Raw genomic sequence first — 72,089 nt, 5'->3', positions numbered from 1 at the left:
CATACTTCGCTTTACTTTGCCGTGATATTTTGTCATCTGCACGTCACGAGGCTACGAACGTATGCGTCGACACGCATGAATATGTAATAAATAAAAACGTACACTGCAAAAACAAGCCAGCTTGCAGGCTTTACACAAAACATATGATGCTATAAATATTCTGACCGGCCGCTCAAGTGTTCCGGATCTTAGGTAGATACCCAATACGGAAATATTTGATGCCGACTGGATTGTGTTCTGTAAGGTGCCTGCCGCATGGCGATGTACACTTCTTCGTTATTGTCAGCCTCTATAGTCATTGGAAGTGTAGCGTACACTGTGCTTCAACCTGTATAGGCTTGCTTATTTTCCTTCATTCGCCCCCCATCCTTCTGCACAAAAGGTTCAGATTCATAAATATCTCTTTGCCATAAAATTTTGATAGGAATACTTGTCCTTTGTGCGGACGTACCTCTCTTCAAAGAGAACGCGCTCTGCTTTGCTACATAAAGGGGTTTTAGAACGTTGACGATAAGTCACCGACATGACGCGCCAGGAACCCCGGCGCAGCAAGGGAGCGCGGTTCACGTTCAAAAGACTTGAAGTAGGCGCTCCCTATACCTTCTTGCTTACCGATGAGAATCTCGTAAACATCCCTTACGAAGGCCCGATAAGGCATAGAAAGCAGCGAAGAAAGATCGCCGAGCCCAAGAGACAACGAAGAAAACAGGCGAATTCATTGTCCGGGACTTTGTGCCAGTGACAGCCGACGTCCATGTCGCCGACGTGCAACTATGATCTTGGAGGGGAAGTACTGTTGAATTCTTGGAATATATTTTATGTGGACGACAGAATAGGTCATCACATAGCCTCCGGCGGCATCCTTTGTTGCAGTCAAATATATTCGAGTGACATTTTCGAGGCGAGTGTTTGTTTGGGCGCGCACAAGTTGGGATGCACATCACTCCTGAGACGTCGTCAGGCGCTGCTTTAGGGTACGTTTTCGGTAATAAGACACGTCAGATACACGTATGGGGGCCAGATTCCTCAATAAATCAGTGCGGTTTCTCGCTTTTACGAAAGAAATAATAATTTTGCTATAGCTGCAACTCTTCTCAAGAAACAGCTTTCACTGAATTTCAATGCGTATTATGATGTAATATGCTTAATTCTGTTTCCACCACGTGCTAGATTACCAAAAAGGAAGTTCATTTCCAAGCAGTGAAGTGTTTTCTCAATGGAACATTCCAGTGAAACCTAAACTGAGCATTTTTGGTATCCATCAAAACTCCGAACTTAAATGAATGCCGAGTTGTCACGAAGGTGCTCACATTTATGGCAAATTCTTGGGTTGGCCTTGCTTATCTTTAGTTAAACTTGAGCTCTTAGTAATTAAGGCAGATGGCAATATCGGAAGAATTCTCAGCTGAACATCACTTCGTCATGAATTGAAGTTGGCTCATTTCGAATTTTTTTTTCAATGGGCTTTTTTTGTAGAACGAAGCTATTAAATGTTGTTCATCTGAATAGTTCAACAGCGGCCAGTTTAAGTGTACAAGCTGTATATAACTGCATCTCGTCTGCAATAGCATCATAGATTTGACCGAAGCTGATTAGCCAAAGGTATAATGAATAAGTTGTGCTATAGGTTCTCACAGCCGTCTTTCATTTTATGTGGCACACACAATTAAATATGTATCCACAATGTGCTAAACCAAAGGCATGGTGAATGTTACGTTGCATGACTTCAACGTAGCGAAAGCAGCGCAATGTTTCATCAACGTAAAATATGAAATAGTCATATTTAGGTAGTAAGATCGACAAAAATGCATTTGAGATCTCAGCCTGGAGTGCTGGCTTCTTATTTCAAGCATTGCCATTCAGCTAATATTTTATACCCTGCTGATGTTTAGAGACACTGTAGAAATTAAGGCTTAGTAAATACGTTATGCGTCATATTCTTACGGAAAGCAACCCTTTTTGGGCCAAAATCAGGCGCTGCAAAGGCTGGAAATATTCAACGCTGCAACGCTCTATAATTTTCTTGGTTTTTATCATAATGCACACCTAGGGATACTGTAGTCAGCTTGCGTATAGATTAGAAAACCTCACTTAGAACCATCCCAGCTTTCTTCTTACAGACCGACAGTCTGATGGAATGTGAACAAAACTTATTCTTGCCTTTTCCGCATTCCTTTTGAAGGTTTCCCTTGCCAAGTCTCGAATGGTGTGCCATGTCTCGAGTGCATGTCTCGAATAGGCGACGCCTGCTAAGTGCCGTAGAGGCAAATGGCGCTCCCCTGGAGCCATCAAAATTTCTTGGCATGAGCTAGCTACGGTTGATGCTAATGCATCTATGATGTCCTAACCTATAAAAAAGAAGATTGCATTACTGGAAGGCATGGGAAGCTGATCATCGCCGGCAAAGTTACGTTTCCATGGAGATCCGAAAAGCTTCCGCGTGCAATACTATAGAACTCGAGTGATAATGTTCAGTGATCACGCCATTCACGACTTACGCCTTAGTTCTGTGTTGTCATTATGGTTCGATCACTAATATTCGCCTTCGAATCATATTCAGCTTCGTATTCAGATTCAAATTCGTATTGTAAGCCAAAGCCTTACTGAGCTCTGTGGAAATATAACTGTTACAGTGATGCGTAGCGATAACAGACGCTGCCATAGTGCACAGCATAGGGCAAAGCACACAGTGCAAGCTGCAAGGCATTGTTGAGCGTAGTCGAAGTACTGTAGACATGACAAAAAATATCGGAATGCTCCCTACAATCCCAGTACAAAATACATGTTAAACTGCACGAATACATGTCGCGGCACTACAAATAGCTTACTACTGCTTACGAATTCCAAAGCTTAGGTGACTTTTTCTTAACGTAGCGGCTCCACTGTCATGGGCAACTTATGACGAAGCGTTGCTGTGAAAACAAGGATGTAGCCTTGCGCGTACCTCTTACAGTAATAATGGCTCTTGGACGCGGAGAAAAGAGAAGGCACTCCTTGCTTATTCGATTGCAATCAGGCAGATGCACAATGAATGCGAGCCAACATTGGTCTGAAGTACTGGAGAGTTCATAGGCTCCGGCTCTCGCCTTCTTCTCATTTTGCTCATCGTCTTCAATTTCCATCTCCCGTATTCCTTGTGTTCTTCATGGAGCGGTCATTGCATCTTTCCACAGCTTTTACTTTTACACTTCTCATCCTCTTATTTTAACGAGTACAAACAAAGCCGTTTCTCTTCCAGCGACCAAACAACATTACAGGGATACAGAAACAGACGCCGTGGATAAGTTGAGATGAAAGTGACAGTCGAAGCGGCACTTCCCGTAGCGATCCAAGCCTTATTAGATTTCACAATGAAAGGCCCAACTACCATAACGAAGGCAACGACGAGGAATGAAATCTATTGGGTAACATCATTATTACTACGTCAAAATTACATGTTCTTGATTAGCAGAACAATTTGATAACTCCTAAAGCGGGACGTCTTTGGGGCCAGCCTTCTCGCTGCCTGAATCGCAAATGCAGAGCGCTCTCACAAGTGCGCTTTCGTCTTGCATCCCGCTGCTTATGTGGAGTTAAATGACAGGGTTACTGCCTTATGTATGGCCAAGGGAGCAGACAAGACGCACCAGCGTTCCATGGCTTTACTGTGAACAGCGTTTGTCAACTAAAAAAGTGAGAACGGCGCTTAACCATCAAGTATTTTCTGACGCTTTCATCCCGGCACCTAACGCAAAAACAAGCTACGTTATAGGCCAGTGAGCAGGTATATCCTGTCAACATATACCTTGAATAATTTGCGTTTCGAGCTGATCGTTCTAAGCACTGGACTGTTGTACACTAGTCTCAATTGCTAATATAGCGCCAGTTTAAATGTGCAATACTGGGGTTTAGCGAAAATGGTGCATGGCATGCCACCGAAGTTAATACTGAATACAGGAGAAACACATCGGATATAATGTAGATTTCAAAGACAGCTCGACAAATGTGCCAAAAAGGAAAAGACGAGTGACGTGGAAACATACTCTGAAACTGCCGTAGGTAATTATACAGTGATTCCTTTCGGTTTATTTTATTCCAATCATATCATCAAACCTTCAAGCACGGCGAATGGTAATGATAGCGTATGCGGAGCGCATCTTGCTGAACCGACAGAGCGCGAAATGAAAAAAAAATAGAAATCTTGCAATAGAATTGTTACTTTATTCCGTATGCAAGAGCACTCGGGGGCTCCGCACATTAGCCCTAAAATTATCTGAAAAGCTTCCAAGAGTGCAGCAGTGTTCTATGCAAGGTCCCGTGCGAGTCGCTGAATGTATCAAGCATTCGACTATATATTTGCTTTAGAGAAAGAAAAATCCTATTCAGTGCGCAAAACATGGGAGGAAGAAAGATGAAGACAAGACAGAGCGCACTCCTGCCGTGTGTGCTCTATCTTGTCGCCTCCTTCCTTGCTTCCATGATGAGTGCACTAAAATTGATTTTTTCTTGCATAAAGAATATTTCACCAACCAGCCCAAGTATCATCCTTTTGAAGATTTGGACGTTTCATAGCTGCTTATTGATTAAATAGTGTCGCAGATTCATGTGAATGAGGGGTAACTTCTATATATGTGACGTTTGCAGGCCGCAACCTTCCAAGAAAAGAGAACATGGTAACTTTGCGTCGTTTCTTCGCTATTCTTTCCGCTCTATCTTCCAAAGGAGTCTGAAAATTATGTTCCTGAAATGAGAGTCTTACCACTAATGCTTCCGAATTCTGGAGCATTTCAGAGAACTCTTGTGGACCTCACAACATGTTCCTATAATAGCTGACGCTTCGACGCTATGAAGCGTCTTTGTTACTTCTTCATCGCTACTGTGAAGCAAAAACATATTCCGTAATATGCATGCTTTAATAACTGAATGCTTTGAATAAAAGCGAAATTGCGCCTTTGCACTCGTATTTCCACACTCACAGGACGAAGAGAGACAACGCGTAAAACTAATTTATTTTGAGATGGTGTCGCAGAATTTAGCTTTATTATCCTAACAACTCAATAACACCCCGTCAGTCGTAATACTCGAGTATCTATCTCTTAGGCGTTCTTACCTTCATCACACGGCATATAATATTGAATGGAAACTGAGAACACCAGCATTAGGGAATGGTAATGTATCTAATATTGCTCGAGAAACCATGCAGGAATAAAAAAGGTTTGTCTAGCCGCAATTTTCAAGCGTCAATCGATTTAGAACTCTCGGCTTATATGACTTCAAGGCGTCGCTTCTCAAATAAGGACCCTGTGTCGTAGCAGCATCAAAACTGTTTTCCATTGCAAGATTTCGTAATAGATGAATTGTAGCACTTCTGGCGCCGCACAAAGCAAATCTATCTTTAGGATGAATCTATTTAGCCAGCTTAAGATAATTTATCTATTATTCTTCGAACAGCAGAAGCACTAGTTCGATGTAGCTAAATTTGAAGTACCAAGACACTGGTACCTCCAGGCAGGGGCGTAGCCAGGGGGGGGGGGGGGCTTATGGGGCTTCAGCCCCCCCCGAAATTTTTTCGTGCTGTCCATTCACCGCCGACCAAAGCAAGCCCCGGCGCCGGAAATCATTCTGGATTTTGTCTAGAACGTCTTTTTCACGCTCAAAAAGCCATTTCACCGCGAAAATTGCCAACTCGGGCTGGATTTCGCGGCAACGCCCATGCACCGGGAGTCACATAACGCTAGCAGCCCCATCCGAGCACAAAATTTCAAGGACCTTTTGATGGCGAACGGGCTGGCGCGGCATCTCGCGGAGGCCGCGGAATCTACACTCTGTCATGGAATCTACGGAGCGCGTGGATGTCAATTCCAAAACTTATTGGGTATAAAGTTCTCATAAACTTTCGATGTGAAAGGTGCACTGATATTTCAAAACATGTGCTTTAGATTTTCAATGGCGGAACTTTGTAAGTTTAATGTTCCCATAAATATTTGACGCCAAAGGTGCATTAACTTTTCCAAAGTAACACATCGGGCCATACAACGAGACAAGCCAAATCAACACACTATCCGACAAGTTGTACAAAGCCCGCAGCGAGGCCCGATGGGACGAAGCGTTGTGGTGGTTCATTCCTGCCGTCATGTCACATAAAAAAATATCAACATATTTTTCACCTGCGCCAAAGCATCCAGTGAAGACACTAAAACCAGCCAAGGTAACTACGTTCTTATTTTTTCTACTTTGACTTTTAATCGCGAGGACACATTGATCCCCTTCAATTTTTTTGTTCTCGCTCCCCTGCCCGCGGGCTGCGAGAGCCAGCCAGAGCGCATGCGTTTTTCTCGTGTTGCCCCGACCACCGCGCGGCGCACTTCGGTGCACATTCGGTTTTCTCTGGCCGAGTGCATTTTCGTCTGGCAGTTTTAGACGCTTTCTGGCTAGCAGACGAGAAAAAGAAACAATGGTCGCTCGCCGCCATCACTGTGGGGACGACGGATTGCACCGCGTTCCTTGAGCGCAACCTCTGCAGAATGTCTTGCCTCGCCGGTGTAGGATACCGAGCAGTATGCGCATGGTTCTTGGTGGACCAAGCGTCTCGTGTTTTCTTCGATATTCCTTTAATAGCCACATTAGTTGCCCAAAGTAGGCATTCGATTGTGACCAACATACTTTCCTTTGCGTTTTTTTTTTTCATTATGGTGCCCCCGCCCCACAAAAGGAAAAAAAAAAACGTTGAGGCGCAGCGAATTGTCGCGTGGTGAAAGTTCTATTTTGTTACTTATTTTGCGGAAAGTAATGGGCCATGGGACGCTTCAGCTGCGGATACTCTTATTATATTATTGCAATAGCAATTATATGGAGACTCTAGGCGCATTCCTGCCGTCGCCGTCGCCCTCATGTTCCGCATAAATTCTAACGGCGATAACATCGTGACCGTGCACCGCATGCTGTATGTGCGAGTGAAAGCATGGGGGGGGTGAGGGGGAATGGGTGAGCCGACGATGGTGGCTCAGTCTTGCGTGCGCAAGGGAGAAAAGTGAGGAGCAAGCGCGCCGCCTTCGGTCGCGCACAATACATCGGGGGGAGTGGATGGAATGGGGGCAGGATCTATAGGATTCTGTGAATCTGTGATTGCGTAACATGTTTATTTGCCTTGTTTGACCCATTATATAGCGTGACACTTTCTTAGATACGTAGATTTATTGGAGACTTATACGTATGTTTTGTGTATACGTGCAGTGAACTATGTTTCCAGTGGCACTTTTTTTCCTGTTATCAAGCTGTGTCTTCGCATTTGTATATTCCATTGTATCTTCGCATTTCTAATGTACGAGGGCAATCAAATGAAAGTGAGCCTACCCACCCCGCGCAATTATGGTTTTGTTCATTATCTGCAAGGCCTGCGCGTAGCACACAGGCATCTGTGATTTACAAAAGTGACACGCAGGTTTGAGGATAAATGTTCTTTAACGCTCTCATACACTGGGATGAACATGGTTGCGTGACGTAATGGACGCTCCAGAAGTGGAGCAGCGTAGTGCCGTGAGGTTTTTGACAGCTGAAGGCGTTTCCCAAAAAGAAATTAAGTCACCGTATGGCTGCCGTGTACGTCGAACATTGCATTTCATTGGCCACTGTGAAGCGTTAGAACAAACAGTTCAAATAAGGACGTGAAAGTTGCAAAGATGATCCCAGACCGGGCCAAAGCCATCGTGCAATCACACCTAACAAAATTGCAAAGGTTGATGAGCTGATGACACAAGAACGGAGGATACGCATCGATGAACTGCCAGAGCGTGTGAACATCGCTCACGGTTCGGTTCACCGTCACCGTTCACGCCGTAATTCATGAACATTTCGGCTATCGGCTCTTGCATGCGCAATGGATGCCCAAGATTTTGGACCACCACCAGAATACGGAGATGTTCGGCGCTGCCTTCACTCATCTGATCCGGTACGACAATAAGGGTGACGATTTCTTGTCTGCAATTGTGATCGGAGACGAACCATCATGCCACTACTACGAGCCTGAATCACGACAGCAAATCTTATAATGGAAACATTTGAATTCACCCCCCCAAAAGAAAGCAAAGGCCGTCATTTCCGCCGGGCAGGTATTGTTGACTTTTATTTTTCGATTGTCAGGGGCCATTACTGATAGAATTTGCTAAATCTTGAGAGACTATCAATTGTTTCCGATATTGCTAAACGCCGGATCGGCTGCGTGTCGCAATCAAGAATAAACTACGTGACAAATTGACGAATGGGGTCATCTTGTTCCACGACAATACCCGTCCCTACGTCGCTGATGTGGTTAATACAAAACTGGCAAAGTTCAAGCGGGGAACGCTGCAACATCCGCCAGACAGCTCAGACCTGTCGCCTTGCGACTTCCCCATTTTTGGGCAACCGAAAAAACAGCTCAGGGGAACCAGATTCGTCTCGGACGATGACGTGAATGTTAGTTGCAGACGTTTTGAAGCAGCAACCCAAGCAACTCTATGACACGGGAATTACGCGACTCGTTTGTCAATGGGACAAATGTCTAAATGCAAATGAAGGCTACTTTTAAACAAAGTACCCCATTTTTCATATATTCGCACTCTCTCACTTTCATTTGACTCACCCTCGTATATTCTGCAAAACTCCTGCTTTTTATACGTGCTCTCTGTTGCGACTATAATTTCGGTGCAATTACTCACGATACACGACCGGTGACCGCTGCTCCTGCGTAATACATTGGAACAAATGACAGCGTCATTGAGATTTTTCACTGGCCGTTGCATATGTACAAGAATGTAAACAAGGATCTTGAATGACAAAGTTTCATTAACATATTTGTCCTCAACTTGTTCATTTCATGGCCTTTACATTTTTCATATCAGCGGCATGGAATGCTTTGGTGGTTTCGAACTGATGTAGTTCTAAAGTTCGTGTGATATTTTCTTTACTTATTAAATAGACGAAAAACATGGAAGCATTGACACCAGTTATGTTGGGCACAATTTTTGGCACATACGAGTATAATATTTTATGAAAAGAATACATATTTTACTTGTATTGACAGTGCGTAGCGTTCAAGAATTCGTTTGCAGCATCTTTGGCAATGATAATGCAGTTATTATTCATGTATTTGATCCATAGGCAAATTGTTTAAGAGGAAGCTTTAGCTCGGGCCGAACTCCGACGTGGCGTATTCAGATACATGTAAAACGTAGAAACGCTTTTTCGAGATAACTCCTGAATCGCTTTTAATGAAATTTGTCGCATTTCAGAGAGTAAGTTAAATTCTAGTGTCTGTTGGAAGCGGAATTTCGATTTAGGGCCTGAACCTTGTTTAAAATATTTTGAAAAATTCGAAACTTCGAAAAAAAATAGAAACACGAAGTTTACAAATTAATAGCTCTGCATCAAGAACAGATATCCCGCTTCTGTAAACAGCATCCATTGCACCATTAAAAGGGGACAAATTCGATATGTCTATTTGTATCTTACGTGAATTGGTTATGTTATGTACAAGGGTTCTGCAAAAGCCGTATTTCCATAAGACTTCATTTTTTTAGACTCATGTGTAACATATCAACTTTGTCCGCTGTAGATGTCCTGTTATGTGCAAATCACAGAATTGTGATATCAATTTTCATTGCTGATATACAGAGTTGTAAACTGCATTGTTTCGTTTCCTGAAAATTTTCAATTTTGCCACTTTTCAATAAAATATTGACTACCTAAATCGAAAATTCGAAACAAACAGTCACTAGAATATAAGTTTTTCTTTTAAATGCAACAAACCTCATCAAATTTGGTGCAGTGGTTGCCGAGAAAAACCAATTCTCCTTCTACATGTATTTAGATAAGAGCATCCGACCTAATGTTTCCTCTTAGGAGGAGGCCGAGCTGCAACGTTAGCCCCCCCCCCCCCGAACGAAATTTCTGGCTACGCCACTGCCTCCAGGTGATCCTTCGAAATGTTCCTAAAGGAATCGGTGTATGTCACTGGGACGCCTTAGGCCGCTGTCGCTGACAGATAACAAATAGACTGGCGAGAAAAGCATTGCTCACGTATAAACCCGGTCGTTGCCCGGCACTCGTTAAGTGCGGCACGACGCCGAGGTGCGACCAAATGGAACGTTAATGGTACGGCACCGAGATAACGACAGGGACACACAGCCGTAACAAAGATACTGGCTCCAATCCATGTAGTGTAAGAAAAGCAAAAAATCAAAGCAGGAAAACTTGCAGGCAACAGCTGGGTCACTATACGAGCTTCAGGATCGAGGCGGTTTCGAAAGCTGGTATCCCGTTACAGCCAAATGTCGCTGGGCAAAAAGAAAAGACGCTTCAGTGGTCAGCACTGCTGCGATGTTTGATTTTTCGACTTGCTTCTGGTTGTGTGTTTGTTTTTCTCGACTGTCTGTTGCAGCGACGCACGTTGGCAGCTGAAGTTGTAGACTGAAACTGCCATAGGACTCACTAAAGTCTATCGGGTTACCCACTATTACTGTTGCAACATCGTGTGGCCATTGTTTTCTCTGTTGGGACATTTCAGATCTGTGTCACAAAACCAGTTGTTTTTCGGACATGCTAGTTTAATACTTTACAATAGAAGTAACTCGAAAGTAAGAGTGAAACTCTTTTCGTGCTCAATGGCTGGCATTGTGTACTGTCAATTAAAGTGGATGGGTATTGACATCCCTGAACCTTTACTCTCCGGCTATGGGAGACATGTTAGCCATCTGTTGCCGCTTTGTAAAATAGCTGTACAGGCACTTGCGACACTTATAATTTGAAGGTGCGCCCCAAACGACCAAGAATTTGTACACGTAGCGCGTTTAATGGGCGAACATTGCACGGTGCGTACGAAGTGTGACCTAACGTGTAGTTTTCCTTTTTTTTAGTACGATAAGTTACAAATTAATAGACGTAGTTGTTATTCTGTCGTTGGCTGTCTTCATTCTTTCCCATCTTTAATGCGAGTATATTTTCATTCGTGCAATACACAACTAGTTAAGAGCACTCGCATTGCACGTGTCTCGATCCTTGTTTCTCGTGCTGTTTTCCACTACAAGATGCAATAGCAACTAACTCAATGTAGCACCTTCTCGCAGTACGATAACGTGAGAATCGTAAACTCTTCTGTGATATTCGCTAAAAAATCCGGCAGGTCCCGCCATACGATGAATGTCGATGTTAGTGCGATTAGCATTGAAGCAATTTAATGACACACCGTATTGCCAACTTTGAAACGTGCATGCAGCTGGGCTGCTCTGTCACGCTTCGTTTTGCACATTCCGCCGTAAGGACCACTCGTGGCGCGTATTCAATTATACCGAGCATTAGAGAAATTTAAAGAACCATTTCTGTTATCGTACAACGCCACATACGTGGTAATTCAAGCTGGTGTCTGTCAAAGAGGTACGTTGAAGAGCGACACGAACCTACAGACATGTACACAGTGGTTAAAGTTGCTATCAAAAGTTCATTGAAGAGCAACACAGGCAGAGTGGCACATATGCCCAGTGCTCCAAGTCGGTGACAAAGAAGCTGATAGAACAGCTTTACCTACCCGCCGCCACACCCCACTGATACATATCGGCATGAAAGAAGTTCGTTGAAGCGCACCACATAGGAACAAAGTGCTGCATATCAGTGACCCAAGAGGCGACAGCACCGCTTCCACCCACTGGCGGATATCCAATTTGAAATAATTCGCAAACAAAACAATGCCTCCATGACGTCACTGATGAGGTCAAAGGGTGGAGGGTAGAGGGCGCGCCACCGGAAGGAGAAGGCTTGCCGCGAAGGCCTTCCTTCCCGCTTCGTATGCAAGCGGGATGTGTTCGTGCACTATTGCACCTCCGCTGGCCGCGCGGCGACATTGGCCAAGTCGCGAAGCAGAACCCGCTGAATTGTGCCGCGTTTACGAAGCGCTTTGTTTTCTGCCGCGTTTACATTAGAAGCTTCTATTTATTTTTTAAAGCAGTGGGACAGCGCTCGTACACACCAGTGCCAAGCAATTATAATGGAAAATATTTATATAGCAAACGGTCGTCAACTACTGATATTCGCACGTATTACATTTCGTCATTTTGTGAAAGTAGTGTCTTTGAAATTCCCAACTTGTGGTTAAGTTTGCGTCTGCAGTTGAACTCGTCCACAGATATAGTGGGGGACAGTATAAAGAAAATAACTTCCTGGCACGTGTACCATCAATCGTTAATTTTGTTCGCGTGCTGCGAAACGGATCAACTAATGCTGGCCAACTTCTCGATCAGCCAAAACTCAACACAAGTTGAACGTTTTTGTTTTTATTCAGACATTCCTTGGTGGAAAAAGACTGACGTCCACGCTGCGCGAAAGTGTCAATCTGCAGAAACCATTTTCATGCACACCTGAAATATGTGCATAATGAGCGAACACAGATTCCAGAAGATTCAAACCAATGCGAAAATTAACCATCACGGGCTGTACACGCGGAACTTGACTATCACGTATGTAATGACGGCGACACATTTTGTGACTTACAGAAAGAAGGTAGAGTACAATACATGTATTTCATTGACAGTATGAGAAGTAAGGACCCACATAATTTTATACTGGCTACTAGCATCTTCGTGAAGCCTATAATTGCTCTCATTATTTGAACTGCATGTCGAATGATGGGGCATATTTTTATAGCGCTTACAAGCGCATATAATCTGCCTGTCATCATACTTTGCGTCATATTCATATATACCGAAAAGCACGGCGAGTATTAGGGATGTTTTGACACAACAGCAACGCAAGGAAACGAAAATTCACACACAAAAGAAATACACTTAATAGCACTCTTCATCGCAAGGGGGATTACCAGTTCGCACTTAATTAGCATTAAATACTCTATACTTGTATTACTGGTATCATTAAAAACAAATAACATTGCACCTCATCTATAGTACAGTTCAAAACCTTGCACACACTAAAGCTCTGCCTGAAGCAAGGTAATGGAGCGTATGGTACGGTCTACTCTCCGAAATTCAGATAAAATAGAGAGCTTCAACCTTCTTCAGCATGATATTTTAGTAATGGTGCATCAAAACGCAATTGGTAATTACGTGCGCGCATCCTTTTGCCGTCATTGCTCTTGAAATTCGATAAAGCATCACGGCTTTCTTTATTTTTTTACTTTAGCCTTGGCCGTATGTGTCGACGAAGAAAAGAGGGCACAAAATGCATAGCCCAAGAAACACGCACTCACCCCTTCAGTAGAAATATTTCAGAGACAGTATGCAGATGGGCTGCTGTCATAACGAATGGGTCAAGCGACAATGCTACTATGTCTGTCCACTGAGGCTTGTCCTGAACTGGTTTACTCGTGCACAATGAATACCTGCTCAGAAAATAAAGTGAAATACTTGTGCTTACCAGCTGTCATTAGGAAACGTGAAAAACTTCGCAGAAGTGTAATCCCCGGCGCTAGAACGGCCCAGAGCCCACAGAGTCGCGCAACACATGTGGTGCCCCGCTTTAGCCATCTTCGTCTAATGCTTGGTTGCCCTCGTTCCTTGCGTCTTCCGTTCGTTGCACGCCTGATCATGTTCCTCTGTCTTATCTTTCCAATCTTCATACTTGGGACGACAACCAAAGCGGATGACCAAGCGCGATCCGACTTTTGATATCGCTGAGCGAGTGGCAAGGGTGAAGCGGAGGCAAGCTCGACGGACGCACGAAGAGAACCACTTCCCGCGCTTCGCCCGATTTAAAATTCACATGAAGAAAAATTAGAAAGTAAGTTAGAATATCCGGAAACCGCTTAGAGCGCGCATGTTCCTTGAAAACGAAACGATCATTCGCCTTCCGGGGGCTGGGTCGGTTTCGAACACTGTTCTATCAGCACAGCAGCCCATGGCAATGAACTACCCATTCGACCATGGACTATCCCTATGGCGGAAAATGGGTTACAGGCATAGATACTTCTCGTGGGTCAGCCCACGAAAAGTGGACAAGTACCCATAGAATACTAATCGCATTAAAAGCATGACGTCAACAGAGATATAAGATTATCTAGCGTTGTTGATCTCGATACTACCAGGAAAAGTTTTAATGCGATTAACATTCTTAGGTTTCTCCACGCGCTTCCCGGGACCTGTCCGCCTGTCCGTCCGTCCGTCCGTCCGTCCGTCATGTCTCCATTTTCACGGCGCTTGCGTTCCCGAATAAGTAGCCCGGGTTATGTACCGCTGTTCAATTAAACTTTTCCATGTCATCTTGGAACACTGTGAATGTGCCACTTGACCAGTGCCACCTTTCGTTGTACTTTGACGCCAACTTGGGTAACTGAGAATGTGCCCCTGCGCTTGCGCCGCTCTACAGTGACAAATAAATATATTTTAAAGCTTTATGGTGTTCGGTACACTTATACACGTCCCACGCGCCGACTTCGCTGTGACACCGCTAGATGGCCCAGGTGTGCAGTGGGAAACGCTACAGAGAAGCCCGCTGCATACACATTTCGGCATGGGATATACGTTGTGTCAGTGGATTGCTTCGGTGCTAATGGCATTAACATTTATGGTCAATTTTTACAAAGATTTTGTTGACAGTGATTGCGATTTCTAATGCAAGGTTCACGTCTACTGGACGGGACGCTTTTTATTGCAGTCAATAGCGTAACGGAGTTTGCGCTGCTCTATGATGGTCCGGTTTTCGTGATCTTAATCATGTTTATTAAAAAAGTAACATGTAGACTCAACAAATGGTTTACATCATTCTATGGTTCGGCGTAGTCATGAAAGGTTTGCTTGCATAATGCCACGTATGAACCGTCAAATGGTCAGATATGTCTTCTTCATGTGGTACTTCTTTAGGGCTATAGGGCTAATGTAATGCATACATCCAGTCGTATGTGTTGAGGTTCGTTGCTGATACTGTTCTTGAAGTCGCACTGTCGGAGCACTGAGCTACGTTGTAGCTTCTGCGTCGTCTTTTAAACATTTAGCAACTTGCGTCGCTCCACGCATCTTTGTGCTTTGAAGGCAAGCGATCTTCATTTCATTTGAACGTATGAGCTAACGATATCAGATGACCGACAAATTATCGTTTTGCTGACAAAAATTCACAGGAGCGACGTACATATAATCTTCTGTCACATAAGCAAAAATAAGAAAGTAATATTTCATTTATTAAATAACAGAACTACAAGTTCATTAAATATACACATGGGCTTGCATGTATTTACTGTACAACTTAAACTAGCCGGTATTCACGAAACATAATTATCGGCGTACTGCATGTTTAGCACCGATTTCGAGCAATAAGTAGTAGGAACATGCGGCAAAACACATTTGCACTAACTGCCCGTCTACACCCCGCCAAAAAAGAAGCGGTCAGGGCCAAAAAATGGGAAATAATTTGTTGAGTAGCTTTATCCAGCCTCACACGAGAGGGGAACAAATTCGAGGACGCTGGCTAACTTATACAGCTTGTGAAGTCCCTGCTTAACAGCCTGTGTCCATCTGAGATGTATAGAGTGTCCTAAGCAGAGTACGTTTTTCTTTCCTTTTTTTTTTTTTTTTTACCATGCGTGCTTAGGAGATAAATACACTTAACCCCCAGACAGCTGACAGAGGCGAACCGAAGATGAACAAGCAGAGCACTCCGGTCGATGTGGATGCACAGCAACGCTCTCAAGCGTTAAGCGTTCGTGACCTTCCTTCGAGGGTTTGATTACTGGGGTCACCAATGCAGGGGGCGACTGCGCAACCAGTCTGACTCGGCAAACTATACCGCGAGCTGGCAGCGGCCGGACGCAAACAGACACGTAACCCTGCTTCAGCATGCGCGGGCACGGCTTGCGCGGGAGAAAATTAGATTCCGTGCAGCTGAAAACTGCAGCGTCTTGGGTGCCATGTTGCCAGAGAAGGCGGCGTAGGGCAGTCACGTGTTGTCGTGAGAAAGCATGTGGACCTGTACCTGGCGATAACTTTCCGCGTCTCCTGCAAGCTAACGTGCAAGCCAAAGCGCGCGTATATACTTGGTGTTTCTGAGAAGCTTTTAAGTAATTTTTAAACATCACCTATGGCAGATAGCACAATTCTAGTACTCGAAACGGCGGGCATTATTTGCACGAGAAATTGAAATGCATATTTGACTAATACACAAAACATTACTAGCTAATTACCTTATGACACATAATGCAATTGACAAATTGCAGCTTTCTCGAAATATGCACTTGAAAATAGCTCTGTGAATGAGATCATTTTCTAGATGTGCGTCATCAAATTCACACTAAAAAGGCACTGTCCTTGCACTTACTTTTGCAACAAAGCACCGTTTTATGCATTAAAGTGCTAAAGTAACGGGACCACCATTGTATTTCTTTGTAAAGTTCAGGAATTAATATCTCTAGGCTAGTTACATGCTGAGAAGTGGTTCCAGTGGAATCCTGCAATTTCCATGGCTACAATTTTTTAAATTCCAATATGTGCCGTAAGGTAATTAGTGAAATATTGAATTAGTATTTTTTTTCTAATGTAGCCGGTTATGAATTTGTGTTTCTCGTGCAAATAATGTCCACTTGCTTGAGCGATAAACATCAAGGAATAAAATTCTGCTATCTGGCGCACGCGATCTTCAAATATTACTTAATGTCTTCGCACAAACACCCGGTATGTGAGCCACCCGGGAGTAGTAGTCCGATGCCTGTCGTTTTGTTGCACAACAAAAAAAAATTAATGTACTGTCACATAGGCAACGTTTCGGGAATATAAATGCACTCACACTACTGCTTGTCAATACCGCTCTGCACGATTTCGGGCGAAATATTTAGAGAATGCTTGGCAGCAAAATTTGAGGCGTAGAAAACATGTCGTTCCCCCTTCGTCTAGTTCTGAAATTTAACGGTGCAATGGTGCTGGCAATAATGAAAAGCGAGATGCAAAGCGGAGATTCCTCCCAAAGATGCTGCATGCTCCCAGTGTCAGGACATCAAATTTTGAGGAATAAGTAAAGACAAGTTGAAGCGTGAGATTTTAGAAGCCATGGCAATTGAAGAAGCGGGAAATCTTGCATCAGTACACCAACAATACTACGAACAGAAAAAGAAAAGGGCTACTTGCACAAAGACGATATTTCAACCTAAGTAGTGGGATAATCAGCGTTACACACACACATACACACACACACACATACACACAAACGCACGCACGCACGCACGCGCACACACACACACACACACACACACACACACACACACACACACACGCACGCACGCACGTACGCACGCACACAAAAGAAAGAGAGGCATTGCTACCTTGTGCTATAATAAGTAACGGAAATAAATAATAAACATTGAGTTGATAGTCCAGCATGTATCGTCGTCTTTTCCTGTCCTTGTCAGAAAGTTCTGCTTGAAACCAATTGTGCTATGTGCAACCAACCAGCTCCGGCAAGCCCTTTTTCTAAATTTCCGTTTTAGTTCTCCAAACACCGGAATCTGTGCGCTAAGTTCAATAGTCGCTTTAAACGAGCTAAGCGATATTACGGTAGATAGCCTTCAGGTAGCACTTTAACTTGGGTTACTGGCAGCATCTTAGCCGATTCGTTATTCTTAAGTCGTAGGAAAAGTATTCTTAGAATGCAGACCTGAACACGTCATGCCACCTGGAGGCTTCCTCGCGTACTACGTCCAAGAAAGATTGAGCGGGAAGAATGAACGAAAGCCTGGGACTGTCCTTTTCATTATTTTTTCTTTTTTGCCGGTGACAGAAGAAACAGAGCGCTAACTCTGTTTATTTTTCATATTTAGAATATGAAGTTATCTACAAACTTGCCCTTCCTCTTTAATCAGTAATTTAGTTTAAGGAAAGCAATCATTTCTGCTAGGCTTTATTGACGCTTTGTTTATCGAAGTTGGCAGCAAACATCAAGCTTCTTTCTACCGCTTATTCAATCCGCTAACACGAGGCGATAATGGCCAGTTTTATCCTCCTGTGAAAACGTACTGTGGGTAACGCATGTCGTTTAATGAGCGTTCCACAGCGACCGCAACTGCCTCGGATGATACGTATACAGGTAGAGTATATACTCTATATTTAGAACACTCAACAGTTGTAGAGAGCAGCAAGCTAGGAGCTTGAGAATGAACTCTTGCTGGGTAAGCAATGTGACTGCGGTGTGTGAAGAGGCACACAAGTGGGAAGCCTGAATCTCAGCCGATCGCTGCACAATCATATTATCATTGGTATGATCGACCTCACATGTGTGAGAAACATTCAGGCGCGCTTTCCCGCGACGATATGATTTCCCTCGTCCCAGAAAAGGCTCTTAGAATCAGCTTGGACTTCGACCTCTCATGTGTGGGAAAGATTCAAGTGGGCGTTCCCAAGTCGAGACGATCTGCCTCGTCCCAGAAGAGGCTGTTAGGATCAGCCTGGGCTTCGACCTCATCAGTGTGGGCAAGATTCAAGCGGGTGTTCCCATGTGAAGATAATTGCCCTCTTCTCCGAAAAGGCGTCACCCGTCTACGCACTGAGCAGACACAAAGGGGAGAAGCCAAAGGAGGAGACACGAAGGGCAAGAGCTCACCGATTTCACAACCTGACAAAGGCACTGACACTTCCACAAGTTTCCCAAGTTTCCCAAGAAGACATCGACGACCACAAGACCGCGAGGGGTTATTTAAGGCCGTCCTGGACCCCGTGTTGAGGAGGACAGCTCGAGACTCGGACTGAGTTGCAACCATGCACCAATGAAGTGAATACATTCTTTTCTACTTTTTTTTTCAACATCACGATGCCCGCTTTCGTTGTCGTTTCCTGATACTTGCGGGGAAGCCCCACCTCACCCGGTCGAGATCCTATACCGATGTGTTGGAGAGGTAGTGCAATCTTTTCATACCATGCTGACACCGGGGCAAAACATACGCATTCCACCGAACAGGGCTCTTGAAATCCCAAAATATTTTCTCTGCCTCTGTGTGTGTGCATGTGCATGAGACTAGCAACTTGCAAGAAAATAAAGAGCGCAGATCAAGATGTGGCCGGACAGTGCCGAAAGGGGCAGTCAGTCAGTCAGTCAAGAACTTTATTGAGGTCCTGAGGAGGTTTAAGCCGTTGGAGATCGCACGCGGGGAGCTCTTTGTGCCGAAACGGTAGACGACGCCTAAGTCGGGACGGGAACGTGGTGACGCTCCGCCAGTTCTTGGGCTCTCTGGACGGCCTTGAGTTGGAGTTTGAGGTCCGGGCTTTTGAGGGCTTCTTCCCACCATTCGGGTTCACTGGAGAGAGGGCCCTCTGGTAACGCGGTACATTGCCAAAGCATGTGCGAGAGTGAGCAATAGAGTTCTGGGCAGTCTGGGCAATTTGCCGGGTTTCTGAGTTGTAGTGGCTTAGTAAGCCTCGCGACGGATACGAGTCCGTTAGCAGCATTCGAAACGCGGCCGCCTGCACGCGTTCGAGTTTGGCGTGCGGGAGCGGGTATTTCATTCTGCCTTTTCGATAGTGTGAGGTGATTTCTTGGTAAGTGAGTAGCGGGTCATTAAACTGAATGTCCAGCCCCTCGGAGGCCGTGGGACCGTCGCGGCGGGCAAGTTCTCGCGCACGGTCGTGGGCCGTTTCATTGAGGTTGGGTTTTTGCAAAGGGGCACTGAAACAATTTTTTTGAAACTTGACAAACGTGCAGAAATGAGCGTGATGAGTTTCATTGAATATATTTTTAAAAATCAGAAATATTTTGTATAACCTGCTATATACTGAGCATTGCCTTTACTCTTTTAATTGCTCGTGAACTGGTGATTTCTTTCAAGTAGGACAGCACCGATAGGCAGATGTAAAATCTTCTTAATGGCACATAGCCACTCTGGGGAATCGGCATAATATTGGGCAGCCGAATAATAGAATTCACTAAATAAAATGCAAGAGGAATGTTTCGTTAGCTGAGAATAGCCGGGTTGGACAATTGAATTTGACGTGGAAAAGAACTAGAAATGGTGATAAATATGTTGTGAAAATGAAGGCAGCAATCAGAATAAATAATGAAAAAGCGAAACTAAATTCGGTGAAACGATTTGCACATATAGATGAGAAGCTTGCATTAAAATCCAATCATAGCTCTAATGGTAAAAGCTGATATCTAAAATCTCACTTGTAAAAGCTGGCAAATGGCAGTGCAATGGCTTGCCTATCGCTCATTTGTTTTGTTTCTGTTTTCTTCTGCCCGCAGTGAGTCTCCTGTGAATCGACTGGCGACCACGAGATCTTAACCATGGTACCTCGCGATCAACCAAACGTACCTCGTTGTATTTACTCGCGACACGCTGAGAAATACTATAAGCGAGGCCCAGGGCTGAGATCGGCGACACCATAACCACTTCTCCTGCCCATAAAGCACTTTGTCTTTTCCTCTCAAGATACCTTTTCGAGGTTGGCGTCTGATGAAGTTGCTTGAGAGCAACAAGGGACTAGCGGCAGGACGGGTAGGACAGGTTGGAAACCGCCGCCCTACCTCATTTGCTAGAACAAATCAAACAGTGAGCATTCGTGCGCGAGCTTTTTCGCTTGCGAGTAACATGCGCAGTCATTGACAGCATCTCAATAGCTAGGGTGTAGGATCCCACTGACTGGGGTCCCAAACATTTTGGTACAGCGGACTGCAATGCTATCGCTAATGGTCCTTACGCTGTGCTTTCTATTGTATTTTGCGAGTACAAGGAGTATCGGTTTGCAGTAATTATGTGCTCCCCAAAAGAAGTGACTAAGCTCGCGGCGCTGCTACGGCATGCAGTCTCAGTCGTGCTCTTGACAAACGACACCCACCTAGTTCGTACAAAATGCGTCCTCGTTTGCGATCCAGCAATTTGCGTCGAGAGATATTCTCGCCACTACATCATCGGAACCAAGAAGATACTTGAAGCAGCAGAAGAATAGTATATGTAATCAGGTGCCGTCTATGAATCCAACTATGATCAAGTCCCAAATGAGGATAAATTTATTGCGCGAACTTAAGCTAGGCATTACTCGGATACCGTCTGAGAAGTTTCGCTTGTGCTATAAGAAATGTAAACGAAAACAGCACATGCAGTGCTTCTGCGACAGCGAATACGTTGCTAACATCTCGTTTGCAGTGTCATTAATTCTTCCAATAGCATGCACCATAGCTGGCACTTTCGTACCGACAACGGTAATTTGGAGAGCGCAGATTGTATCACCACGGCCAGCTCAAACCCGATGCGTAGCACCGGGATACCAGTCTCTTGCAAGAGCTCCTTTCACTTAAGGTAACTCAACGCAGCGCAAGCTCTTCGCTTTCGCTGTACCTCCTAGTCATTTTTCTCCTGGCACAAACGAGAATAGCAGATTACTAGGTATCCGCACATTCTCTTCGCTAATTGCATGCACAGCTCCGACAGATCCGATTTCTCAGGCCTTAATGACTTTCCGGTGTCACATTTCTAGAATACATAGTTCGGAGTGTTGTGCCGAGAAAAAAAAACGATTACTACGTATCTCCGCAGAATAGCTTTTCGCGTTGCAGGTTGGAAGCGCTTTGGAGCAAAGCGCACGCGCGTCCATACCTGGTTAGGCAAGTGTCACTACACTACTACATGCAATAAACCCGGACACTGCGTAATATCATTCGCCATTTATTGCCTTTCGCCATGCCAGCCTACATTCCGGGAGGTAGGACTCAGCTCATGAGTTCTGCATTTTAGACCAAATTTATGTTACTGTTACGCCGCAGTGCTAATTACCGTTATGTAACAAGTTATACAGGACGTACCGTGCACCTGCATGCTCTTCATGCCTTGTTGTAAACGCATAAGCCAGTTGATTCATCAGCTGATTGGTGGCCTTTGTTTTCAATGGTTTCAATGTCGAGTATTGCCCCCACTTCGCAGATTCTCATACTAGCGCGTGATGCCACACGATTCGTGCGGAACAAGCCAGCTTTCCGACATACTCGATTGCACTGCCTGGACCTATTCCTCCGAGTACGCATTCCATCTGGACTGTCCCGAATCGAGAGAACTGTTCTCTGCCGACTATGGCTAGGAGTCTCTGACGAATGCATTTGCTTGCCGCGTCGAAATGACTGACCGTGCTACCTGTGGTAGTTTCGGCAGCGTGGAAACAATCGAACATATCCTCTGTCATTGTCCTCGCTACAGCTCCCACAGACAGTTGCTCGTGACGGCGTTGGCACACCTCGATGACCGGCCGTTTTCTGAGATCAGCCAAAAATAAAGGAAACAGCCGCCGATATTAAAGAGATTAAAGGCCAACTGGAACAAAATTTCACTTCGGCTAATTTGACTGTAAACTCCTAGCGTATACTCTCAAAGTAAACTTGGCAAAGCCACAAGGCTGGTAATTGCCTAATTTTGTTATTATCAGATACTAAATAGCGCCTATGCAGGCGACGCTTGCACCTGGCGGCAAAGCGGTAGCCAATAGCGATGCGAATATGGCGAATGTTGAAAAACCGTACGCAACTGTTGATCTCTCAATTGCGCCAGGTTGCGCCTAGGCAGCCAGGCGCATTGCTGGCTCACCATTTGCGAGTTGACAGGCTTTCTCTCTCGCCTTGCGTTCTCCCTCTCGCGCTCGTGATTTCAGCTCTTGCAAGAAATGCCGATTTGTTGCGCGGCCGTTGGATGCTCGATAACATGCTCGAGCACAAGCAATGACTGTGCAGTACACAGCGCTGAGTAGAGGTAGGTCGAACACATCTTTCTTGTCCCAGCTTTCAGAGAGAAAGCGGACACCGCGGCACATTAGGCAAGTGACTGCTACATTACAACAGCAGTCACTTACCCATGAAGATTCGCTTGGCAAACGCTTTCTCGGGGTAAACGTAAGTACTATGGGCCGCGATGGCGCCCGAAAACCAAAGGTAAGTTGTATTCAGGGGCGATATTCTCAAACGATCATTTTCGGTAGTGCATCGTCGCCAAGACATTTCGCGCGTCTCTAGATGAGAGGTGTCGAAGTAGACCAACGAAATCCTTTCTAACACAGCGCCAGAAACGAACGGGAATCGCATGCTGCATTTGTTGCGAAAGAGAACGTGACGCGGCGGCAATGGTGTAGATGCGGCGACAATCCATGCAAGAATCTAACACCGCCAGAGCGAAATGGGCGAAGCTTTATTACGGCAACAGTCCTGCCTGTCTGACGGTGCCTTGAGTTTACCTGCGCACCGAGGCACCGAGCGATCGAGCCCTCGAGCCCGGCCGAGCCGAGCTTCAGCTTCTTATCCTTTACTACAGATGCCGGTAGTTGTCTGCTCAGTCGTCGAGTCGGATGCTTCCCACGCGTCAGGAAGCGGCCGGTGAATTGGGATACGTCATGCCTAGAGTTTACTAGAATGTTGAGCGGCACGAGTGGCTGGGGCGGAGCATGCCTTGCGACGAAAGCTACTGTGACGGCGCTGCGATCGAAGTGGATTGGGCCGCATCAAGGTCGCCCCATTGGGTACTGCTGGCGATACTTCACGGAAGGGTCATTCGTACTACTTCGCGCGCTGGCATATGCATTCAGGCTGCTCAAACGGTATTTATAAGTGCATATGGCATGTACTTGTACCTAAGAAATTGATGCCTTTCTTTGTCTTCTTTATTTCATTTTCTTCATTTTTTTATGGCCGCTCGTTGATTACGCGTGCATTGCGGCCGCAACGTTGGCTTTCATTCTGCCATGTTATTGTACGATTGCCTTTGGAGAACAAATATATTTTTTTCTTCATGCAGTATGTATCTTTCGTGCGTGTATTTGCGCATATAGTTATCAATCAATAGGTCTCGCGAAACGCCGACGGAACAACATATGTAAACACCTTGCTTGCCTCTTCAAACAAACAAAACATATCTTCCCCATCCGGCCCCCTGTACTCAGATTTACGGGAAGTATACGGTTGTAAAGAAAAAAAAAAAACGGCAATGCAACATTCCATTCATGTTTCTGTCTTCCTCGTGTAACAGAATGCGGGGTAATTGGTACGAGTTCCTTGATTTCAGTCGTACCTGGGGCGCCGAAAAGAGCTTTAGGTAGCCATTGTATATGTTAACCTTTGGCCCGTAAGCCGTGTGAAAGTTCTTTTTTCCAGTCCATGCATTAAAAAAAAAAAACTGGCACGGAAGCTTAATCGGCGGCTATATAGTGGAAATGGCGTTGCGGTGCTAAACTGGAGCTCACGGGTTGAAACAAGTAACTGAATTCGATGCGAACGAAATGGAAAAACACTCGTTACTTCTGTTTAGATGCACGTTGAAGAACCTCAGGTGTTGAGAACTGAACAGGGTGCCTCATAATAATAACGCCAGACGTAAAACGCCAGAATTTCTTTAATTAAAGAGAAAAGGACGGTAGCTGCGTCCTTCGGCTTTTTTTCTAGGGGTATAAACGAAATAAATTATTCTCGAGTCCTATTTTTGCGAAAAGAACATGTTACGCTTATCTGATATTTCACACCTAATTGTAATGCCGTTCCCAACTGTACGTCCGCTCAAATAAGCAGCCTCTGTGTTATAGTTCAGCAGCTTAACTATTTCGGCTTGTTGGGGCATGATTTGTATAGCAACGAGTAGCGCGCATAGGACGGGAGAGTAAAAACAAGACAGACACGAACGGTATACGAGCACTCGCCCTGTTTCGTGTGTGTCTGGTTTTTGCGGTCTGGTGCTCTGCGCGCTACTCGTTGCTATTCAAGTCTGTATTATAAACGGCTGCTTTCAGTTATCCGGTGCACCATCATAGGGACAATAATGATGCTATTAAAGGAACGGCACGCCTCACATACACGTAGAGATATTTGTAGATCTGCTGTGTTGGTTGAAAAAGATAAGTGTGGTGCCACATTGGGCACCCAGTTTTGATGGGTTGCAGGCATGGCGAGACTGCCGAAAGAAATGTTTTCCTTGTCTGAATCAAGTTAGCCGATTTACAGGGTGCCCCAAATATATTGTAGGACAGCTAGGAACTCCTTCAGCAGAACAGATTAGCACCCGTGCGTTAATTCGCTCAGGAACTGGTGCGCTTCTGCGCAAAGGCCGCAACTCTCCAGCAGCACAATCATTTGGAATAAGAGTCCCCACTTGCATCGGCCCCTCACCTTCGAGACTTCAAAAGTGCTGTCACGCGTTACAATCGAACGGAAACGGCTATGCGATAACTTTAAGAGTGAATTCTGAAGTTGAATGCGATCTGAATAGCAAATACCATTAGATTTGACTGGACGTATCTACTTCATTTCACCAGCTGAACGAGATCGCCAGACAAGCCACGGATATTACATTGGTAAAGACTTCTCGGTCTCCCCGATTCAGTCCGAGTACATATAGGCACTATCTTTTCCCTATATCACTGCTGTTAACCGGAATCTCCCTGCCTCTCTCATCTCTTTTATCTCTCTCTAACCCTGTTGTTCATATTAACATCCAATAATTGGCTTGATTACCTTTTTTCAGAAAGTCGATGGGTTCACATAGCACTGGGGCAGGTTTTAAGAGAAACACGCTTATTCCGGTCGGGAGTTCTCACTTTTCAATCAGTGCATTTAGAATATCTACTAATTTTTGCCTTACATATCCATCGATATCGTATCGACAGGACAGAGAAAACTGGCTGGACTCGGAGGTCATTCCCATTAGAAGAACATCGCGGGCATCCAGCAGCGTTGTCACAACGCATGAAGCAGGTAACAAAGTATACTAAATTTTGTATTTAGAAGAGCGCCAAAAGCACGGACGAGGGAGGGCACAGGAGGAGCGCTGGCTGCCAACAACACCTTTATTGAAGCCTGCGCAAATGTATACACTTCACAACGGGCATAAAGAGAGTAAAAGAAGAAAAATGAGGCGCGTCATCGTCGGTCAACTCCTGCTGCGCATGCGTCAAGAGCATTAAACAATACAAATGTAAGCATACACATAGTGTACACAGGCCAAACTGATTAACTTCTAAGGAACTTAAGTTCTTTATCACAAAGAGCTACGGAAGGGAAACTAGCACAGGTGGCTCCTAACGGACACGTTGAAATTGCCTCAAAGATGTCTCTGGCCATCCGATTGCTGTACCTTTTCAACACACGTGTGTTGTTCAGGAGTGGTGAACAGCCACACTTTGCAGAATGAACGGCCAGATTACTGCCAGTCTTATTCTTGACACAGTGCGCATGCTCACGTAAACGATCATTGATACAACGTCCTGTTTGCCCTATGTAAGTGCAGCCTCAAGAGGTGGGCACGGAATACACTACATTGGTACTGCAATTTACAAGCTTGGCGACATGTTGCTTATTGTACAGTACAGGTGTTCTCCGACTTTCGTTGACTTTCTTGCACTACCTTCCCAACTTGTTAGGCGCGGTAAACACTACCTTCACACCGGCCCGGCCTGCGGCTTTCTTGATGCGATGGGTCACACCATGTATATACGGGATCGCAACAGTCTTAGTTAAGTCATCTACTGCTTTGCGCTGTTTCCTGGGGGAACGAACCTGTTGCAATAAAACTTCCGTCAAGAATGACAGCAGTTGCGCAGGACAGCCACTTGCTTTAAGCCGCTGGACTTGATTGGAAAAGCTGCAGGACATCATTGGCAGTTGTTGGCAGTCAGCGCTCTTCCTGTGTCCTTCCTTGTCCGTGTTTTTTGGCGCCGTTTTAAATATGAATCATCCGTACCAGCTAGCTCGAACCCCAGCCCTTCTGAGTATACTAACTTGGTGGCTAGCAGAGGTGCGGTACCTGCTCGCTGATACACCGGAACGCAATGCAAGCAAGCAATGACAGCACGAGCACTGGCTTTCCAGATTCTTCACTGTACGTCACTTCCGCCGCTCTTTAAGGGCGGCGTTGTTTTTTTTCAGTTTTGGTAAGAAAAAGACCAATTTCTTGCGAGCTCTTTGTAACGGATTACCCTGTATTTCAGCGTTAAAATTTGCACAGAGGCTACTGCACGTCTAAATTATCTGAAACTAGGCTTTTTACATGGTCGAAAATTTTGTTGCAGCTGGCTATTGAGCAAAACCGTGTGGCTAATTTCGATGAAAAATTCTGCCTGTAACAGGCCTGCATGGAACAAAAAGCACATTCTCGTCACGGGTTAATAGCGAGCATGACTGCGATAATACCAACGCAGAAAGGAATCGACGATGTAGATAACCAGAGCTATGACACTCTAACCTAATAATATACGGGCTACCGGAATCCGCAAGGTAGACTGCTTTGACACTGGAACGTACAGTAAACAAATAAGTTGATTACGGCTCTCTGGAATTAAAGCCGGTAGCTACCAAACGCATACATCGGATAGATATAGCAGAGGCGTACGAGATTGGGCCTGCAATTATGAACTTACTGGACTCAAGAGATAAAATGCGGTTAAGTGAAATATAGATTGGCAAATTTTTTCGCAAATCGCTCAGGTCTTCACTACTACAAAACGGCTAGAAAATTGCGAATAAAAATTCATAAACCATGCGATAAAGCAGTAATTTCAAAATTTTGATTAATTTATTAACTTGTAGATCCTGTAAAATTCTAGGGTACGTATTCTTGAAACACATTACGGTTTTTCAAAAAAGCACCAGCTTCGTCTACCCTATCAAACTGGCTTTCGCCAGCTGTCTATCAGCACTTACCCAACCAACTGAATTACTTACCAGTCTTATGTTTACATTTAATCCCCGCGGTCAAACTGAAATAACTTTAATTGACCTATCTCACGCATTTCATTGTATAAGCAAAAACAAACAAACAAATAAATAGCTAATGTTGAAAGTGTTGTTGGAAAAGGACCACTTTCAGCCTGGTTCAAACATTTTCTCACGAACCACACATAATTTGTAGTCTACGAAAACATGTCAGCTAACATAGTCGCAGTTACAGGTCGCTAGCACCGATTCCAATATAAAGCCATTCGCCAACGACTGCGCTATTTATAGAAAAATTACTAATTACGGCGACCACATTGCGCCTAAAAAATCCTTCAACACTGCAGCTATTTCGCGCTCTAATTGGTATATGTCAATTCATGTAACGGAAGTTTGTTACCACGGCCGTAACCAGGAAAACAAGACCATCTAGCAATACATATGAGATAAATGGCATAACGCTACGAAAGTTGAACAAATACATAGACGTTTATTACATAAACCTGTGACTTTAGGCGGAATAAACATATTTCAAATATCATTGTAGCAGTGTTCTGCTGTCTGCAGCTCACGGCAAGCGGCAAAACAAGTTTATGCTTGCGTCGTCCAGGCAGCAGTTCGCACCCTCATAAGCTCAGGCAAATTTGCCCTTTCTTTTTAAGACCAGGCAATATAACTGTGCCAAATGCTATACGAAGCAAAGTCGACGCCGAAATGCGATCATTCTGCAAAATTTGAGCAACAACACTGCAGCGCTGAATGCAAAATCTTTTTTCGAACACGCGCAGCGAAGTATTCAGGACCCTGTATATTGCTTTTCTGTTGCCCACTTCCTCCTTCATATACTGCTTGTAGATTAGCATATGTCGCCGAACCTTTTCCGCGGTGCATTGCCGAAGGGAAACAGGAAAGTATTGGTCGGAAAGTCTGTCACAGCAGAGGGGAGTAGAGCACACGGAATTGTACAAAATAATGCTGGCTTACAAGCATACTCCAGAAATTCCCCTACTTGGCTCTTTCCTGCGCTTACAACAGGGTACGCAGCCTCGTAAGAACGAAAAGCGTAACATACACAGAATCCTGATATACAAAGATAAGGCACATTGGTAACACCGTGGCCATTAGTAAGCCGATGAGGATAGCTATAGGGGCTCGTTGGTACGGCATATCGTAATTTGCTGTAGCGCAAGCTGAACAAGGTCAACGGAAAGGCACATCTGACACACACACAGCGCTAACTTTCAACAACAAATTTGTTTCCCGTTCTCGTCCCTATATATACACCCTCGAAACGTCATACAGCACGTGCAGAATGTCGGTAAATATGAACAAAAAGATTCCCAGGTTCCCAGTTTATTTTCTTGTTCATATTTACCGAAATTTTACACGTGCTGTATGACGTTTCGAGGGTGTATATATAGGGACGAGAACGGGAAATAAATCTGTTGTCGAAAGTTAGCGCTGTGGTGCGTCAGATGTGCCTTTCCGTTGTCCTTGTTCAGCTTGCGCTACAACAAAATAAGACATTAATAAGTCATTGCTGCACGAAGACAAAAATAAGCGCTGAATTTAAAACTGTCGCCTGGATATCACCGACATATTTAGAGGGCTAAAAATGTGTTTCTCTTCCACTTATGGGGCGTCTCAGTGGGTCGGGCGCGCACAGGCTGCCAATCGGGGCGTCAGTAATCGTGTCGTCCCCCGGACTACACTGTAAAATAATTTACACCCTTAAAAGTGAAAAAAGGTGTAAATGTGTCTATAACCCACACCCTTAGGGTGTGATTTATATACCTGGCACCCTAAGGGTGTGAGTTATACACACATTTACACCCTTTTTCACTTTTAAGCGTGTAAATTATTTTACAGTGTAGCCGTGTTGCTCAGCTCTATGCAAGGCCAATCCTGGTCATTTTGTTCTGGCATGGAAGCGGGGCGCGCTATTTCACCGAACTACGCAGCGTCAACCACCATAGGAGCGTCAAGCAGCAGCCACATCGGGGGTGGCTGTCGGCACCAGCTGCTCATCCACAACTAGCTGGTAGTCCTCGTCTTCGTAAATAACGACGTTCGGCACTACCTGGTCCTCTTCCACCGCAGGTTCTACATTCCTCATGCTCCGGTTAGCTTCCGCTTGACTTCGCCGGGACGCGTCGTTTTCGTGCGAGCGGCGCCGGCGATGAATCCCTGAAGCGGCGGCTGGCGCCGTGTCCATCCCTCGTTGCGTTCGCGCCGTGTCGGAGGGTTTGTTGCCCGAATCTAACCTCTCGAAGGAGTTTCGACTGGAGCCCGAAGATGAGCCGGCCTCCCTCCGATCGCGCTCCGATATCCAGCCGGGCAGCCGGGACTCGGCAGCCTTGGATAACAGCCACGTCCGAGGCGTCTTGGGTTTGTCACTGCCAACTCCCTGCTCCGAACACAGCCTGTGCCGAAATGCCAGCAACATATATTTTTTACATGACGCCAGTGAAAGTCGCACGCGTAATGGCCCTCTTACTTCTACAACAAAATGTATAAAAGTACAGCAGCTATCGCTATGACCGGGAACGTACACCGAAACACCCGCCATTCGACACAGCCACAACATTCTGGAGAGTGGTTGGTTGACGCCCGTAGTCTGCAGCCTTCGAGGAGGAGCGAATGCGCTACCTGTTCCCACTCGCCCATCCTCTAGTACAGCCTGCTGCCAGATCGAAAGTTAACGCGCGTGCTCACGAGACCGCGTGCCGATTTCGTTATTTCCAAGGACCCCGCGCAGCGACCATAATCGACGACGTGCCAACTAAAATAGGGAGTGGGTCCATTTAAGCCGCTAAAGCTTCAACATACGAGAGCGATACGCCTGTTTAGAGCGGCACACCGTTCCCGGTTGTGTCAAGGCATGATTACAGTGCTAAAAGGATACGAACTAAGTAACAAGGGCAGTTTTTTTTTTTTTTTTGCGTAATCGGAAACTAACCTTTTCGCGGAGCCCTCACTGGGCGTTGAGGCTGAGGAACAGCCGGCCTCGTGGCGGCTCTGCTTCGAGACCAGCGGTGACTCGGCTGTCCTAGTTGACAGTTGCTTGCCCGGCGGGGGTGATTGCTCTTCATTGCGGCCTTGCGAGCCGGACAGCCTGCGTCTAAGGACGACGTCAATACAACCTATATCTGCACATGACGCTGCAAGGGCCGAGTGTTTAATGGAATCGTGCTAATAAAAAATTGAATGCCATAGTTGTCTTCACCGACTCTCAAACAGCGGCACGCAACTACATGAAGGGTAGGATCTCCATCAAAGCGATCGACTTACTGAAACGTGGCGATACTCCTCCCCCCTACATCTGCATCATTTGGGTTCCGGGACACGAGGGACTCGAGGGGCATGAAGCGGCACACACAGCGGCCCGCGCAAGCATCAACCGGGCTTCCCCGCACGACATTCTAGACAGGTCCTACCCATCCAAATCAGAGGAGGAAACGGTAACAATACCGTTAACTTACCAAGCACTGCTACAACACTATCGGCTTGGACGCAGGGTATACCCTCCACCACATCCAAAACTAGCAAGAAACGAAGGCACCGACTACAGGCGACTTCAGAGCAATACCTGTACCCACGGAAGCTTACTGTATCATTTCCACCCGACGCTATACAGCTACACCAGTCCACACTGCAACGTGCCAGACACCCTGGCGCACCTCCTCATGCAATGCAAGAACACCCGAGCAAGCATCACAGCGCCACAACTATTAGCAATGGACGCAGACCCAAACCTCCTCGCTGAAACGGGGGAGGCTGCGATCTCCAAGCCGGACCTGGTCGACGAGCGCGAACTAGTCGCCCGGACCCGGAGGGCGATCCAAGCCACAGGGTTCCTGGAATAAGGTACCCTCCCACCTCGACTGACAAATCACTACTTCAAATAAAGGTTTCATTCTCTCTCTCCGGGTTTACGTGCTCACACCTTAATCCGAGTACGTGCCACGCCAAGCTTTCTAGTAAAAATGAACACCTTTCAGGTATTGTTGCTAAGCGAAAGGAAAAGAAGTGGAAAGGGCCGTATTTTTTGAAACTGCTGCCTCGTGCTTGCTTCCTGATGCAGGCTGAGGCGTAGGAAAGCGGAGACGAGACAGCGAGAAGAAGATATTATTTGAAAAACAAGTCCCACCGCCTAGCCTGCTTTATTGAAGGTGCGACTTCAATAAGGCCACCACTGCTCTAGCTTAACGGATATGGTGTTGGGCTTCAGAGCTGAAGGCTGTGCGTTCTGTCCCGGCCGAAGGGGACGCATTATTTTTAATGCGTATCACTATTTGGCCTCATTCCATGTACTTTGCGTGAGGTCGGTAGGTACTTCCTATCTCGCCGCACCTCGGACCTCTGTAAAGGAAAGAAATGCTGGCTGCCTGTGGAGTTGCGCCACTGCTTTATGGACGCAGCAGCACAATTGTCAAACCACTAGGGCACGGTCGCACACATACTCCTCTCGTGTCAAAGCCCACTAGCTCTCCGAAACGTTTTCGGCGCGCGCACCACGTGACAGTTTATAATGTTCTTTCGACGCGACAGCTCGCGTTTTCAGGGGTGGTGTTCGACCGCGCCCCCGTCTTGGGGATCGTCCCTCATTCCGCTGTACTTCCTCGCAGCAGCTAACGCTGGGCAGGAACTGTGCTATGTTGTGCGGCTTTTATGGGCGGCCCAGGTCGAATAGCGCACAAAGCTTCGTTGCCGGAATGTGAATGCGAATGTCGTTTTAATATACGCCACCGGAAATAGTACGGTTGTATAATACTTAGTCGGTGATGACGTCCCGATGAGTGTTTGTTTCGCTTACGCTCGCCTAGTACATATATAAGCAGGACGCATCGAACAATCAGCATGCCGTAATCTCGTGCAGAAAGGCCGGAGTAGAAATCCTACCGGCGGCGTCACACTTTCGTCTTCACTATAGACTAGTGGCTGTCATCACAGAAAAGTTCGTTATAGATGCATAGGTCTTCATCTAACGCAAATCCATTGATCCACTTATGGTAACGCTGTGCGTAATATTAAACAATGTGGGGTATCTAACTACCAGTAAAATGCTTTGCATAACAGCGAGTTCTACAATGAATGGAATCTGCTGCCTATATTGAAAAATTCCTATAGGCGTGTTATGTTAATGCAGGCCTTTAACTTCAAAGTGGCTTGTTTGGTGGACAAAGCCCGACATGTACAGTCCGGTCCACTCTTACAGGGAACAAGCTAGCGCGTGGCCGGCGGTCCGCGGAGCGCTAACTGCCGGCGAGGTTTGGAAACGCGGAGCATACGCATAAATACATAATGGCGGTGCGTGCCCCGCATCATCTGCTACTTCTCCGCCCCAGCGCTCGGCGCGCACTAGCGAGCGCTGGCCCTTCCGGATTTCTTTTTCTTTTTCGCAGTGTGAAGCAACGGATACCAACCCTGCATGCCGTTTGTTGAACAGGCGGGCGTTTTATGGTAGGAAGGGTTAAGTTGGTATGCACACTGCATCGCGCTTGAATTGACTAGTTTGTTTGATAAGTGGCCAGTTGCTGCGGACAGTATGTGAAAAACATGTGACTAGCTTTTCGGTGAGCAGTGACGCGAGGTTGCGGAAGTGACGTGTTTCGTTATCACTTTTGCAGAATTGCAGAGTCCGGGTTTCCTTCGTAACCATTATTCGTGTAAATTTCCTCAGCTGAGAGCAGCGCTTGGCCCTATTTTCATTGCGCAGGTCAGCATTTCCTTTTTCTTCTTTTTTTTTGCGTTTTACAGGGCATGGACGAGTGTCATCAGGCCAGCCTTGCATCCTTCTAAAGTTTTGTTGCTAGTACTGCTCCCATAAACCCTGTATCACAAAAGTATAATGAATAAATTTTCTCCTCCTCGTTCAATTTCACGTGTCGTTATTTCACGGCGCGCACATGTTGGTGTAACAGAATAATTTTCATAACACGACACTTCTGATTGATATCGCAAATATACGAACCGTGCCGCTTCTGCGGACGTTGCTTCAACGAGCAAGAAAGCTAGTCGAGTTGAAACTGGCGTAGACTGCAGCAACAAATAAAGAAAAACATATTTTTCTGCTCGCTGATTACCCCCGACGAGCAGCAGGCAGAGTGGCGGCTAGATAAATCGCACCGCGGAAAAAACCGGATCCGCTCTCCGACGTTTGCAGAGCGCAGAGGCGAAGAAGCAGCAGACGAAGTAGGGCACGCGCCGACCTTATGACTCTGTGCGCATGCGCCGCGTTTAAAAATCTCGCCGCCAGTTAGCGCCGCGCAGGGAGCCGGTCACGCGCTCGCGCGTTCCCTTTAAGAGTGGACCGTACTGTACGTACAGCGGCATGCGCTCAACGCTCAAGCGCCCACTTTTCGCTTTTCGACAATATGTCAAACAAGCGGAATGCGTTGCTGAAAGAAATTACATCCTGAAGTGTTATGTGCAAAGCTGCAGTTTATGTATGAGGCAGGCAATATTGGGAGACAAATTTTGACTACCTAGGTTTCCTTACCATGAACGTAAGTCTAAGTACGCGGACAGTTACTCAACTCGCCCCCACAGAAAGGCGGTCGCCGCGTCTGGGGATCGAACCCGCGACCTAGTGCTCATCAGCACAATCTCGTGGCCATTGGGATACCGCGGAGGATCGCGCTTCCTAAAAGAAAAATGTCGCCACAGCCGCAGTCTTTACACCGTGTCATAACTCAAACACAAGGCAGTTATGAGCGCACCTTTATAGCCATCTGTTGTACTTGTTGCCTACAGCGTCGATACCGTCAGCTTTCTGTCAGTGCTTCGAAATCTTGTGCGCCCGACCCCGTGTAGCAAATGGCATCACCTTTTTTATTGAAGGCTTTGCTGCGCCGCGGTACCTAAACTTCACTAATCTAACAGGACGCGAACGAAGTTGTGGTATTGGCCACTGTTCACTTTTGATGAGTCTAGCTTCTAGTTCGGCAGCTACCCTCAAGCATTAAACGAAGTTGCCTAAGCCTTTGTCGATTCTATAACTTGATCGGAACAAACTGCAAATATATCCTTCCCCAATTTCCTTTTTAACTTGGTGTGAACTGGGAGTTACGAAAGGGTTCTACTGAAATTGAGGACGACGCAACGAGCTATGGAAAGAAGAATGATAGATGTAACGTTAAGGGATAAGAAAAGAGCAGATTGGGCGAGGAACAAACGCGAGTTAATGATATCTTAGTTGAAATCAAGAAAAAGAAATGGGCATGGGCAGGACACCTAATGAGGAGGGAAGATAACCGATGGTCATTAAGAGTTACGGAATGGATTCCAAGGGAACGAAAGCGTAGCAGAGGGCGGCAGAAAGTTAGGTAGGCGGATGAGATTAAGAAGTTTGCAGGGACAACATGGCCACAATTAGTACATGACCGGGGTAGTTGGAGAAGTATGGGAGAGGCCTTTGCCCTGCAGTGGGCGTAACCAGGCTGATGATGATGATGATGATGATGATGATGATGATGAACTGAGAGTATCAAAAGCACAAAAAGGAGGAAATAACCGGCTTCGTGTGAGTGGACAGATGGTATTATCAAGAAGGTGATTTCATAATGACAGCGCGATTCTATTTCTTGACGTTTGTTTGGATAAAGAGTTACGAAAGAAACATTAACTGGCATCAATGAAAGGCAATTATTCCCGCTTGTCAAATGAACACCCGCACATCAAAAATATAGTTTCGTCAGCCTGTGTGTATTTCACAAATATTGCTTGTATACTGCTGGCGAGGCGCGCCACATAGATACAATATTCATCTAGGCTAACGATAAAATAAATACTTCCTAGTGCATTCTAATGAGCTTAGGTTGGATGAACCAAGCTGCTGTGCACGTCTAGCATTTTAGGGTTTCTGCATAACGTGCACCACACTATAATAGCAAGCGGTGCTGGTTAAAACAAATTAACGGTCCGTGTTACGACCCCTTTACAGTACACAACGTTGGAAACCATGCAACGTCCCACACATTTCTTTGCGAAAAGACTTACTTGCTCATATATACGGCCGTATTCTTTCTGATGCAGACGCCCTTTTTTGTCTGTGTTGGGCTGCGATGACACCAACAGCCCTAGCCGTGCATGCACTTCAGGGCCCCAGCCACGGTCGAGCTGTACCGGTACGTGAGTTGCGTCGCCGCTCATTCAGGCACATTAGCTGGCCACTTGAGTGGCTCGAATGTTCAATAATTCTGCGTGCGCACCACCAACAGACATTAGCGGCCACTTTCGGTAGCAACGGCCAGCGACTACATCGTAAACGGAATCGGGACTCACCTAGCTGATTACTTTCCGCTTCAATCCGGCAGACTCGGTTCGCAAAAGTTTGCCTCTTGACACCACTTTTCTTGCCCTCTAAGCTTCATGTACACGTTGCAGATTTCTACGTTCATGCTAATCGCACGCGCTGTGACACCACCGGTATGAAAAGGTAGTGTGCGCCACAGTCACAACGGGTGGCTTCTTGTAGTGCGTCACGTTGTCGCAAGATGAAAAGGCACGTGGCTAAGCCCAAAGCGTGAGGGTTCGATTGGGAGAAAAAGTTCGAAGGAGATTCAATCTCTTGGCAAAGTTGGTAGGTATATAGATATACACATTCTCTACATCCCTCGCGTGTCGCTGCAGCTCGCAAGTGCTACATATGTTTTCACTACCCAGAGATATTCAACGAAATATTAACAAGATATTCAACGTCATCTTAACCACGCCCATACGCCAAAACGGGTGATCCCTCAGCGTGTCATTGCCTCATTCGTTCTTGGAGTAGTCGCCAACGTGAACGTTCAGGAGTATCGCCATGTTCGACCGCAGGTTGGTAGACGGTATTGCCAGGTCCTTACACTGCGCAGGCAGGCAGCAACGTGCTTTTTGAAAGGATTTCATGCACCTTCAAAGTCATCACGTCATGCATGCAATAAGGGACCCAATGGCTGCGGTTATTGTTTATTTTTAGGATGCGCACATTTGTTTAAGCTGTGAAGTGAGTTATACAAAACTAAACTGGACAGTTATCATTGCTTTAAACGATAGAGCGTTTCATGCATAGCTGGCAATGACACAGAGGCTAGAAAGATTTCTCTCGCTATCGGTATTCGCAAACAAAAAATGTCACTCGTCACACATGATAAGAATATGTAGGCATGTGCTTGCAATTTTATGCATTAACTCTCATATCCTTATGACACAAAATATGACGTAACTATGCACTGAAAGATCTCGCAGGTCTTAACTTAGTTACCGCCAAATGAGCGGAGAGACATGTTGCACGAACCAGCGGTCACAGCGCACTTCTTGCTGTCGCGACCAAACTATGGTATGTCGCATTATGGAAGCAGAAAGATATACCACTGCCGTTCCCGTTTATACAGCGATCGAGTGGTCTTAGCTCTACAAACATGAACCCTGTTGAGATAAAAACTGCACGTAATTTCGACCAAGCATGTAAGTCATTTTTTCCGTCTCTCCAAGACCTGCCAAATGGAAGTGTATGTTGAGAGACGTGGTTTGAGATTATGTTAATTATACCTTCGAAAGGTGTATCCACGTATTATAAGTGTACACACACACACACACACACACACACACACACACACACACACACACACGTGCACACATACATACATACATACATACATACGTACATACATACATACATACATACATACATACATACATACATACATACATACATGCATACATACATACATGCATATATATATATATATATATATATATATATATATGTATATATATATATATATATATATATATATATATATATATATGTGTGTGTGTGTGTGCGGGGGGGGGCTTTTTTCTAAGTTCAGTACGCCGGACCAGACGTAATGTAAGCAGGAACGATACGACGAACCTTTTGTAAGACGTACTTACTTAACGTTTTCGGATGGTGGACCCGCCTTCCTCAGAGTACAGTAACACATAAACAACTCATACACAGCTTTAGAAGCACCGTATCAAAAGCAGAAGGCGCACTAACTGCGCTGACTAGAACTTGCACTGCGCATCATAAATCGCTATCAATGACACGCATTTTGGAATACAAAAATTAAATGCAGATGTGTTCAGGATACCATATATACAAACACGACTCTCAGGTAAATGCCAGCGGTTACCATGATTATCCGTAGTGAAAACAAAATGACGTACATATGCAGATACAAAGGCGCGATATTTAGCACATGGCATCTCTAAGTGCAACCTCGAGTTATCTAAAAAGTGAGGTGTTAAGCGTACAACTTCTAACCACGTACGCCAAAAGGCAACATGTAAGAAGAAAAAAAGCGTTCAAATCATAGATGTACACTGTGTGGGCAGCGTATATTTGTGCTCAATCTAAAGTTAGACAGGTTAGTTTTCCTTTGCTTTCATTTATTCCGGACGAGACAGTGTTAAATTTATGAATAGGGTAAGATTCGCGAAGCTCGCGGTTATGGCTGGTGCGGAATCCAGATTCGAGTATGGTTACTTTGAGATTGTTAAATGAGTGGCCCGGCATGTTAACATGTTTTGAGAGTTGAAGGTTTGGTTGGGATTTCGCATGAGATCTGTGATTGCTAAAACTGATCCTGAAAGGTGTTTCAGTCTTGCCTATGTATTGCATGTGGCAAGTACCGCACTCGAGCAAGTACATTACGTTACATTAATCACAGTCGACACTGCCTTTAACTGTGAGCATGAACTGGCCGGCTGCGCTGGTGGCAGTCAATGTAGGTGTCATATGCGGGCAGACTTTGCAACGTGGTTTATTGCAGTGGCTGCAACCGGTCGTGTTTGAAGCGGAAATTTTTGAAGATGTTAGCATGTCACCTAGGTTTACACTCGACACGCGGTGGCTCAGGAAAAACGGCCTTTAGCCTTTCGCTTTTTATTGGAATGTTGTAGTGTTTGTGGAGTATGCCTGAGACCTTAGGGTTGAGGGGCTGAATGTGTATCAAATAAGCCGACTACGAGCCAATGGGCTTGTTTCTGCTCTTTAGAAAGTCTATCCTGTCGTGTCCTGCTGCTCGGTGTATCGCTTCAGCAATCATCTTTTCTGGATATTTACAGTTGAGAAGTTTCTTTTTTGAGTTTCTCGCAACAAGAAATAATATCGTCTTCTTCGGAACATATGCGCTTAAAGCGCCGTGCCTGGCTATATGGAATCGCTGTCTTGCAATGACGCACCTGGCTGCTTTCAAAATGAAGAAATTGATGATTATCAGTTGGCTTTTTGTAGAGATTTTTGATTAGGCGTCCGTCGGAAATTGTAATAGTGACGTCAAGGAAGTCTATAGACGATGGTGAGTAATGACGTGTGCATTTTATAGCGGAGTGTGCCTTATTGAATGTCACGATGAAGTTTAAGAGTTTAGTTTCGCTATGGGTGTCCAAATACAAAATATGTAATCGATATAGCGTTTAAAGTAGATAGGTTTTAGTCGTACACTCTTAAGGAACGCGTCTTCGAGCACTCCCATGAAGACGTTTGCATAGTTGGGGACTAGTTTCGTTCCCATCAATGTTCCACTAATTTGTACATAGTGAGAATAATTGAATTCAAAGTTGTTGAATTCAATTGAATAACAATAATTGAATTCAACGTTGTTAAACTCGAGAACTAACTTCAGCAGAACCTCCAGGGTTGCGTGTGTGTGCGCGTGGGCATGTGTTTCCCCTCTTAGCTGCATCGGACCGGCCATTAGCCACATTAGGCTATCGGTTCAAATAATTTTTGTACATATATTTTTGTTGTTCTTGAAAAATAAAGTGCCATTGATCGAGTTATTGGTCAGTATTCATTCCCGTTCCTGGCTTTTTAAGCAGGGGGATTATTTTTGCGAGTTTACAGTCAAGAGGTATCCATGCGTTCATAGGGGAATAATTAACCGAAAAGCGATGGTCGGGCAGGCAAACCTTTCTTTTTCTTGCTCGTTTTCTTAGGGCCGGTTTTTTTACTGCAGATTTAAATTTTTCAAAGGGATCTATTTCGAAATAAATTAACATAACTTTTCTAGGGTAACTTAAAGTGAGATAAAATATTTTGCATTAGCAAGGAAATATACTTATAACAATTTGATGCATTCTTATACACAGTTCAAAGCTTAGAATATGCGCACACGAGAATACTTCGCAAGTCTCAAACGAGCCTGCTCTAACACTAATATATACGTCCACAGCGTAATTGAACTGCGTAGGTGAGTGCACTCAAGAAAATTGTGTGCTTGTGTGCCAGTAAAAAAATAAATACGTGTGACAAAGTTCCGCTAATCTTCATCTTATCGCCAACCAGAGGCGATTAGTTTTAGCGAGTCTCCAAAAAAGGAGACGCCTGCACGGCGGCATCCTTCGTGTACGGGCGACCCTGTGAGCAATAAACGAGCGAGTAACAGACAGTCACGCTTTGAGCGATTAGTAACGAGATAGCCATCAGTTTTGCGAGTGCCAGGAACCGAAACCGCCCGCGGAACAAAACCCAAATTGCCGCCCTCCCGCGGGCGCCAATGCGCACGCCGGAGCAAACGAACCATGCAACGAAAACCGAGAGATGGAGTCGCGAGAAAAAAGTTCCTTGTATTCCCGCATAGTGGTAGCACATGCCAGGAAAGAAAAAGTTAATTGGCGCGCTTTTTAAACGTACAGATGCATGGCGCTGTAGATATACGGCATCGACCATCTTGGACTTGTTCGTGGCGCCGTATATTTACGTCATTGACCCTTAAAGGGTTAACATTACTACCTCATCAGAGCTCCTCCAAATTACTCCACTCGTTTTACAAGTTCGGCTCATGATCAAATCGTTACTTTAACCGCAAAAAATTATTGAAATTCCACCTCTTAACTGATATCTCGATCACAACATATATCACACCGTATTGATCGCCTTCACGGTGTACGCATCGAATCTAGTCACACAAACTTTAATTAAATTATGGGGTTTTACGTGTCAAAACCACTTTCTGATTATGAGGCACGCCGTAGTGGAGGACACCGGAAATTTCGACCACCTGGGGTTCTTTAACGTGCACCTAAATCCAAGTACACGGGTGTTTTCGCATTTCGCCCCCATCGAAATGCGGCCGCCGTGGCCGGGATTCCATCCCGCGACCTCGTGCTCAGCAGCCTAACACCATAGCCACTGAGCAACCACGGCGGGTACACAAACTTTCTTGCGCTGCTTTTTTTGCCTCGCACATCCCTCGGATACAATCACCTTCGCACAGAAATTTTCAATAATACCAATATTCGCAAGTTTCATGCAACGTTAACTAGCACACGTTGTGAAACCTGAATTTACTATTTTCTGACTACCCTCGTTTTGATTTCTTTACGATATCAAGTAATGATACAAAACTTTAAAGTTGCGTTCCTGGTGCACACGCACCTTTTCGTTTTGCAGCGAAGCTGTATATGGCTGGCCGATTCATCCGTCCGTCCGTCGCCTGTACGCCGAAAACTCCTCCGGCGCAACCCCATGCGGATGCACGGAAAACAAAAGTGAAAGAAAGGCGCGCGAATGACTGCGCCAGCAGTGACGTACGTGCTCCTGAGGAGCAGGTAGCTTTCGATTAGCAAAGCCGCGAGCAGAAGCGGAGGCGAGCTCGTCTAGGCCGTGCCGATGCTGCAGCCCGGGCACAAGAACAGGCTCGTGCAGCCTGGCGCAAGTAGCAACTGCGTATCGAGGATCCGACAACCTACCAAGCCATCGTTTAATGAACCGTCGGGGTTACCCTAGTGGTAAACAACCGGACCGCACCTTTCAGCTTCGGTGGTTAACCATCTGTACGGAGTGCTTGGGCGGTTATTTTATTTATTTATTTATTTATTTATTTATTTATTTATTTATTTTGTAATTGAATCGTTACCCATCGGAAATTTATCAGAAATAGATTCACCTACCACTGTAGAGCTCATAACATTGTATTGTTTGCACGGTATTGCGGGTAACACCTTTTGACGGTGGCTTCCTTCCTTCGGGACACGGGGTAGTTTTCCGTGCCACCCTTGCACACAACACTTGAATGACATGACCCTCTGCCACGTTTCCCAAATCAGTAGTACAGCCACACAGTGATCGCAACACAAAACGCACACATCACACGCCGAGGATGCATGACATGTGACGTAAACTGACACGTGTGACGTCACGCGGAAAGCAAGCAGGCTTTCAGTTATATCTAGGACGTGGTGCCTGTGTTGCATCGGCGCATCCATTCCATGGTTGGAAGGATATTCGTTGTGAAGTAGCTGTATACAGACGCCGTGCTCTCGTGTTTCGAATTGTTACGGTGAACCCATGCGTAATTACTGCGCTTAGCTATCTTCCAGTGAAAGGCCCCTTTAGCGCTCACGAAAATCTGTAGAAGTAACTGTTTGGCTGTCTGTGAAAGACGTGTTGTCGTGAAGTGTGTTGGACGGGCGCTCGCATAACCGCTCCATAGAGCACAAAGTGAAAGCGCCCAGCACGGTCGATCAAACGGAATGCTTAGAAGATATATTGCTCAACATCACCCTTGAGTCGATGATGATTACGCGATCAACGAAGTTCTTCGTTTTATTGAGCTGCGTTGTAAGTGGCCCGCAACAGCGCACTGCTGTCTATCGTGCTCTATCGCAGCACGGTAAATTACTAGTATGCTTGTTTCATTGCGTGCACTTAAGACGAAATACTGTATGTTTGTTTCCTGTGCAATGTGTAAATAGATTATTTTTTGTCGTTATTGTTCGTGGTCGATAGTTTTCGCTTACGGTGCGTCTGTCATTAAGTATGGATGGTACACTTGTACTTTACACCGCTACGTTCCCTCTGCTACTGCGGTGAATAGTTTGGCAGCAGCAAGTTTGATTTCCACCACACTTTTCGCCCTTAAAACGGACGGAAGGAAAGTACGCCTAACAAAATGAAAAACAGAAAGCAAAGTTTTGCAGAAGTCGTCTTGCAAGCCAACTTTTACAAACTTTTAAAGTGATCCAGCCTTATTACCACACGGGAGACTTATGCCACCATGTAAGGAAAACTATTCTTCTAGGTGCGTCGACTGGTGTCGCGTATGTTTCACTACAATTGCAACATATTCCAGTGGCAGCTGCTTGGCGTGTTGTTGCCCTCGTACCATAAACAACTGGTAATGCTTGGTATCTCTATGCACGTATGCGACCCGATTGAGAAGTTTCCGAAGAATACTAAAAGCTAAAAACAATAACAACAGGTTTTTTTTTCTCTCTGCTTGTGTTGAAGTGTTTTCTGAGAGTAGGCTTGTCGAACAAAGTCTATCAGTGAATAAAGCGCTCACAGCGCATGTATTTCCTTCGTTACTGTAACTTGAAAAGTGATGAAGTAGGCTAATACGCTCTTAGTGGAATCGACCCTATATATTAATATACAGGAAATAGATGTAGTGTTACTGCGTGAATTATGCAGTGAATATCTGTGAACACATTACACGTGTTAAAATAACGCTGAAGCATTAAGGAGAAGGATGCAGTTTTAGAGAAGATAAAGCAGCAAAGTTATCAAACGTCATGCGAAAATACATTTGAGTGGTTAATTAGTACATGTTTATGCTGTGCTTCAATTTGCTCCATGTTTAATTAAACCAGGAAACATCTGTCCTCCACTCACTGCGAAGGTGCCTTGTAGTCGTGACCGCTCGGAATTTAGGAAGCGTTCTTCGTGGCCAGTTGGGTTCCGGACGTCAGCATAACATTCGCACATGTCCGTCACTAATCCTGCAGATTCTCCACTTTCTGCTTCAGATTCTTCAGTCGCGTAAGCAGTTCAGCGTATTCGAAAGTGCCAGTGTGATTGTAGTACCAGTCGTCCATTTTTTTACCCGACAAGTGGAGTTTCGGTTTCAGTACTGCCTCGTAATGGTCGTAAAACTCGGTAAATTTTTTCACAACGATGTCCCTCAAGGTCGACGGTAAGGAAGAAGTACCCTGGAGGCATGCCTCAACATTGTCGCACACGGCTACTCTGATCGTCTCGTACTCTACAACGGCATTGTAACTGCAGGAGAGGCAGTGCATTTCTCCTTTCCCGATTCCGGGCTCGTTATAGATGGGGTCTTCGTTCAAGAGCGACTGGATGGAAATGAGCACGCTTGCTATGCACTGCGCAGGGCTCCAGCCTGTGCCAAGGATGTTGAGACAAATAGAGCCGTTCTTATTAAGGTTTGGGTTGAACCGCACCTTTCCAGAGCCTGTGGTAAGGAATTTCACAGTTGGCGGCTGATAAGGATACTCTGGTGGGCACTTTATCAGGAACTCGAAAAAGCCCCCCTCGTACGGCGTTCCGGATGGACCAACCACGAGGGCGTGGATTCTGCTCACGTCGTTCTCATCCGGCTCGATGAATATTCCCGGAGCTGGGTCGGCGAAGATGTCCGCGATGTCGTTCTTAATCCTTGTCAGGAACGACGGCGCGTCGTCTCGCTTGAATGGGCCGGGGGCTGCAGACTTGGTGCCTTGCCCAGCTTTACTGGATGCAGCCGGAGAAGCTTCTTGTGCGGTGAACATTTTCGCCGTTAAGGTGAAACAACTTCAAGCAGTTAGAGAAATTTCGACGCCGTTATGTACGTCCCGAGCCAATCAACTATTACGCCTTCATCTTCCTCCGCTACTGACTTGTGACCACTATTGGAGTTGAACATAACACTGATATTTTTGTAATAATAAATTTTAACAATGAAAGGGAATTTATTATTGGAGAGTGTCTGTAAGGTTAAGCAATCAAAGCACCGCTGAAGTAATTAGGTGGGTGTGCTTTAGTGCTCGCCTGATGAAACCCGGCGCCAATTCAGTTAGAGAAGATTAAGCCATACCACCTGACTGCTCAATCACGCTCATTGTCTTTTTTTTTCTAGGGTTCAGTTGCGAAAGATTTTTTTGTTTAAATTATGGAGTTTTACGCCCTAATACCACGATGCGATTATTAGGCACGCCGTAGTGGGGGACTCCGGAAATTTGGACCACCATCGTAATGCGGCCGCCGTTGTGTGCAAGTTTAAACGTATATTGCAATAAATATTGACGTACTTCTGGTTTGATATCCCTTCAGGTACCTTAGTCGTGCTGTTGTGTCGCGTCTTGTAGTTCAATACATTTTGATGCTCAATCAAATCTTTACTTCGTCTGCAATGCCTCCCCCTCCCCCTGGTGGATTAGAGATCCGGTTACCACTCAATAATACGTATTTTGCTTTGCTGTTCATGAAATGTTGGCTTTCTGGTCTCCACAGTGTGAGGGATCTGCATAATTCTTATTTCCAAAGCAATTACACAGACACTCGATCCGCAAATGCGCGGCTGCCGTCACTGCCACCACCGCTGCCGTGCCGTCGTCTTCGACGTTGTGAGGCTCAGGCTTCGATGGTTGAGGGCTTCGACAGACGCCGCAGAACGACGAAGCCCTGTTGAACCACCGTCAACTATAGGACCAATCGCCTCGCTGGTGGAGCCCGACCCAGCGTTATAGCGTTCACTACTGGCATGAGCGCTGTGTACACCCCATTAGAAGTCAAGTATTGTTCCTGTTCAGCTTCTGTGTGGATGCACTGCTCTGAGTGGATGGGCAGGAAACGAGAAGCTTGTGTTGCGTAATATATTACAGGACGCTGAACGACGCCAACGGACTCTGGCGGTCTCATTTCAGGCACCATCAAAGTGCGAAGTCTGCAACGACATTGCCGGTGATCCTAATGACGACATTGCTGTGATACGCCTAGTAGCTGCCAGGGTGCGGTTGCTTCCCCACTGTAAGAGTCATGCTGCGTGCTTCCTCGCACCACCAAGTCGACCTTGCGAATAGTTAGAACCCAGTCCCAAATCTCCGAGCGCAACAGTAAACATCGCTACCTCTACCAATGCTATCTCTACCAGTGAACGCTAACTTTTTCTTTATTCCTTACATATGCCAGGGAAAATTTTATGTGATAAGTAGTTCTAAATATGCGTACAAACTAAGAATATTCTAAAGCTCGATTGCGCCACTAAATCCCGATACTAGTCATTTCTCTCTGAGTGTGCGTTATGCTTGCACCAAATATTAATGCCATCAAACTGTACTTCAAAGCTTGAATAACCTGCCTGCTCCACATCTAAGTTGTGGTGCTATACAAACATCTGTGTGTAAATAAAATAACCTCGAATGTTACTCTCGACACTGGCATGTTCGCCTTCCCGCCAACTCCTATTGATTGCAGGGCTATACCGTGCCATCTCTATGCGATCTAAACGCAAAAATTTCGGAACACAAGAATGTGAAGAAATTTTGACCAGCGCTGGATAAACTTTTTTTTTTTGTCTGAGGGCAAAGTCGGAATTGCTTTCTTCGTACGGCGCTAATTGGACTAACAATAATTATTTTGTAGAAGTTCAGATCAATATTGCCTCAGAGGTAAAATTTATGTCAGCAACTTTAGATGACAACGCTAGTTGTGCCGTAGTGGGTATATGCTGTAATACGCAAACATGAAGTTCCGTTTGCTGTATTCATGAGAAAATTTGTATAAACTGGGTACATCTAACATTGCGAGGAAAATGAACAGTGAACGGAGAAAATGGTAAACGGAGGCAAAACAACAAAGTGCAAATGATTAGCAAACTTCAGCAAAGCCAGAAGTCGATGGGAAGCGTAACAGGGAAAAAAAAGCCAGAAAATAGACTTTCAGCGGCTGTTCTGAAACTGTACAGTGGCGTCAAACGATTCTACGTCGATCGCCCTACACCAACTCTCATACTACCAAACTGCCGTGGTGGAACGTGTACTTACGATGTTGTAATGAGCCAGCTTCTTCTAGTTACATTCAAGGTCTTTCGCCGTGTACTTTGTGAAGCCCCCTGAAGTTTGCTGCAGGAATACGAGGCTTACGCTACAACCTATACAAAAACAATATAGTATCGCTAAGCATCTGACACACCTGTAATATAACTACATATGCACACTGAATCTTGTTCAAAGCGTATATAGTCAGCCGCTTGGTGGGCAATCTGTGTTTAGCTGCTGAAAAGTTGTATGACATTACACAACTAAGATAACGACAATGGCTACACGAGCACGGTACAGAGTGAGACTGTGAGACTAGCCGTACACGGTACTGTGAAAGACTTAATTCTGGAATATTTCCCAAAGAACTATTTTAAAAGAGGCAATTGAAAAAGAAAAAAATACATATACTGATCAAATTTATTAGAAAGATAGCGGTCAAAGCCAAGTGATGCCAATGATATCCCTAAGGAGGCTATTCACTTGGTACCTCCGTATGAATAGACTTCGCAGCAACTATCGTTGATGAGGAACTTTGATATTCACAAGGGAAGATTATACAAAATAACAGCATTTCCTTGTTGAGTCAGCGCAATGACATCTTGACTCCGAACACGGATAACGACCGTATGCTTCGTGTAAGCGCCGGTCATTCACAATGTGATGTAAGCTAAAATTTATTCACCTTGCACATTAACAGTGGTCCTGGAGCAGACGAAAGAAATATGAAATATGATTGGCCAAGCGCCAGCTGGGATGGTGGCGACAGCTAGTGGCGTTCGGTGTTCGTGTTGTCCACTTCTCTACTCTTGTGTCCTGCCTGCACGCCTCACCTCTTTTTTCATAATGAATACTTACCAACTAGCTCAGCTTTCTGTCGTTCTAAGCTAGTGGATACTATACGAGCAACGATTCTCCGTGGTTCGCATTCCTATTAAGCCGTGGCAGCCTTCTAGTGACCTGAGGAGCGTTTTTGTGCGAGCGAAAAATAATATACAGCGTCTGGACTACAGAAATACTCGTGCTGTATTTCGAGGCCCGGCCCGGCACGGCCCGGCCCGAGCCCAGCTTAAGCCAGAACTGGCGATGCGTCGGCCTGCCGAGCCCGGCCCGATGATTTCAACCGTCCGCCGTACCTGGCGGGCGCCAAAGATCTGGGCCCAACTCACTTCGGCCCATAAGCCAACGAGTCTACCCGAAGCGTTGTCGGGGTCTCGGTTAATGTGATGATGCTATTCGAACACACTGAATTACTATTTGATTTATCGACAGGAAAACAGATATATTATACTATATATATATATATATATATATATATATATATATATATATATATATATATATATATATATATATAGGCGGATTTCCCTGCCTCAAGTTTAGCGCTACAGTTGTCGCTGCATAAAAAGAAAGACAGGAAAAAGGCCCATTCTCTGTTTACTATGATCGGGCGTTGAAGTGTGATATGAAACACCGCCCATCGCTTTCCAAAATGTTATGCGGCTATATTATAACAAGGGCCTGGGTGAACACTCCCATCAACACGGTTAGCCATTACCTCTCGTTTCCTATATCAAATTATCATTGCAAGGCACAATGATGGAACTCGAGTAATGAAAGTGGAGCGAGTGTAAGTTTATGTACGTGGGTAATTGACTTCACACAAGGATACTATATTGCGCTCTTGTGACAAGCTTTTAAGCTCCATTAAACAGAAATAGGTGGCACGCGAAATTACCCTTGTTTAACTGAGGTTTCATCTTACCCCCAAGCGTTACCGCCAAGGGTAACGCTCATTAAGGAAGGTAGCGCTTCAGGCAGCGGCGTAATCCCGAACACGATTATGCCACTGCCGAAAATTTACGCGAGCAGCGAAGTAGAATACATTTGGCTACTGCAATATTGGCTGTGCGTTAGGCTGGTTGAGCTCTGCGCCCCCATGCGGTGGAATATAGCACGCTCTACACATTTGCGCCCGCGCTCACTCGCTATTCAGCACAATTGTCCTGCGTTTGACGGAATACCGGACACACTGAAGCTCTCTATTGGCTGAAAAGGTGACGAGCGGGGCACGAATGCACTGCACCGGTTACCGCAAGACGAGCAGTCCGGGCAAGCCTTGTTAGATGGCAGCCTCCAATTTAGCGTGTCATAGGGGGCCCGAACCCGAAGTAGTGGCGTTTACGTGAATATCTCAAGCCAAACTTGAACTGCGCTTAAATATATATCTATAGAAATTGCCTCTCAATATTTCTAACGGCACAAAAGCCGATAAATCAAATTTTTGAGCAGCTACCGTCACTTATGTAGAAACCAGTACGTGGCATCATAGTAGGATCAGATACCATCGATAATTCAGGACTCCCGTTTTTACCCTTCCTCTTTGTGTAATTGTTTACCGCCATATTGCTCGGTATAGGCCTATTGTCTGTCGAGTTCAGGTGCTCCTGAGGTTGTGTTTCTGAAGGGCTGGGTAGTCGTCTTTGCAGCTCATATCCTAGCTGGCATATTATCTTGCGACTATGTTCCGAGCTCTTGAGGCAAAGAAATTTTGCCAACTGCTGCACTTCTACTCTGTCTAGTTGCTTGTTCGTTTGCTCTTTCTCGTGGAGGTTTCCAAGCATGATAAAGTTGAAAAGGCCCGGCAGTAATCATATGCTGTGTTCAATGAGTTGTCTTTTTGTGCGCCGCTGGTAATTCATGCTATGAAAAATCGCACATGTTGGATACAAGTACAAAATCTGTATTTTTTCATAGTATCGGCTCATCCACCTCCCGTGATTTTGAGATTCTTCTTTTCACCAAGTGCAGAATTTGTGACCAGACGTGGCCCAATCCTTTCACCAAAGTGCTGTCTCTGCCGTCTTGCCCCTTACACTAGCTGAGGATTCGAAGATGTTGACATCTGGGTATATTTGTCCAGCTATGTGAAGCACAACGTGCAATATGGTATAGTTCTTGATTGTAATGTTATTGCTGACGTCCCTGTAGACCAACTTATCAGAAAGAGATAGGCCAGGCTGGCTAAAGTCTGCAATGTTATCGAGAGCTTGTTGCATCCTTCTGGATTTCTATGTAGGATAGCTTTCCCATAGAGTGTATTACTCCAGCGGCTGTAATACTTCTGGTAGTATGGCTGTATTGTTGGCGTGGGTGGGCCAAATGTATCTCCAACTGTCACCTGGAATTTTTTGTCTTTCTAAAAGTTACGGTTGAACGTACATGCTTTACGACAAATTTCCTTGCACATCGTTCCCCCTATTAGAGTAAGATGAGGTACTATATGAAAAGCCTCTTCACTCTCTCGTGAGCCGTATTGCACAATGCCCTCTTATAAGGTTTCTGCTGGCTACCAATCCTCTCATATTTGCTAGAAAGAACAACTCATCAAAAAAGTTTCCTTTCTGTTATGCGCATGATGAAGTATGAGCATTCATACCTTTTGAGATTTCTACATTTGTAGTACCACTACCTGATAGAATACTTACAATGCCTGAGCAAGCTTATTTCTGCATTGTTGTTGAACAATACATATTGACGCAATGAATGTTTCCCACATTCGAAGTATCCGAAAGATGCTTGCTTCATAATCGTGCCCTTTGCTTTCGGTTGATGTTACTAATTCCTTGTTAGATTTTGCATATGCATTCCCCCCTTAGCCTTTCAATAGTTCGATAAATAATGATGAACTAAATATAAGTGAATGAGCTTTTTTTTACCTCTCACTGCCATCTAAATGCGACTGCCAAGGCTGGCACTTTAAACACTCACCTTGTGTTAGCAGCAGCATGCCATAGCCACAGTTGCTCGTGAATGTATTGAAGAAAAGTGCAATTGTTGACAAATTTCTTTTTGCTTGTATGTAGGTAAAATTGCAATAAATGAGTGTGTCATTGCAAGAAAGCTCTTTGTCGCCCTTCATTGCAAGAATAAACTGCACATTGCGTAAAGCTGCAATGTAGGAATTGGTCTTAAAATCCCAGGGTGAAATGCTCTTGCAAGTAACATGGTACTTCATTACTTATATAGGTAGCAATGACAAAGGATGTCGTTATATGAGTTTACACGCATACACAAATAAATGTGATCACAACTTTATAGAAACTGCTATTAAAACTATGTTAGGCCTGCATGTTTCTGCACACTTGATTAGCTGTAGATGCGCATGAGACGCAATCATTCACAGGAAGGGATGCAAATGGCTGGCAAGCCATAAAGTTGTGTTACTGTAAAGTTATTTACCATTAAAAGCAAGGGCTAAAACAGGTGCAGTAAGGACACGAAGTCCACAATATTTTCCAGGTTTATTAGTTTCAACAAGCGAAAAAAATACAAGAAAAATAATTCTCCATCAGTGAAGAGGTACAACGTGCATGAAATATTCGAAACAAATTGATGGCGCTGTTTCTTCAAGCCACGGGGCTAATACAATCGTGGAAAATGCATGTGGCATGTCAAATTTAATAAATAAGTGAGGTAAGATAACCTTTCCAGATGTATCGGGCAATTCACACGTGTGGAAAACTAACAGGAAATGAATGTAACTAAATGGTCGCGCGCTCAGAGCAATGTTGAAACTTCGCGTACTTCGCTGCCTTACCGTTTGCCCTTGCCGCGGTTTCAATGATTCAAACTGCTCCGCACGCGCGACTTTTGTATTCTACTCAACAGTTCAGTAAATTGTGACAAACGCTTCGTAGCCTCTGCTGGTATATACATCAGCGACTCACGAAGGTGCGCCTATAGCATACCAAACAAACGTGGCAATGCACTTCATTTGCTACGTAGCGTGTCAACAAAAGCGCAGTCATGGGAGAAGAGAATACGCGATAAAAGTTTTATGTGTTCCCCTTTTGCGTACGAACGGATTACGCCAATCCACGTCTGCGTGCATTGTTGAGCGACAGGCGATTTCCCAAAACAAACGGCTGAACAGCTCTCGGCGCAATTTCGACGGAAAATCACAGCGACCGCTGCGACATATGCTACGTACGACCAACCGTTTCGTCGCAATCAAAAAAAAAAGGGGGGGGTGGGGGGGCAATATTGTAACTTTCGTCGCATGCGGCGGAAATCGCACTTCAGCTGCGATGAAAATCGCATTATGTGACAGAGGCTTAACACGGGGACGGCGACGTCCTAAGTGTTTTTTTTTTCTAACTCTACCAATAATTTACTATTACAATATTATAACGACTGCACGTGTTAACGTGACCAATTACGCATTTATTTTACAGATATGAGGTTTCACGGGACGGACATAGTTTGCTGTAGTATTCGCCAAAGAATGCTTCCACATTAATGTAGGACTGTAGGAAACTAAGGAAACGGAGAGAAACCTCTTCATGCATTTTACACTTGAACCACTTGGATGTAAACTAAGGCCACAGCAGCTTTCATTCCCATGAATGTAATGTGGCTTACACAGACATGTGGCCGGCCACGCTGTGGAATTGCGGTTGGAATTCCACGACAGAGTCAAGTTGCCCGAAATACCTACGTGAGCATATTGAACTAAAAAAAAATAAAGTGTAGCGGCCACACTTTAACTTTTCAATATGCTTTCAATAAAACTTCGTGTTCGCATCAGCGATATATGCTACTACCCTTATAACGTGTGAAACCATTCAGAATTTGGCACTTGAACTTTTGCATAGGTCATCTATTCCTGCGTCAAACGTTCGTTTATGACGTCCGTGAAGCTGCGTGGAGTAAAAGAGTCCGAAAGCTGCCACTCACCTTCTGAAATCATGTTTTCGACAAGTGATCTTTAACGTAGCCCCGCTTTAGCATTTGACTCTTTCGTTCACCTTATCGCAAAGGTGTTCTCGATCGCAAACGTCGTTTTCTCGATGGGGATACAGTTCTTTTCTTAAACATGGGTTTGAATATTATGCTAAATTCTTCTATCTATTAGTTAAAGTTGGAAGTATTCGTGATTATTTAAATTTGTAAAGATTGATAAAGTGCTCGGTAAATCTTGCTCATGTCCGCTATGTAGGTCAATCATTTTATTTTTGCAAGAAATTCAATAATTAATTTCGGCCATTGGAATATACTTCATAATTTATGGAAATATATGCATATACGTTTAAACATGCTAGCCTCGACATCTGTCCCACGAAAGATGCCCTCTCCTATGGCTTAGCTTCTCGTCTCGAAGGTTTTTTTGCAAAGTAGACTGACTCATTGAACTCCATCCGTGCATTATGTACTACTGAGTGAGCAAAGTTTTAAGCCGCGCTCACCTTTGAGCTCCTAATCTCAGCCATGTCCTTTCTCGCTTTTACCCCTCTAGTAAGCTGGTGGGAGCATTCCGGAACACCTGCCTACACGCACCCCCTTTGCTTGCAAGCGTACAATTAAAATACTCATCCTTTGCTTTCCACTTCAATGATCTTCGGGTTGTCTTCTGCGAAGCGTATAGGCTTTCCAGTTTTGATATTGTGGCTATAGACAGTACTTTTATGAGTAGGTACGCGAGAAGACAGCCTCAAGTGAATATATTATTCTTTCAGTATATGGTTAAGGTTACGTTGGGGAAGGTGAAGGAAGGAATAATCTTTTTAACGTAATTATGCTTTAGATTTCAGCTGAGAAAAACATTTTCTTTCTCCAGACTGAGATCTCGCTTAGTTTACACATGTGTGATATTATGCTATTGATTTGGAAAAGCAGGCAATCTGAATAATGCGAGTTAGTGACAGAAATGTGGCGTGGAAAATTTTTGAATAATGCAGGGGTACGTTTTAGGTACGCTAATCAACTTCTGAATGAGTGAAGGGAAGGCGAGGGTGCATGGGCTATAAATTTGAAGTAATAAAAAGCAAACACGTTTGCCGTGGATTTCGCTTGGCAATGGTTATTTTGACACAATATCCTTCATCTTCGTGAGATTGTTTTATCTCTTAAAATCTTTACCCAGCTTAACCTGACGCTTTCTTTCTTTCTGCACCTGCAGCACCTGGTTAACCAAATGGTGGCAGTGTTATCAGGCTCTTTGTCAATACCGCAATATACCATTATTGTGTTATACTTTGTCCTATATTTCTCAGAAAGCAGTGACGCACAGAGAAACTCGACGCATTTATTGACATTAAATAAATTTATTCCTGACGTCAAGTAACTACGAAAAACAACACCAAACAAATGCCTGGAGATGCGTGAAATAAAATATGACATCAATGTAACGCTGCTACGATGATCATCCGGAACACTGGAGAAGGACTCTTCCTAATGATATTACTTCCTATGGAGAATAAGAAGTCCAAGGCAGTCGTTAACGTGAAATGACGCTCAAGATTCAGTATGCGTTGCAACCTGATTATGGTTTGAATATTGCCCATAGAGTGGGCATGGAATTTAAATGAGAATATGTGGAGGCACAAAAGTAACGACACTGACAACTGCAATATTTGGAATTCGCACACGCTTTAGCTAGCGCATGAACACAGGTGACTGGCACACATGTTAATGATGCAGCTTCAACATCCGCGTGCTACGTACTGCGACATACAAAAAGGCAGCTTGCTGTGACGCGAACGTCGACATACCATGGAAAAGTTATCGTTGTCTCGTTTCGTTGCTTGTGTTTCAGAATAACTATGCCTGCACGCGCCATGGCTTTCATTACGATGTTTTGTGTACTATGCCGTACGTTCTTTTCTCTGTTTGCAAGCCCATCTGATGCTGTTACTAAAGCGGCAGAAAATAATCATTAATATAAAGCGAATGTTCCTTTGCGTTATCGATTGCCTCTCTGAATTCCACTGATGCAGGTCATTTTTGAGTGAAATTCCCCTTTGCATTTTGAGTAAGGAAAAGGATGACGACAGATCCCCGTGCCATTATGAGTGTTACGAAACCTGATCCTACCAGTAAAAGCGACACGATGCGGCGACACGAACTGCTGCCGACACCGGTGGAAGGTGACTTGATGAAGCTAGCGAACTACTGAAGGTGGCGGCACTAGGTGCGCTGATGAAGTTCCGATCAGTAAAGTCGTTATCCATCTTTAGAGCCTCATCCATCCGCGTCGAGCAACCGTGATCAACTGCACTCCGGCGGTGGTTGCACCTCGTGAGGCCACGGGGGCCGTATCTTGGAAGTGATCTGCGATGGCGACAGAGAGCAGCGACTGCTGGCAGCCTCGTGTGCTCTGTGTTCTCGCAGCTTAGTTCACGCTGAAGAGAGACGCGTGGGCCACAATCCTGAAAGCGATCTGTGATGGGGGCTCAGTCAGCACCATCTACATATCGCAAGGCCTGTTCACTCCCATCCATGCGGTCATGCTACTGGCCCTACGGCCATAGAATCTAATGGTATGTAATGGTGTGAAGCAAAAAAGAAGCAAACAATGCAGTGCGACCAGTTCGAATGGTCAGAAATCAGTGCCCGACCCCGTGGTTGCTTAGTGGCTATGGTGTTGGGCTCCTAAGCACGAGGTGGCGGGATTAAATCCGTGCCACGGCGGCCGCATTTCGACGGGGGCGAAATACGAAAACACCCGTGTACTTAGTTTTAGGTGCACGTTAAAAAAACCCAGGTGGTCGAAATTTACGGAGTCCCTCACTATGGCGTGCGTCATATTCTGATCGTGGTTATGGGACGTAAAACCCCATAATTTAATTCTTTAATGTAGAAAGAGGCCTGTTGACGCTTGCAACTGAGATTTCTAAAGAGCGTTAAAATGTGTACAGACCATTCCTAAACTTGAAATCAAGAACTTACATAATACAGACACAGGAACTTGCACAAATGCGTAAGCAACAATATGCACCCACATAAAATGTTTTACCTAGATTGTAAATGCAAATGAGAGAGGTACCCAGATACTCCATGTTAATCTAGAAACTGTGCTAATAGACCCGAGGCAATGTTGTGCTGCTTTTCTGAAGACGATCTACCCAGGATATCATCTAATGATATAGGCCTCTACCAGGAGGCATCCTAGCTTGCTATGCAAACTCAGTTGGTTATGTTCAGTTAATTAACTTAGCTGGCTATGCTAACTTCCCTGCAGGAGGAATTACAAATGTTAGAGGCGACTGAAAAAGAGAGATGCTCAAGGCGTGAAGCCCATGCTGTTATTGTAGAGCGATCTCGTAGGTATGCCGGTGCATCAACTCGTCTGTTAAATGTAGTGAACTCATCACTTGCATATGTCATAGCTTCGACAGTAGAGAAGGCCATGAAGAAGGCAATGCAAAATCAACTCGTTAGCCTGTCGAAGTCAGTGGCAAAAATGACCGCTACACAAATGACTCCGTCAAGTGGTTGCCCGTCCAACTCTGGCCTCTAAATTTGCAATGCCTTCAGGTGCTAATGATGCTGATAGATAAAATCCTGGCCCTTCGAACATTCCGTCTAACGAAAGCCCTCGTGAGTGTCACGCAGAATATGAATTAGATTGGAGCTCAGATTGGGGCTCGCAAGACACGCTCATGGAGTTTGACACCCGTGCTCTTAAACTCCGTGAATCTTCTGTTGCGCAGGGATCTACAATGATTCATAAGATGAACACAAAGTGCCAGAAAGAGAATATTTCTAAAGATTTTTTGAAGGATATCATCCTAGACAAAGTAGTTACTGGTGGGGCCTTACCTCGAAATATGTAGGCTAAAAATGTTACAGTGGAATTCACGTTCCATTTCTTTCGCTTCTATTGATTATATTACCTCTGTACTCAACACTCCCATGATGTTACTGCACTGCACTAAACTTGATTATGAGCAGAAAATATATTTAACATAAAAAATACCGTACATTTCGTTTAGACCGTCCATCTCGTGGTGGTAGCTTAGTTATACTTTTTTTTTTTTCAAAATCGCGCACAGGGCTGCAATGACTAAAAAATTCAGAAAGAGAAATTCTAGCTATAGGCATTTCTACTCCTGGACCAAACCATTGACATTAGCGAATATTTATTTCCCCGCAGGCATTCTGAATGCTAGTGTTCATGAGTCAGTAATTACGTCCCTTAGAAAAGAAATAATTTTTGCTGCGAACATTTAGCTCTCATTATACATCGCGGGGTTTCAAGACCTATTCGAGTGGTAACCGTTTGCGGGATCCAGCTGCTAACAATAATTTATCATGCATTAACGCAAGAAAACCAAAATATGTTTGTAGTAACTCACTTTCTGAAATATATCTTACTTTCGTTAGCTCTAAGTCGTCTATTTTCACAGGATCTGTTTATAAACTCGGGCAGAAGCGATGACCTTCTTCGTGTAGTTTTTGAGCTTGTATGCCCGTTGAGTCAAATTACTATACATTCAATTACTTTTGTTAATTTTAGAACGTTCAAAAATGTCTCACATGGCCCTATCTTATCATCTATGACATAATGATGAATAAAAAGCCATAAATGTATCTTCCGTAAGTCTCAATTCACTGTCCACACCATTCAGAGTTTGTGTTCTAACCTTTCGTGGAACACCGAGTGTTAACGGGATTACATCATAAGAAAAGCAGTACAAACTGCTTCATATCCAGTGTCCAAGCAAGTGGAGAGACTATAAGTTTGCGGCAGCAAAATTTGAAAGAACAGCTGCAAATGGAAAATACAGCTTTGATTGTAAGCACTTCGACGTTCTTTAAAAGGCCACCAACAGAAAAATACTCTTTCAATTTTTGATAAATATAAATGTCATTTTGGTATAAACAAACGCCGACTCTGTGGTTTCAAACCTTGCGAGTAATACACGTTACTGGAAGATATTGCTAAAGGTCTAGGAAGTCGCTTTAAGTCGATTTTTCCCTGTCATGCTACCCCGCTTACTCATGGTTAAGACTTAGAAGTTAAAAGTTTCCGAGCTGACAAACGTAGTAAGCCAGCTGCTCAATTCAGCTCCAAATCACGATGATTTACTGCGACAATAAAAAAAGCTTCATTTAAGACGTCGCCTCGTACATTGATTACCATAGTAAACCACTCTTAAAAATTCGTGGATTGTTCCTGAATGGAGATTTGAGAAAGTGTTTCCGCCTATAAAAAACAAGGTGCAGTTTACGTCTTATGTAACACTAGGCCAATATCTGTAACATCAAACCTAGCAAGATTCACCGAAAAAATATCTTACGTGATCGCATAGATAATTGGCTGATAGAGAACATGATTTTGAGACCATGCCAAATATGCTGCAAACGTGAGTGCTGAATTTGACGTTTCCATGTCAACCTAGAAGCATGAATTCAACAAGCTCGATGTCAGAAAATATATGCTGCCTTAGTCGCTCTAGATATCACTAAAGCGTATGACAACGTAGATCATCTAAGCCTAATAAACACGCTTCATAATGCAGGTCGGCCAAATGACGTGGTTTTTAAGCAGCTACAAATTTTACTGCGCTTAATGCGGATTCTCGTGATTAACTCATAGACAGTCAAGAGGTCTACCCTAAGGATCAGTGTTATCGCCATTGCTGTTTATTGTTTTACTGGGTACGATACCTATACAACAAAATGTGTATGTGTACGTATACGCCGATGACACCGCAGTTCTTGCTGCATGGGTAGAAATACATGCACTGTAGCAAACATTACATTCCCAGATCAGTTATCTTTGATTGCGGCTTGATGGCATCCACCTCTCTCTACTAAAATCAGAAAAACCGCTATCTTAATTTTCCCTCAAAGCGTTCGTGTGCTAATTTCGGTTCTTTATGGACAATGCAGTATCCCACAGGTCAATTAACTCAACTATTTGGGTGTAATGTACACCAAAAACATTTATTGGATTTCCCATATACAACGCATTGCCTCCAAGAGAATACGCATGGTATGAATGCCGCATAGCATTAGCAGTAAGCGATCAGGATTTCGGCCGCACGACCAATAGTAAGGACGTATTGATTGCATGTATGTTCACCCGATAATATGAGTTAGGGTGAGTTTTGTTTTCTGGCGGACCTGCGTGCGAAATTCGGCTTCTGGTTCTATTATAACGAGAGGCATTACGTGTATATTTTGGGCTTCCTAAACTTGTCGCGAATGATATCTTATATCTAAAAGCACGCCTGCCTTGTCTTCTCATGCGATTACGTACCGTAGAGTACAAACTCTTCTAAACATATATGCATCACCACAGAGGAGACCACAATATGTTTTTAATAATAAATCGGCCTCATTCTTTGGGCGTGGTGTCCCTCACGTTGCCCTCGAGTTGTTTTCGTACAAAAGCTGTTGGACTCTTTGAATGTTCACCCATGCGAGGTAGTAATACTAAATTCCTCGGTTCCAGTCCCTAAAATTAGATTTGATTATATGTTTCCGAGCGATGCTAAGCATTTCCCCTATCTATATCTGAATGATAGTTTAGAAGACCACTTTAAACACCTGGATACAAACCCATGATAGCGACTGGTGCTTCCATCTGTATATAGAAGGCAGATGTGGGCATTGTGTCAGAATGTCTATATTGGTCGTTTGCCGTTACACTACCTGAATTGACGCCTATCTTTCAAGCAGAATTACTGACAATTCTCTTAGCTTTACCGAAATTACCATCATCTCTGTCATCAGCTGTAATTTTAACCGATTTTCTGTCTGTCTGTTCGTCACCAACCACGTCCAAATTGTCAGATTCATTAGAAACAGTCTTTTCAAATTCCAAGATATTTACGTCCAGTTTGTTTAGCGTGGGTGCAAGGCCACAAAAGTCTAGCCCTAATTTATTGAGCAGATGCAGTCGCCCACTAGCATCCCACAATGGTTCTATAATTTCCATTTTACCTGTTAGCTTTCTTCACTGCGGCGCGATTCAGAAAATATACTACAAATAACTTCGCGAAATCGTCGTTGTCATCATCTGATTTCTCGCATCTCAATTTTTCTTGGAACAACAAATGGTTCTCCACTAAAAAAAAGGACGTAACAATTTCGAGACTACGGTACCCAGTGCCCCCACTTAACTTTTACCTCCACAGGTTTGGTCTGGCTGCATTGTTATGTTGTAGTGACAAACCAAGTGCTTGAATTTCGCTCTTCGGCGAAAGCACATGGCGGTTGTATTGACTGGTGCGCATTTTCCAGCGCCTTCTCAATAGTCGTTATCTCTATCAAAAACTCAGCTGCGGTCTTCGGGGGCTTCCATCAGTCCGGCGAAATATTCTTAATACAAGCCCCACATCAAGAAGTGGACTTCATCTTCACGGACATTTCCGGGTCGCCGTGTCGGAAAAGACGGGTCATCCCTTCCTTGAAGATGGAGACGGTCTCATGGGACAGGTGCCCACAGGTTTCCAGCGGAGCTTGCGCTCGCCCTTTGCACACGACGTCGACGTTCGCGAAGGTCTGTAGGAAGTCGCGGCGAAATATAGGTCCCACGTTGTTAAGGTAGTTTCCAGATTCTTGAAACACGTACTGGCGACGTCTTCCAGTGCGAAGACATGGCGCGTTTTGGCATCGCTGTTTCAGCTGTTAAATTTAGTGACACTTTCATGCGTTTCCAGCCAGTCTTACGGTGCTTGAAACGGTGATCCGCGGAAAGTCGGTGGCTCCCTGGGCCGTTGCAACACGATGCGTGACGCTGGGGCTGCCATTGTGTTTGTTGACTTGGCCACGATCTTTCCGGTCGCCTCAGGTGGATATCCGGGCTCCGGGGACAAGTTTTATAGCCAGCGGCTTGCTTGATGGTCCGGGACGACGCTTGTGCTGCCTTTGGTGTGTGGGGTTGACGCGGCGTCCGGTATATGAACGCAAGAACCACTCCACCAGATGTCATGCTGTAGTGACACTAGATCACTAGATATGGGACATCTATCAAAATATGTAAAGAATGATTTGTTTATGTCCGCCTACATAAATAAAGCGCTAAGAAATTGGTGAATTAAAATGTGTACCCTCATCTGCCACACCAACTGATGTAGACCTTTGAAAAAGCACCACGACGCTGATCTACCGACTGCGCCTTGGAAGAGCATACAGAAGCAGTTTCCTATGTGGCATAAAGCGAGTGTCATTCCTTACTTGCCACTGCGGCAACGACGATCAGGATGTTTGTATGAGTATCCTGCCCCAGGCAGGCTACGCATAGACGGCAGCTTGAAGAAGGGTTACGCGCATTAATTCTCCCCGATTTTTCTTACTCCTAAATTTTATGTTGGAATCAATATCAAAAATAGCACAGCGAAAAGCATCGAACAAATTCGGACATTTCTTGGAAGTCACGGGATTAATGTTCTGTTTATTATTTTTTTCTTTAATGTTAGCACAACCAGCTTCGATAATTTACATTTATGTGCGCTTGTATAATAGTTTTGTGTCTGCATTATTAGGCGTATAATTTGTGTGTGAGTGCGGATTGTATTGATTCCATGGATATGCGCTACTGGGTATCTGTAAGGAGATGGAACAAGGTCGACTTTGGGACCACGTTTGGGATCGAAAGGTTTGACGCGGCCAGATGATCCCTGATTCCCACATCTGATCAAATCCTCGCCGGGCACTGCACAGAGGCCAGCTGATGGCGACATAGTGGCACACGTCGTGCTTCACCGCAAAGCCAGCCTGGTGCGGCGTCGTCAGTCCAAGAAACTCATGCAGGATGCGAGCTAAGCATCCGGTACCGGCCGGCCCGAGTGACGTGAGGCTCAAAGGAGAGAATTAGGTAGCATTGCCTTGCACAGTGACTTGCTACACGGAGTCTTGACGGCGCATGGTGCGTCCGTCGACGAGTACACCAAATGGTCCGAAGGTCCGAGTACACCAGAGCTAGTGAATTTCTCAAGTGCGACAATGCAAATACATCGCAATAAATTGTATTTGTAATTCGAGTGCAAAGTCAGCGGTAGCCTGCGATGTCCTTAAGTGGCCATGGGGGTGCTGTTGACCACTTGCGTGAAAATGCAGCGGGGAACGGTGCTCCGGCGATGACGCCGGCGCCACGATCACCTGAGCACCGGTGTCCACGAGCAATCATAGGCCGCCATTGTAGTCCGTAAGAAGACCGATTAACAATGTTCTGGTGAGTACGGAACGCTGGTCGCCCTCACTGACAGCTTCGAGTATTTCGAGAGTAATCTCAGGCTGGGACGCATTTGCGAGCCGCGCTGCCGTGCTTTCCTGTGATACCAATAGTTTCTCTGCCGCGGTTGCTCCTGTAGCGCTGGCACTCGCTTGTTTTGCGTGCTAGTGCTGTTTTCATGTACGGCTGCCACTTTGTTGGTGAAGTAAGATATCCCTTTGCATATGTCCTACAGCTCGTTGGTGGATGAACAAAGTCCTGTATCGGCTTGCACCAGGTGATAGAAGACGCTGCCAAGACTTCGTCAGCGAATTCGGAGAGTTTAGGGAGCTTTTTGTAGACAACCCAGGAAAAGACCCTTTGCCTGTTGGTCGTAATTTGTTGTGGAAGACGCTCCTGAAGCAGAACGCTATCGACGTGGGCGTTTATCCTTCCGAATAGCTGTTGCATGTATCAATGCAATTGAATGGGGTATGATCACCGAGTTAGGCAAAGTGCAGTATCTGCTTAAGTTGCTGCGGCTGTGACAAAGTGACGCGGCTGATGAGTCGCTTAGCGTTGTGTATGTGTTTACTGCGGACGGATACGACCAGATCCTGTACCCGACTTACTGTAATTGGGCTGCTGACTTCTTACCTCGTCGACAGTAATGCGTCGGGAGACTGAATTGAAATTACACCTGCAGGAACCATAATTATAGGTGAGTATCCCAAATTGGAGGCCACTTCCCATCCATCTCAGATATTGCTGCTGCCTCGGCTGGAATACTAGCCACGGCAACTGGAGTATCCATAACGTCGAGCCACGGCAACTGGAGTGTCCATAACGTCGATGCCGTTGCTGCTAAGCCTTAGCAGCATTGAGTAACCACTGTTTAGACATTGGCACGTGGCAGAGCGAACTCAACGACGTGAGTCTCAACTAGAACATTATTTTTCTGTTCTCTCCCCTCCTGGCGTCTTGCCTTTCTTCCTAACCATCATTGGAGAGGGCGGGGTTAAAGCGCTTAAGCGCCGAGTTCACTCTCGCTTGCGTGGTGTTGCTTGAACATGTCACTACAGTCGCCTTAAATAAAAAATTCTTGCAGCCAGAACCCCACTTTAGCGTGACAGTTATGCGAAAGTGTTTTCTGGTTAGAAGAAACGTTATCATTATTCGTGTTCATTTTCTGGAGCGAAACGACAGTAAATGTCCTGTGTGCGTTAACTAGCGATACGTGCAGTGAGAATGACACAGTTGCTGTTTAAAATGAGATGTTTTATTACTTTGAAGGCTTATAGATGGTTCTGTACAGTATATTACAATATGGTACATATGTAAATTACTTTGACGACAAATTATTCAATGATATTTGATTCGTTACTTTCCCTGATTTTATTGGTTCTTAGCGTTAACGTTCAGCGAGCTGATTTCATTTTAGTCGTGCAGTGTGGGTCTCAGGTGTATGAGCCACGTAATACCGACGGGAGTGCTCGGCGCGCTTACGTTTACACTCCTTGAACTCGTCTTGGGTGAGCAGCTTTCTTGGACGAGTGGACGAGTTATTTTGGCGCTAAGCGATGTAGTAGAGCGACGTGAGGACTCTGCGCAGCTCCTAGAGTGCAATAAAGTGGGTAGGATTATTATTCTAATTTTTTATTGGGTCCTGATGTCACTTACACGCACCTAGGGAATTTAGCGTCAGTCGTCACTCAGACATTTTGACGCCTAGGACTAACTTCAACGTCAACAATGGTCACATGTGGAAAAACCCCTGCGAGCTTTTCAGTGAAGCTAGGAACGGACGTGTCAAGCGATCAGCAATTAATTACATACTCTTTCACCGGCAACGCGGGCAATATCTAGGGTAGTTATTTCTCCAGCGTAACTCTATACAAGGGAAGTGAAGAAGCGACGCGCGAAAGAAAGAAAACAATGAAGAAAGCTTCTTCCGCAGTTGCACTGTGCACGTCATCATGGATTACCAACTAGCCCAGTCTTACAGCTTGCTTCACTATCTAGGCTCTTTGCAACTCAGCTTCGCGAAAATGGTCAGACAAACTGCAGGAAAACGCTGGTTACACTGGACAAGAATGCTTCGCTTTATAGAATTGAACCGTTCGATAGTGGTAACGAAAACGCCAAGCCCTAGCTCGCATTGAACATATCTCAAAAGCTTGGTTCTAGTTCGTTCCGATGCAGAACCCTACATAAAAGGAGGAACTACTCGGTGGAGCTTTGTACACTGATAAGCAAATAATAGATCACTTTCAATATGCACTAGAGATTATTGACACAAAAACGGGTTTGAAAATATGGCTTTTGCAAACAGTGAGTAGGCAAAACATTTGAGATCCTGGTATTTTTATCCCAGTTCAACCGCTTGCCGCGCCATTCGGGTTCACTGTCAGGTAGTGTTATAATGGCCCACTTCGCACAGGAGTAGTTACCCAAGATGAAAAATGAAAGCTAACATCGCGTAAAAGTTAACCTGATTTGGGGGAGATTGTTTATCCAGCATATGCGCTTTGTCAAGTTAAATATACTCATCCAATAGGGATAGGTAATTTTCTTGAATAAGGGGTTCCACTTTTTCGCATTCTTTTTTCTTTGTTCTTCTGGTGTGAGCCTATGCTTCTTGAAATTGAGTTATTTGCAAAATGATTCATTCACTATTGATTGTTCAATTTTCCAGCTAATTATTAAACATCGTTCGAGAGTTCGGGAATGTTGCCAAAATTTATTTATCTAGTTGACTAATTTAATATGTTTAAGAGCAGGTTGTTTAAACAGCGATCATGTTTTATTTAACGTAAATTTTCACAGATATAAATGTCAAGCAATATCGATCCCTGAATAAAACGACATAGTTTTGGGCAATATCAAACATTTAATTTTAGTATGCCACCCACGGATTTTGATGCGGGAACGCTTGCTTATGGTATTGACGTTCCTTTTCTTCTGACGGCCTCCTTTCACATTATTCCATATAATCAAATATACGAACCTATGGAATAAGCAACGTCACCAGCTGAACTCACCATAGTGCACCCTCCAATATTACTGAATGGATTGTTGCGTAGTTTTGCCTGCAGCTAACTACAACTATAGTTGCGCATCATCTACTTGTACACAGCAGTTTCGCTTGCCTGTGTCCTAGCAACGTCCTCCTGCGGCTGTACTGGCTGTCTCCTCCAAACTACTTCGCATTTTCTGGTTACTTCTGTGAAATGTTTATCGCTTACTTTAAACAATCGGTATAAATTTATGACTGCCTTTGATGCAAAGATGCAGCTGTCAGTTGCTCATCTTTCTCAATATAACGTTACTGTTCCGCGGGTAATATATAAAGGAAGGGGTGACATTTATACGCGCAGTGGCCTACTACACTTACGGATAATTTGCAGTGATAATGAGGAAAAGCTACAGAGCAAAATTCGGTACACGTTAAATGTGCACCCGAAAGCAAGTCCCACATTCTTATTTGCATAAGTTTAGGCCTGGGAAAAAAGCAACAGCTTATCTTCAACAACAAAATTAGTAAAAGCACGACTTTTTGATGTGAAGTTGACTTATTTTCCTGCTTTTCTGCAACGTTTATGGAGCAACGCAGAGCTATTGCACTAGGAACCATGATTCAGTGTCTTATAACAGAAGCAGACTATGCTGTCAAGATTATTGAACTGCATGGTGTACAAAAACAGGTGTTCAGAATCTGCCCCATGGTGCTTTGTTTTTATCGCCAGAGAAAGTTGTCCGTGAGCATAGTTTTTGTCGATTACTGACCAAAATTTTTTTCGCGAGATTCATGGGTCATTTGCGCTGACAAAAGCAATGTAGCATAGCTGTTATTCATATACAAACACTATCGTAAAAGAGAATCGGTGACAATAGACGGACCGGAATTTTCAGAGATACAATAATTATGTTTATGAGGGCAAAACCTATTATCAAAAACGAAGACGCATGGCCATATAATCGCAGTAATGAAAAGTCAGCATAGTTGCTTATGTGCTTCACATTACAATTGATATCTTTGACAACATTGATATCTTTGACAGCCGTTATTCAAGGCTTACTCTAGGTGCTAAGATATTTAACCACCTATGTTTATACCGCCACATTAGGTTTGCACTTTGCTTTTCTTTCGGCAGCTGCAGCAACTGACTAAATAGTGGTGCACGTCATCGACTTAAATGCCGATGAACAATACCTATGTTTACCTTGGCTGCACTAAACTTTTGGATGTTTTTCGTGGAAGCACTGACGAACGGATGAACTCAGCACATTTCTTGACGTTGAAGTTTGCGCGTGACGACAATGGGTTTCTAGGAAACAGCACCGATGAGAGGCTTGCAGATGTCTTGAATAAAGATCGACGTCAATTATAACGCTGCTCCGATGTTTATTCTGAATCTTGTGGTATACAACCTTTTCTAGTTTCATGTCTTTGAATTGCGGGCACATCGACCATAAGAAGAATTGCAGATCCCAGGCGTAGTGGGAGTCGAAATATGCTAAGCTTTTATTGGTGCCGTGAGCTTCACGTATTTGTCTCCGAAAGCTTGAACGAAAATATGTACTTCGTTATAGCGCATCGTTACTTACAGCACGAACAAAGCCCCACTGACAAAACAGAAGACGTAATGCGAGCGCTGACTAAAGACTGAAAGTTTATTTCTTACAAACATCACATAAGTAAGAAAACTCATGCATGCGTGTACCCGCACACCAGCCATTATCCTAAACGAAAGCGCGAAACATGACAGAACACCGGTATACACAAGTGGGAAGTAACGGTTACAGACATCCAGAAATCTTTTTCGTTGCTGTGTAGCACCAGTGACGCCTTGCTGACGGACCTGTTTCCACATTCACTTATCAAGTAGGCCGCTCACATGTGGCGGGCTTTTTTCATTTTTACACCTGCAGAGTATGCTTGTGCAATCAATGTGGCCGTGCAAGCACAAGCTGTACAGTAGGTCCCAGATGTGACAGACATGCGTTCTTTATTGTGGAAGAATGTTACTGCAACCTTCTGTATACACGTCTGCCCGTTTGTCCGATGTAACAAGATCCGCATCACAGGGAAATTTCTTATACGACATTGTCACGGCCCGGCACGAATTTTGACCTATGCTTCATCTTGCACGATTTGTGCACAACAGAAACTGGCATTTATATGGGGGATTGCACAGCCTGGTAGACACGAGATAATTTCTTCGAACAAGAAAAGAACTTATCACATTTTTTCTAGGTCATGTTCCAGCCCATGCACATAAGGAAGAACTGTTGACCTTTTGCGATCAGTGTTTTCATTTCCATCACTTGCTCTTTATCCGCGTTTTAACCATTTGCCCAGTTTCTCGGCGCTTGCCCTGATTGCGTGCCCTGGGTAACCAGCCACACTTAGCCTGCTGATATAATCATTCGCCCCTTCCAGCAATCGGTGCTGGCATGACTTTGTTATCGCGAAACAGAGGCACGAAAAGGCGATAACAGTTCTGACCAACTTGCTGTGGGCGGTATTGTACGGCAGCAAAGGTTTCACAGAACGGGATTTTTTTAGCCAGCTCATATGATTTTTCAAAAACTTAGCCTCAGATCCAGAAATTTTGGCGCATAATTCTTTGGCGATTCAATGGCAAAGTTGAGTCCCATTCCATTATCGCGAGAAAGATTCAGTATATCAACATTCCCTTGCCTAAACTAAAATTATCCACCAGAACTAAATAATCAGTCACAAACGGAAGATATTCATAGTGAAACAGCAAAGCTTCTGAATTTTTGTGTCCACAAAGCTTAAAGATATGTTACTAATAGCGGGGACCCCTTTTGTCCCAATGCTAAGATCAGATTTTTTATACACAAGGCATTGTCCCGCCACACAACTGCCGATTTGAAGTACATAGAAAGTCGTGACTCAGCGCTCGTGTTACATCTTTCTTCTTTCTCCTTGTTGGTTCATTCTCGCTGTAAGTAAAGATGCAGTTGTACTGACTCGCCAGCCAGCTGCCTTACATCATCATATTGGCACGTGTACGTTGTCTACGTATTTGCGACGACCGCGTGCCTCTGGCAACCCACTGTTACAATGTTATTGCTTGACGCAAGACGCACCTTCATCGGAACTGACCGATGAAGGTTTTCTTAGCGGTTCTCCTTGTTTCAATCTGTGGTCTATGTTGTCTCCGAACTTTGTGTGATCTGATTGTAACCAGGTTCAAAACAAACCGCCTGGCTAGCTCGGTGAACTTGGTACGTAAATCCGGGTATGCGGGGCTTTGCAATGAATCTCTCCGACGTTAAGTTGGGTGATGTGAGGAAAGTTTCCAGAAATCACGGCAACTGAGGTGAAGTTTTCGTTGCCCAAAACGAGGCAGTTTGCATTTTCGACTGAAGATATTTAAATACAAAGATGAGAGAAGTGTAGATAACCGAGCTGACTGAGCACTAGAAATTACATTTGAGCACAGCCCAGTTGCGCAATGCTACCCAACCAATACAATAAAGTCTGAAAGTACTACGAGTTTCCCACAATGCGGTACATAAAGTTTGTGAGCGTTCACCGTGTGGACGTCCATGTACTGGCGGCGATTTGATAGGTCCCACTTCAGGATGATGGGATAGACGAGCATGGCATGGGCAGAGGGATCGTGGACTGACGAGGCGTGGACAGCATGGTAAGCCTGTCACAGTCTGGCACCGAAAAGCCAATTGAAATTGGAGAGCTGCAACTCGTCACGGTCCAACTTCAGCGGCCGTGTCGGGAAATCTCCAGGCAGGTAGGCTAGCCAAGCTGGGCTTTGAGGCAAAAACCGATCAGCTGTTGCAGGCTGGTACTGCTTGGTTTGGTGCTGCTGCACGAGCGTCTCCCAGCAAATCTATGGCTACAGGCCGATTCTTTTTTTTTCTATACTTCTGGTCGTTCTTTTTTTCTTTCTCGTCCGTTCGCTAAATGCGACCAGAACTCTCTCTTTGTCTTGTTCGGCGCCTTCGCTTCATTTCGCCGGCGCACCGCACAGCTCCACGGACACCGTGCACCGCATGGATACCGCGTGCAACATGACAGGTCAGGGTGTGTGCCATTGGGTATGAGCCTCTTTATAATGTACCTCTTTGACGCCAGCTTGGATCATTGGGTGTGTACCTCTGCGTATATGAATCTCTTCGATGCAAACATTTGGCGCCAACTTTGGTCACTAGTATGTGCCAATAATGATGTTTTAGCGCGAAGAAAGCAAAGAGAGGGGCTCTATTTATCATGCGCCGGCATTCTGGTTCTTCATGCACTTTTCGGGGGCAACCTATATATGTTTGCATGTAGCCGCTTCCCCGCCTACCTGGGTCACTGGGTAGTCGTGGTCGAACGGGTAGCGCATCGCGCTGCTGTGCGGAGGTAACATGGCTCGAAACCAAGCATCGCATCAACTTGGGTCACTAGGTATGCGGCCAATGTGTAAATACGTGCCTCTCTTCAACAACGCTCTTTCACTCCGACATGGGTCCCTGTATATGCAGAACTGGGTAGGCACCGCTGTTCGAACGAACTGCTTGACGCCGACTGGAATCCCGGGATATCCGTCATTCGGTCTGTACTAGTCACTAAAGAACCACTTTGATGACAACTTGGGTCACTGGTTATGGACAAGTAGGGGTGCGCTGCTCTTCAATGAACGTCTTTGACTACAACTTGGGTAACTAGGTATGTACCACTGCGAATGTGTCATCCAAGATGGATGGATGGATGCAAAACTTTGATGAAGGTCCTGAGGTACGTGAATCAGCGCGTTGCGGACCGCTCCCACGTTGGGACAGTCAGGCCTTGCCCGACCGCCGCATCGTGGGCCCTCTGGACACCCCAAAGTTGCGCCCCGGCATCGGGGCTCTTGATAGCGGAGAGCCACTTGTCCTCATTGATTTGTCCTGTGCCTCGTAACGAGGGGCAACGCCAGAGCATGTGGTCTAGGCTAGCGATGTCATTGTAGTGCGTGAAAGAACTAGTGGCATAGGTGTCAGGATAAACCTTGTGGAATAAAGCCGGGCTGGGATTCGAGCCTGTTTGCAATAATCTGAGGGTCAATGCCTGCACTCTATTTAACTTGTGTGGAAGGGGAAAGTCTCTCCTGCCGAGATAAAAGTGCTGCGCAATTTCATTGTATGTCGTTGGTTGATCTCGGTTCCCCCCCACTGCGGGCCGGCGTTGGAGTTCTCCATGGTCGCGGAAAGCTGCGGGGAGTCGATCAAGTGGCGCAATGCTTACACATGCTTAGATAACTCTCAGAGGACTTTCTGCCTTATTTTTTTAACTTACTTAACAGCCTACTTACGAATTTGTAGACGGCAGATTACGCACTAATGCTAACTCCACTAGGTTTGCGCCTAATGTCAGCATTCTACGACCTAAATGTAACACCAACTATGTAAAAGTGATATCCTAGTTATCAACCTTAAAGAAATGTAATGACCTACCACATTCACTTAAACAATCATCATGTTCGAATGCATTCAAACAAGAGTTGAAACGCCTTATTTTTTGTAAATAGTTTCATGCCGAATAATATGTTCTGCTGTATAGCTATGCCTTTTGATATAGATACTTCTTTGTTTATTGTCACTTACAAATGCATCGCATTTCGCGTATTCATTGGCCTTCCTTGTACCTCAATAACTTTGCTGTGTTAACGCACATCTTGTATACAGTTTTTCTTTAACTGAGGGTCCCGTTGCAGTCATTGACTTTGGGACCCTCGTCTGTATACTATCTGTAAATAACCATTGCTTGTTGCATGGATAATAAACTGAAACTCAAACTGGAACAATTGTTCCTTTTCGGAAGTAACTGATGTTGGCGGTGGTCATTTCCTTCAATATGTTGTGTCGCTATGTTTCTAATAGCTCTTCTATTTTATCTTTGTTACGGTGCCCAAGGCTGCTTTCAGAACTGGAAGATTCTCTATTTTCTTTATAAAAATCTGACCCTGGACCGCTAGCATGCGTTATTGCTGTGAAAATTGTCACTGGTTAAACCCGTAATAGTAAAAAAGCATGACCGAGTGATTAGCACAGCGCTTCGTCAGATAATGAGACACTCGCGTGTATTTAAAGGATGTATGCTTTGAATGCTTTATTTTTCAACAGACCTAATACAAAGCCTGCTCGAAGGGCAGAGGCTAAAGGCATAAGATGCCTGACAACGGCCTCTGACCCTTTACAGTTTGGCAAGCGGGTTTAGGCAAAGATAACGGTCACGCTTTTATCACAAACAAATAAACAAGAAAACACGGGAAAACACAAAGAATATGATCATTTTACATTTTTATAAGAACAATATTTTGTTCTTATATAGGGAAAGTATAAACAAGTACATTTGTTATTTGCTTGTACTGTAGGACTATTTTGGTGTCGACGCTACCAGAAAATACGGTTGGCTTTGATGCTGGGCCAACCACATTTCGGTGTGGCTATTGAGTGTTTTCACCCATTCCTTTCACCTGCACCTCTATGCGCACAGAGCGTGACATGACCACTATGTTTAAAATTTTCCAACCATGCCTTCATAAATGTACATTATGGTAGGGAGATGAACTTGTACACTGCGCAGTGAAAGAAACAAACACCGTTTTTCTGCTCGAAAGCATACCAGTGCCACTCACAGTCCTACATTGTGAGTGCAGAGAGACGTTGCATTAATTATATTGACATGAAGTCCATTTCTACATTGGTCACCGGCTACTGCTGGTCTTGAATTTGGGAAGCTATGGTCAACTACCCAGGATGAGGTGGAGAATGTGGAATGCATGGAGTTTTGCAGGAGGCTGGGAGGGTGTGTCCAATTCTATAGGACATGTTTTATATTCATAATCGTCTTCGAAGGCTTCATAATCGAAGGTCTAGGAAGCTACTGTTAAATTATTTGTCCAGACACTCGAACACTGTAAGAAATGGAATCGTTTTCACTTGCATGGGGTCTGCGCTTCAGAAGTCATGCGGGCACAAAGTGTATGACAACTTCCAAAAGCAGGTAGAAATACTTGCAAATGCTGGATATCCAAGCAACGTTGTGGCGGCAGGATGTAACAAGCTGGCACAGGTGGTCAAGATAAATGAAGGGAGCGAGAAAAGACTGCCTGAGGGTACCTAGAAAAAGGAAGAAGAGTAGTTGTGGCCTCTTCTGTACGTAGCCTATCGCATGACATGAAAATTATATGTAACCGATACGGGGTCAAGGGGCAGCAGAAAGAGTGCAATATCCCACATAGAAATCATTATGTTGATGTGAAGAGGGAATGTTGTGTGAGCAGCCCTTAAGTTTATATGCTAAAACCACAATTTCATTACGCAGCATGCTGTGGCTGTAAGCTATTAAATAATTTTAACCACCTGGGGCTCTTTATTGTGTACCAAACGCCAGGTACGCAGCGGTACGTTTCCATATGAGCGTGGCCGATGTGCGCGGGATTCAACTCGCTATCTCGAGCTCAGCAGCGCAACACCATAGGCATTTGGTTACTACAACAGGTCTGCTTTTACCATATGGAAAATCATACGTCGGGGAAGGTGGGAGATGAAATAACCTCAGCACTCTCTTTCAGGAACGTTCAGAAAACATTTTCGTACGCACTGCCCAGACTTAAGGTGCCAGTCAGATTACGTTGATGCAGTAGTTCTTTGAATAGAAAGAACATTCATAGAACGTAGGTTCATCGAGACATTACATATCAGGAGGAGAAGAGAGGAGTGCGTTAGCCCCATTTCAAATGTTCGGTCA

General features: G+C 44.8%; 2 protein-coding genes across 2 annotated transcripts; both read right to left on the bottom strand.

Moving 5' to 3' along the window:
* Positions 1–29,434: 29,434 nt before the first annotated feature.
* LOC140213998 (uncharacterized) lies at positions 29,435–30,965 on the bottom strand. Its single transcript, XM_072285214.1, has 3 exons — positions 30,921–30,965; positions 30,560–30,792; positions 29,435–30,023 (listed from the first exon to the last, which is right to left on the bottom strand). The coding sequence occupies exons 1-3, from the start codon at positions 30,963–30,965 to the stop codon at positions 29,582–29,584; spliced, it is 720 nt and encodes a 239-aa protein (XP_072141315.1). The 3' UTR covers positions 29,435–29,581.
* A 12,211-nt stretch (positions 30,966–43,176) lies between these two features.
* Positions 43,177–44,214, bottom strand: LOC126518286 (ubiquitin-conjugating enzyme E2 Z-like). The gene has a single exon (XM_050168130.3). The coding sequence runs from the start codon at positions 44,122–44,124 to the stop codon at positions 43,330–43,332; it is 795 nt and encodes a 264-aa protein (XP_050024087.1). The 5' UTR covers positions 44,125–44,214; the 3' UTR covers positions 43,177–43,329.
* Positions 44,215–72,089: the final 27,875 nt, after the last annotated feature.

Source organism: Dermacentor andersoni, chromosome 11, assembly GCF_023375885.2.
Source record: "Dermacentor andersoni chromosome 11, qqDerAnde1_hic_scaffold, whole genome shotgun sequence".
NCBI classification, from domain to species: domain Eukaryota; kingdom Metazoa; phylum Arthropoda; class Arachnida; order Ixodida; family Ixodidae; genus Dermacentor; species Dermacentor andersoni.
The sequence above is the reverse complement of the archived record's forward strand: the minus strand, read 5'-3'. Positions and strand labels throughout refer to the sequence as shown.

What these genes read in the sequence shown, in the direction of transcription:
- LOC140213998 (XM_072285214.1), bottom strand. Translation starts at nt 30,965, where the DNA reads ATGCCCCTCGAGTCCCTCGTGTCCCGGAACCCAAATGATGCAGAT. An exon ending in GGAACCCAAATGATGCAGAT is followed by an intron (nt 30,793 to 30,920) that starts GTAGGGGGGAGG and finishes ATTTTTTATTAG; the next exon opens with CACGATTCCATTAAACACTC. An exon ending in AGTGAGGGCTCCGCGAAAAG is followed by an intron (nt 30,024 to 30,559) that starts GTTAGTTTCCGA and finishes ATTTCGGCACAG; the next exon opens with GCTGTGTTCGGAGCAGGGAG.
- LOC126518286 (XM_050168130.3), bottom strand. Translation starts at nt 44,124, where the DNA reads ATGTTCACCGCACAAGAAGCTTCTCCGGCTGCATCCAGTAAAGCTGGG.